The sequence below is a fragment of the Schistocerca gregaria genome, chromosome 7 (assembly GCF_023897955.1).
Source record: "Schistocerca gregaria isolate iqSchGreg1 chromosome 7, iqSchGreg1.2, whole genome shotgun sequence".
NCBI classification, from domain to species: Eukaryota; Metazoa; Arthropoda; class Insecta; order Orthoptera; family Acrididae; genus Schistocerca; species Schistocerca gregaria.
This window is the reverse complement of record NC_064926.1, coordinates 503,799,543-503,871,631: the sequence shown is the minus strand read 5'-3', so window position 1 is coordinate 503,871,631 and position 72,089 is coordinate 503,799,543. Positions and strand designations below refer to the sequence as shown.

Here is a 72,089-nt window from a genome sequence, read left to right as displayed (position 1 = left end):
AGGAAGTAAGTCGATGTTAGAATATGCTTAAACAGATCCAGCACAGCTCCATCAAACTTCTCACTGATTAACTGATTAAGTCAAGCGTGTCCTTAAGGGGCACTCTGGTGAACAGGGACACCACGTCAAAACTGACCATAAAATCTGCATCTGAGAAACGTAGGTTTTTAAGACATTCCACAAAGTCTTGTGAGTTGCGAATGTGGTGTGCACACTTCCCCACATATTTGAACGCCTGAACAGCATACACTCGCAAGGTTGTAAATTTGAGTGACAGAACACTGGATGAAGCTACGCTGAAGGTTCTTGGCAGGGGCCTAAATTTCGCTGTGACTCCTAGAGGTCTACCGATAGCCAATTTCATAAGTGCTGCGGAACAAGTCGTCAACACACTACCCTCAAGTACAGCTGAAGAGATTCGGAGAGAGACGTGCAGAGCCCTTACCAGAGCCAGGCCGCCTAAGTCTAACATCTCAAGAGACGAGAGGATGGCCCTCAGGAGATTACGAGAAGATGACGACATAGTGGTGTTACCAGCAGACAAAGGTAACTCCACAGACAGTCATACTGCAGAAAGGTGACTATGACCTGAAGATCCGGCGACTTCTGGAGGACCCGGCTTACAAACCACTAGAACAGGATCCAACTGACAGGGTGGACAGAAAAACCAAGTCTCTGCTGAAGGAAACTGGCTGGCCTGAGAAAGTTATCAAACAACTGAAATCCAAGGCACCAGTCCCACCCAGACTCTATGGACTACCTAAAAGCCACAAAGAGGGTGTACCACTACGACCCATTGTGAGCAATATTGGGGCAGCCACCTACCCAGCTGCTACATATCTCAAGAAAATATTGGCACCATATGTGGGGAAGTGTGCTCACCACATTCGCAACTCACAAGACTTTGTGGAACGTCTTAAAAACCTACGTTTCTCAGATGCAGATTTTATGGTCAGTTTTGACGTGGTGTCCCTGTTCACCAGAGTGCCCCTTAAGGACACGCTTGACTTAATCAGTTAATCAGTGAGAAGTTTGATGGAGCTGTGCTGGATCTGTTTAAGCATATTCTAACATCGACTTACTTCCTTTGTGGAGGTCAATTCTATGAACAGACTCAAGGGGTGGCGATGGGTAGCCCCTTGTCACCAGTAGTGGCCAACCTGTTTATGGAGAAGTTTGAGGACGAGGCTCTTACAACTACCACTTACCAGCCAACATGCTTCCTGAGATACGGTGATGACACATTTGTCATTTGGCATTTGGCCACACGGTCGTGAAAAACTGGAAGACTTCCTGGACCACCTGAACTCAAGGCATCCCAATATTAAATTCACCATGGAGCTAGAAAAGGATGGTCAGCTGCCATTTCTGGATGTCCTGGTGAAGAAGAAGGCAGATGGCACCTTCAGCCACAGTGTGTACCGAAAGCCAACACACACAGATCTATACCTACAGGCCGACAGCTGCCACCACCCAGCACAAAAGACCGGGGTGCTTAGAACACTCGTACACCGAGCCCAGACACTGTCCGACACTGACAGCCTGGCAGGGGAACTTGAACATCTTCAAAAAGTGTTTGCTAACAAAGGATTCTCATCCAGGGACATCCGCAGAGCTCTACATCCCACCAGACGCCAGGATACACCGGAGAACGAACAAGAAGAAGAAATCAAGAAACTGGCATTTTTACCGTATGCTGGGCCTGTCTCTGCCAAGATCAGCAGAATACTAATTAAACACAACATCAAGAGTGTCTTCTGCCCACCTAGCAAAATCAGGGCTTTACTTGGAACAGTCAAAGATGACCTGGGCTTAAGGAAGCCTGGCATTTACAATATTCCTTGTGAATGCGGTATGTCCTACATTGGCCAAACGACTAGAACGGTGGAAATCAGATGTAAGGAACACCAGCGACATACCAGGCTAAGGCAGGCCACAAAAACAGCAGTAGCAGAACACTGCCTAGAATTGGAACATTCCATGGATTATGAGAACACCAAGGTCATGGTCCAGACCCCCAGGTTCTGGGATAGTGTCATCACTGAATCTATAGAGATAAAGATGGCACAAAACTTGATTAACCGGGAAGCAGGATACCAGCTAAGCACTGCATGGAACCCGGCATTTGAACTGCTGAAGCAATGCCAGAGAAAATATGTTTCCAACACCAACACACTGCGGGCATGAACCAAGAAGGGAACAGAAGAAAGCCTCAGCCGCAGTCGGAGACGGCCAGAGCGGGAGCGGACGGAATAGGGAACGTCCAGAGCGGCATTGGAGCGCCACTCGCGGGTGCGGACCGAGAAGGGAACACCAGGAAGCCTCAGCCGCAGTTGGAGACGGCCAGAGCGGGCGCGGACGGAATAGGGAACGTCCAGAGCGGCATTGGAGCGCCACTCGCCGGTGCGGACCGAGAAGGTAACACCAGGAGGCCATCGTCGTCGTGCGTGACATCTCGTGCATTCACTGCACGTTTTGGGCAGGTTAAGCAGGGCCTGCTGTTCCTGCGTCAGAGATCGCAATTTGTCGTTGTGGTCCTCACGTTTTGTTCGTCTTCACGTCTTCACGCTTCGTAATTTTTCTTCTCTTGCTGCTTGGATTACTCCAGCAGCAGGTCTGGCCATCTGGTCGCTGGGCGCCAGTGGGGTTGGTTTCCCAGCCCCCTGACCAGCGGGTTTTCGGAGGTCCTCGTCAACTCATAAAATGGTGTAGCGAGCGCGCGGAAGCGGCGCTCCAACATCTGGACTCCAGCGGCGTCGTGCAGCCTGCGTGTGCCGTAGTCCCTCGGCAGGTGTAGAGCCAGCCGAAGGGCTTTATTCTGCACACGCTGCAGCGTCTGGATGTGCATTTCTGCCGCGTTTCCCCACACCACGGCCGCGTACTCTAGCACTGGCCTGATGAGTGCTAGGTACAGCGAGAGGCCGCAGTGTGGGGGCAGTGTCGTCGTTGGGTTGAGGAGCGGGTACAGCAGGCGCAACCTGCCGAGCGCTCGGCCCCTCAGCTCCCGGATGTGTGGACCCCACGTCAGGCGTCGATCGAGGGTGACGCCGAGGTATTTTCCTGTGCGCGACCACAGGATGGGGCCTCCCATGATCCGCACTTGCAGCAGCGCGTCGGGAATGCGGCGGCGCGTGAATATCACCGCCTGGCTTTTCCCGGCGTTGAACTTGAGCCGCCATTTGGTGGCCCAGGCTCCAATCTCGTTGCAGGAGAGCTGCAGCCGGCGGCACATTAGCTGCGCGTCCTTGCTGCGAGTGTAGATGGCGGTGTCGTCCGCGTAGAGCGCCAGGTGCACCCTCGGCGTCGTCTTTGGCACGTCGCCGGTGTACAGAGAGTACAGCAGTGGGCCAAGCACGGACCCCTGCGGTACTCCTGCTCGGATGTGGCGCGCCGTTGACACGCCACCGTCAGCGCGCACATGGAAGGTGCGCCCGCGCAGGTACGACTGGAGAAGGCGGACGTGCGACACAGGAACCCCCTGTACCAGCAGCTTGTACAGGAGGCCGTCGTGCCACACGCTATCGAAGGCCCTAGAAACATCAAGGAAAACCGCCCCGAGGTACTCGCGATGTTCCAGGGCCCCCATTGCCTGCTCCACCAGTCGTAGTAGCTGATGCTGCGTAGCATGACCGCGGCGGAATCCGAACTGCTCGTCAGGAAGCAGGCCTTCTTCACTGACGTGGCGCTGCAGTCGGATCGAGTAAATCCTCTCGAAGGTTTTCGAGAGGGAAGGCAGGAGGCTTATTGGGCGATAGCTTTGCGCCAGCCTAGGATCTTTGCAGCCTTCGGGATGGCGACCACCTCTGCGTGTTTCCACGCAGCAGGGTAGACGCCAGTGCGAAGGATGGCGTTGAATATCGCTGTGACGACACGCACTGCTTCCGGCGGCAGCTTCTTCAGCAGTGCGTTACCCATCTTGTCACATCCCCCTGCCTTCCTGGGCTGCAGGAAGTTGAGGTGATGTTGGACCTCTTCTTCTGTTGTCTCTGTGAGGATGTCGTCCTCTTCCTGCTGGGTCAGGTACAGTGGGAGGCGCTCGTCCACCTCGCGGATCATGTCGTCATCGACGACGTCGTCCACCGGTGTAAAGTTTTCCGCGAAGGCGTCCGCAAGGACGCTCGCCTTGGCATCTGGTTCCGCGACGACGTCTCTGCCAACTTGCAGCGGCGGGATGCGTTGGCCCTTCCTCAGGAAGATCTTAGTTACGGCCCAGGCGCTTCCGTCATCGATTCTGAGCGTGGCTATTTTGCCAGCCCAGTCCCGATTTCGGTGGTGGCTGACGGCCGCCGATATCTCGCGGCGCAGGCGATTTAGCAGGCGTTTGGTGGCGGGGCTTCTCGTGATCTGCCACTCACGGAAGACCCGGTTCTTCTCACGGATGGACATCAAGATATCCGGCGGAAGCTGCTTGGATTTATCCATCGGCTTCCTTGGTCGCTGTGGCGCCGCCGCATCTGCCGCCGCGAGTGTGTAGTGGGTGAACGCAGCTAGCGCGGCGTCCACCCCCTCCACGTCCGGATCGGGTGTGGCGGTGACCGTCTCTGCTAGGTGCTGTTGGAAGTGCGCCCAATTGGTGTTGAGGCGGGCGCTGCGGTGCTCAGGTGGGGCCATCCCGTCTGTGTCCATGTCAAAGATCACTGGCAGGTGATCTGAGGACAGGGCACAGCGCGTGGTCGCGATCGCGTTGTGAGCTGCCCCTTTCACGATCGCGATGTCTAGAACATCGGGACGGCCACGCTTCGGGTAGTGCGTGGGGTCGAAGGGACCCAGCACTATGGCGTCGTGGAGGTTTGCGACCCGGAGTAGTCGTCTGCCGCTGATGGTGGTGACCCTGGAGTTCCACTCCGGGTGTTTAGCATTGAGATCGCCGCCGATGAAGAGGTGCCCGCGCATCGACAGCAGCGTCTCGATGTCCCTGGATTGCAGGTGTCCCGACGGTTGTCGGTACGCTGCCACGAACGTGACGTGGCCTGCGGAAGTGCAGACGACGACGCCCGTGGTTTCCAGAGTCGGCGTCTCTGGGAGTAGAACCTGGTGATGGCGCAACGACGTTTTGACGTACACCGCCGTTCCGCCTCCATGGGTTGCCCGGTCCGTGCGGTAGCAGCGGAAATTTGCAGCCCTCACGTCCACGCCTGGCTTCAGCCAGGTCTCGGTGACGAGGCAAACGTCCACGTGCTCATCACGCAGGAACTGGCGGAATTCTCCCGCTTGGGTTCTGATGCTGTTCGCATTCCACACACAAACGGTTAGGCCCTGGATGTGCCTATCCATGTTTGGGTGTGGGGACAGCTGGTGTGGTGATGGCCTGAACGGCCGACTGCACTGCAGACGCAATCATCTGCGGAAGTTGTGTCAGGAACAGCTTGAAGTCCTCCCTCATGGCCCTGACTTCTTCTGCGACACTCGCTGCAGAAGTCCTGTCAGAGCCTGGGGGTGGTGCCGCTGCCTGGTCTCGAACAGCAGGCTGTGGAGCTTGCGTCTCGCGGGCAGGACGCTCCCTCCGCCGACCGCGCCGGCGGCCGCCCCTCGCTGTTGCAGGCTGCTCTCTCGGCGGTCCGCGCCCGTGAGCGACTACCGCCTCTGGAGCAGGCTCGGACTGGTTAGGCTAGGCTGCTAGGCAGCTGGCTAGCTTGGCTGCTGCTGCTGAGATGCCGAACCGAGCAGACCGCTTTGAAGATGTGAAGGGTGTGGCGGATCGTCGTCCGGCAGAGCTTGCTCTGTCGGCGACCCCATCCGGCCCCCCAACGGCAACAACCCGGCAGATGGACATGGACCACGAGTCGGACAGCTCTACGGACCGGCGCAGTCGTTATGCGACCTCAGCCACGGCTGAGGCAGCGAGTGTTTCGGCGGACGGCTTGTCGGCGGGGCCTGCCCCGTCGGCGGCCGCTAACCGCCGGCCACCTACGACTGTCCGGCCCAGCAGGAACGGAGATACGCAGAGGAGCCGACGGGCACTTTCGGCGGATGGGGGCTTGCCCCTGCACGCCTACGCCCGCGTACTTGACGTTGGCGGCCCGTCGGCGTCGTCCTGCGCTACCAAGGAAAACAGCAGCGCGGCCACAGTGCTGGCCGTTCAGCAAACGAGGGCCGAAACGGATGCTTCGGCAACTGTTCCGGAGCAAACCAAGTCACTGGCGCCAGTGGCTTCAATGGATGCAGCGCATACGCCGGAGGCAGAAAGGCAGCTTGCCTTCCTGATGGGACTCATCCCAGGCACAAAACCGACAGCTGAAACCATGGAGGTGGAAAAGCACTCGCGCAAGCGGCCTGCCGACGCGAGTGCTGCCACCACCTGCAAGAGGTCTGCCACTAGCTCGAACAGCAGCGCACCCACGCTCCGCACACAGCGGAAAGCATCGAGGAAGGGTAACAAGACCCTTCCCCCGGCCGCTGACGATGAGGGCTTCACACAGCCCTCCCGCAAGCACACAGCCAGAGCTGTCGTGCTCGCCCAACAGTCGGCCATCAACACCGGCAACCGGTACTCCGGCCTCTCAAATGACGCTGGAGAGCCCATGGAGAGCCAACAGCAGAGGAAGTCGCCCCCACCGCCCCCTGTGGTCATCAAGTGGACCGGCGGCTTCAACTTGTTCCGAGAGAAAATCAAAGCGGTTGTTAAGGGGAACGTGACGTTTTGAGTCGCAGGGCGCGACTTACATCGCGTTATCACCAAAACAGCTGAAGACTACCGTGGGGTCATGGACCTCACTGAAAAGGAGGGGCTTCACAGCTTCACCTACTCCTCGGAGCCGGTGAAGACGCTGAAGGTCGTCTTTCGCAAGCTCCTGTTCAGCATGGACCCAGGGTACCTGCGGGAGCTGCTTGAAGATCTGGGCTTTCCCATCCGCGCCACAGCGCGCATGAAGTCGCCCAGGGACCACTCCAACATGCCGCTGTTTATGGCGGTTCTCGATGACACCATCGAGAACCGCAAAATCTTCCAGCTGACGCACGTGGCCGATGTCGGCGTCACCATGGAGAAGCTACGCAGGAGACGAGGCCCGCCGCAGTGCTTCAACTGCCAGGCCCTCGACCACGTAGCGAAGTACTGTAAGATGCCTCCTCGCTGCGTCAAATGCGCGGGGGACCACGCCACTAAAGATTGTAAGATTCCGAGAAAGGACGCGCCCACTTGCTGCCATTGCGGCGAGAAACACGTGGCGTGCTACCGCGGCTGCACTGCCTTCCGGCGTGCCACCGCAAAACAACGAGGACAACCGGCGCACTCCGCGCGGGTGCAGTCCGGGAGAAGTTACGCAAACGCTGCCACTGACAAGGCACCCGCCAAGTCAACTGAGCAGCGTCCTGCCGACGCCGCCGTCGAACGGGGGCGTGGCAACCAGTCCGAGCCTGCTCCAGAGGCGGTAGTCGCTCACGGGCGCGGACCGCCGAGAGAGCAGCCTGCAACAGCGAGGGGCGGCCGCCGGCGCGGTCGGCGGAGGGAGCGTCCTGCCCGCGAGACGCAAGCTCCACAGCCTGCTGTTCGAGACCAGGCAGCGGCACCACCCCCAGGCTCTGACAGGACTTCTGCAGCGAGTGTCGCAGAAGAAGTCAGGGCCATGAGGGAGGACTTCAAGCTGTTCCTGACACAACTTCCGCAGATGATTGCGTCTGCAGTGCAGTCGGCCGTTCAGGCCATCACCACACCAGCTGTCCCCACACCCAAACATGGATAGGCACATCCAGGGCCTAACCGTTTGTGTGTGGAATGCGAACAGCATCAGAACCCAAGCGGGAGAATTCCGCCAGTTCCTGCGTGATGAGCACGTGGACATTTGCCTCGTCACCGAGACCTGGCTGAAGCCAGGCGTGGACGTGAGGGCTGCAAATGTCCGCTGCTACCGCACGGACCGGGCAACCCATGGAGGCGGAACGGCGGTGTACGTCAAAACGTCGTTGCGCCATCACCAGGTTCTACTCCCAGAGACGCCGACTCTGGAAACCACGGGCGTCGTCGTCTGCACTTCCGCAGGCCACGTCACGTTCGTGGCAGCGTACCGACAACCGTCGGGACACCTGCAATCCAGGGACATCGAGACGCTGCTGTCGATGCGCGGGCACCTCTTCATCGGCGGCGATCTCAATGCTAAACACCCGGAGTGGAACTCCAGGGTCACCACCATCAGCGGCAGACGACTACTCCGGGTCGCAAACCTCCACGACGCCATAGTGCTGGGTCCCTTCGACCCCACGCACTACCCGAAGCGTGGCCGTCCCGATGTTCTAGACATCGCGATCGTGAAAGGGGCAGCTCACAACGCGATCGCGACCACGCGCTGTGCCCTGTCCTCAGATCACCTGCCAGTGATCTTTGACATGGACACAGACGGGATGGCCCCACCTGAGCACCGCAGCGCCCGCCTCAACACCAATTGGGTGCACTTCCAACAGCACCTAGCAGAGACGGTCACCGCCACACCCGATCCGGACGTGGAGGGGGTGGACGCCGCGCTAGCTGCGTTCACCCACTACACACTCGCGGCGGCAGATGCGGCGGCGCCACAGCGACCAAGGAAGCCGATGGATAAATCCAAGCAGCTTCCGCCGGATATCTTGATGTCCATCCGTGAGAAGAACCGGGTCTTCCGTGAGTGGCAGATCACGAGAAGCCCCGCCACCAAACGCCTGCTAAATCGCCTGCGCCGCGAGATATCGGCGGCCGTCAGCCACCACCGAAATCGGGACTGGGCTGGCAAAATAGCCACGCTCAGAATCGATGACGGAAGCGCCTGGGCCGTAACTAAGAGCTTCCTGAGGAAGGGCCAACGCATCCCGCCGCTGCAAGTTGGCAGAGACGTCGTCGCGGAACCAGATGCCAAGGCGAGCGTCCTTGCGGACGCCTTCGCGGAAAACTTTACACCGGTGGACGACGTCGTCGATGACGACATGATCCGCGAGGTGGACGAGCGCCTCCCACTGTACCTGACCCAGCAGGAAGAGGACGACATCCTCACAGAGACAACAGAAGAAGAGGTCCAACATCACCTCAACTTCCTGCAGCCCAGGAAGGCAGGGGGATGTGACAAGATGGGTAACGCACTGCTGAAGAAGCTGCCGCCGGAAGCAGTGCGTGTTGTCACAGCGATATTCAACGCCATCCTTCGCACTGGCGTCTACCCTGCTGCGTGGAAACACGCAGAGGTGGTCGCCATCCCGAAGGCTGGCAAAGATCCTAGGCTGGCGCAAAGCTATCGCCCAATAAGCCTCCTGCCTTCCCTCTCGAAAACCTTCTAGAGGATTTACTCGATCCGACTGCAGCGCCACGTCAGTGAAGAAGGCCTGCTTCCTGACGAGCAGTTCGGATTCCGCCGCGGTCATGCTACGCAGCATCAGCTACTACGACTGGTGGAGCAGGCAATGGGGGCCCTGGAACATCGCGAGTACCTCGGGGCGGTTTTCCTTGATGTTTCTAGGGCCTTCGATAGCGTGTGGCACGACGGCCTCCTGTACAAGCTGCTGGTACAGGGGGTTCCTGTGTCGCACGTCCGCCTTCTCCAGTCGTACCTGCGCGGGCGCACCTTCCATGTGCGCGCTGACGGTGGCGTGTCAACGGCGCGCCACATCCGAGCAGGAGTACCGCAGGGGTCCGTGCTTGGCCCACTGCTGTACTCTCTGTACACCGGCGACGTGCCAAAGACGACGCCGAGGGTGCACCTGGCGCTCTACGCGGACGACACCGCCATCTACACTCGCAGCAAGGACGCGCAGCTAATGTGCCGCCGGCTGCAGCTCTCCTGCAACGAGATTGGAGCCTGGGCCACCAAATGGCGGCTCAAGTTCAACGCCGGGAAAAGCCAGGCGGTGATATTCACGCGCCGCCGCATTCCCGACGCGCTGCTGCAAGTGCGGATCATGGGAGGCCCCATCCTGTGGTCGCGCACAGGAAAATACCTCGGCGTCACCCTCGATCGACGCCTGACGTGGGGTCCACACATCCGGGAGCTGAGGGGCCGAGCGCTCGGCAGGTTGCGCCTGCTGTACCCGCTCCTCAACCCAACGACGACACTGCCCCCCCACTGCGGCCTCTCGCTGTACCTAGCACTCATCAGGCCAGTGCTAGAGTACGCGGCCGTGGTGTGGGGAAACGCGGCAGAAATGCACATCCAGACGCTGCAGCGTGTGCAGAATAAAGCCCTTCGGCTGGCTCTACACCTGCCGAGGGACTACGGCACACGCAGGCTGCACGACGCCGCTGGAGTCCAGATGTTGGAGCGCCGCTTCCGCGCGCTCGCTACACCATTTTATGAGTTGACGAGGACCTCCGAAAACCCGCTGGTCAGGGGGCTGGGAAACCAACCCCACTGGCGCCCAGCGACCAGATGGCCAGACCTGCTGCTGGAGTAATCCAAGCAGCAAGAGAAGAAAAATTACGAAGCGTGAAGACGTGAAGACGAACAAAACGTGAGGACCACAACGACAAATTGCGATCTCTGACGCAGGAACAGCAGGCCCTGCTTAACCTGCTCAAAACGTGCAGTGAATGCACGAGATGTCACGCACGACGACGACGCTCGGACTGGTTGCCACAACCGCAGTTGGAGACGGCCAGAGTGGGCGCGGACGGGATAGAGAACACCTAGAGCGGCAGGATAGCGCGACTAGCGGGCGCGGACCGACTAGGGAACGGCAAACAGAACACCAGGCACCGGGCAGGCATAAACATGCCACCCAGTCCAGCAAGCAGCCAGTCTCAGGGAACACCTGATGAAGACGTCAAGTAATGACGTCGAAATATCGTGTTTAAAAGACGCTGATATCCGGCAGAAAACCCGATTTCCACGAGATGTCATCAAATCGCCGGGAAAGTCTAAGAAATTACGTATTACCTGTTTATTTTACAATTGTAGATGGCAGAGCGCGGAACTTAACCTTGTTTACGTGCAAACGTGACCAAAGGCGCCCAATACTAAACAATAACCGAATGGCCCAGGGTGCTCGTCGCTGTGTGTAATCGTGTCATACTGATACTGTAGTATATTATAACTTGTTGCGTATGCCTGACGTCTGCTGAAATGTATAGTTATCGCGGAAATATGTGTTATCGGAGTGTACACTTATATGAAAAAGTGTTAATAAATAACGTAATTCAGTTCTGTCGATAAATATATAAAAGCTTTGCTAATACCGTTATGAAGAGCTATGGTGAGAGCAGTAGCTGCAATACAAAACTGTTCAGCCCACACGTGGATTAAAGGTATTGAGTACACTTATTATGCGGCATCTAGCTACTCAGACCCTGAAGCTTTACAGGTTAACTATTAGATTTAAAAACAAATTTGATTTCTCCACGCTAATCTGTAAAATTATTTAATAGCAAATCCAGTTCTGTGTTTGTATTTAGTTGTTAGTTCCTGCACCGATATCTGTATTTCACTTTCATTTCTCACACTTTCCTATAGATTCAGGAATTAATATCAAAGGTGTTTTTTTATCTGTAATGCATTCATGTTATGAGAACGCAAAACGACAGTTTAATTTTTAACGGCATCTCTGTAAAAGTACGTATTAATTTATTATGTATGATACATTAGCTTCAATTTTTGATCGTAACACAACTTTTTTATTTTCATTTTCAATGGTTTCTTGTAAAATAACATTAAAAGTGAACGTATAACAAAAACCCCTTGTCTTCTATACGCTCTGCTTGTGTTCGTTTATGTTGTCTTTCGACAGAAGTATGTGTTAACACAATGCAGTCTTAAGTTTGTTTCATCCGCTTCCGTACATCAAGTACAGTTCAGGAACCATATTACGTTTTGATTGAGCAGGTTTAGACTGCTGACGCCTTCTTCAAAACAACGAATAGCAGAGTAAGGAAACAGCTCACAGTGCTCCCACACAAAATGGCAATTGTGGGGTGATCGAGTAATAGTTGTTATTTAAAACATTTTTTTGGGGGGTGGGGGACATATAATATGATGTGCCTAGGGGCGCAAAATTTTTAAATCCGCCCACTGATTGCCTCACATGTACAAAGCGAAGGTGTGCTGTGGGTATGAGAAATTACAGAGAAATGCAAAACATAAGAACATTTAGACAGAGCGTTTTAATCAAAGTACTGATCTCCACGGCAGCAAGAGAGTTTAAGAAAAGAAGTGCACTCACCTCAAGTTTGCAACTCTGTGCAAGTACTCTGAGAAATACGAGGGCTCTTAAAAAAGTTAGGTTACTTTTCAAATTGCGCAGGCAGCAGACATTCGATTATCGGTATTTTTTATGTTGGTACACATGTACCGCACGTTGTTCACATTTTCCAGTGTACAGTATACTTCGTCTGTTTTTGACAGATAGAAAAGGTTTGACGTGTTTCAGTGCGATCGGCGGTTTTCTATTACTATAAAAAATGGAACAAAGAATTTGCATCACATTTTCTGTGAAAAATGGAATCAAGTGCTGTAAAACACTTGAAATGTTGACAGTGGCATACGGTGAGTCTGCTCCAAGTAAAAAAACAGTGTTTACAAGCGGTACACGCTCTTCCAAGAAGACTAAATGTGTGTGAAATCTTATGGGACTTAACTGCTAAGGTCATCAGTCGCTAAGCTTACACACTACTTAACCTAAATTATCCTAAGGACAAACTCACACACCCATGCCTGAGGGAGCACTCGAACCTCCACCGGGACCAGCCGCACAGTCCATGACAAGAATACTGAGAAGAGGCCAATGACGAACATCGCTCTGGACACCCCAGCACATCAACAACGGATGATAACATCAAAGCTGTGAAGAAAAGCTAAGGATGTTGGCATATTGGTCAGCTAGTGTCATGCAACTATTTCGGATGTTTTGGCCATGAAATGTGTATCAGAAAAGTTTGTTCCAAAACTTCTCAATTTTGATCAGAAGAACCGCCCCATGAGCATCGCTCAAGAGCTCTTGAATGACGTCTATGATGATCCTGATTTGCTCAAAAGGGTCATAACTGGTGACAAAACATGAGTTTACAGGTATGACGTCGAAACCAAAGGCCAATCGTTCCAATGGATGCATGCCAGAGGGCCAAGACCGAAAAAGCACGCCAAGTTCGTTCAAATGTCAAAGTTTTACTCACTGTTTTTTTTTCCAATTACCGTGAGGAAGTGCACCATGAATTTTTGCTTCAAGGTCGTATGGTCAATAAGGAGTATTACCTTGACGTTATGCACTGTTTGCGAGAAGCAATATGCAAAAAACGTGTGGAATTGTGGAAAAACAATTCATGATTTTTCCATCATGACAATGCATCTACTCAATCATTGCTTGCGAGAGATTTTCTGGCCAAAAAAAAAACAAGACCACCATACCTCATCCACTATATTCACCAGGTTTGCCCGCTGGACTTTTTCCTCTTCCCGAAACTGAAGAGACCTATGAAAGGATGAAGATTTTCAGTGAATGAGTAAATAAAAACTTCATCACTGGAAGTACTCAAGGCTGTACCAAAGAGTGATTATGAGAAGTGCATTGAGGATTGGAAGAAGCTTGGCACAAGTGTATTTCATATGAGGGGGATTGCTTTGAATGGGACAACATGAATATTGATGAATAAATAAATATTTTTTCATAAAAATATTAGGTCACCTTACTTTTTGAATGCAGCTCGCATATCAATAATATAGTGAGATGATCCCCTATCAGTAAAATATGATATACGAATTTTAAAGGCAAAATTACCTTTAAATTTAAGAGAAAAGATATTGCATGCCTATGGAAATGACATTGAGCAGTTCATGTCTGTTTGCTGACTCGATAGACTTGTTACATGAGGACACAAAGCTATGGACTCAAGACAATGGGCATGCTTGTAGTAAGGACAATGTGTAACATTGGTAAAGCGGGAACCAGAACTAAAACTGAAATGGAAACAGTAACAGGAATGGGAATAACCGAAATGCACCCTAGCAAGGTTATAGAAATAATCATGCACAGGAAGGTAACAACCGACAGCACTTCGGAAAGAAAAGAAGTTATGGCAATTGGCTTAATTCTGATTATCAGAATAACAACAACAATAATAATTAGGGTAACAACATAATGCCACAAACATGGCCAAAAATCAAACTAAGGAACTGGCAACCGAATACTGCACTACAAAACAGTGGGCAACAGCATTTGATGCAGAACAACAACCCAAACCAAAGTAATAAGAATAACAGTAATAATACTGTGAACTCGTGGGTAGAAAAGCAACCCATGACTGACTGAAGTGATCAAATTGATTGTTCTGTTTTACAGTGCAAAAACAAATAGGGTCATAATAGCCCATGTCAGGAATGTACAACATGAGGAGGAAAAAGGAGTTAAAAGCGACTAGATGTTGAGCACAATCAATGGGAGGAAAGACAGCTAAATACAGGGACTTGGAGAGAGGTCCATAAAATGCTCCACAGAGATAACGGGGGTCCTGAATTGAAGATGAAACGTCCTTCGCGATATTGCTATGAGGGATAAAAAGTTAAACCCGATTGAGACCCCATATGTTGTATGCTAAAACAGCTGATAACTCAGATGTTAAACATAAATGAGAATGCAAGAGGTAAAAAAAAGGAGAAAAGCGAAATGTCAAAAAGGTTCAGGATACTTTGCACAAAGTGTTTGGAGATCACCACATGATGCCAAAGAGAGACCATCTGCTGACAGATGGCAACACAGAGATTATTGAAAGAAGTGGAAGAACTAATAGGCCGAGGTATCAGGACTGTAGCCTTGACAGAAGCGTCAGCAGCCTCATTTCCTGTCAGACCAACATGGCCCGTGACCCACAAAATCATTACAGTGGCTCCATCAAAAGTGAACAAGTGAATGCTTTCCTGGACCTGTTGCAGTAAGGTATGGATGGTGTACAGCACACAGGGGCTCTGGATGTACTGTGTGGCATGATACAGGGTGAATACTGAGCAGTGTTCTGGAAGCCAAAACCGGAAATCATTAGTGCCAATGACAAAGGCACACCCGACACAACACTCAGCCCAAGAGCCATTAGTGTACGCAAACATACTATCGTGAAGTTCTGTGCTAAGCCAGAAAAACTTACAGTGATAAAGCAAGTCTGGAATAGTGTCCTTGGGAAGTGAAGGACATCCAAGGTGAGCACGGGCCAGCACACGAAGCAAACTTGGTGAATGGTTCACACCCACTGGGAAAGAGGCAGGTAGCATAAAGTTAAGCTGCCAGAGCAATAGCTGAAAGCGAACTCCATGAGGTAACAGATGGATGAGCCCCATACTGGTGACCTAAGGAGTCATCAAAGGAGGAGGAATAGAATGGGTGGCCAGGTATAGCAGACAAATGGCATGCATATCTGCTGAGGAGAAAACACGATGGTATGACAGCAGTAGTTCGGCAACTTCTGCATAGACACAATTTATCGGGCTGGTGTAAAAGTCGCCTTTGGCCAAACAGATGACATGATGGTGGATTGTACTGAGATGGTGCAAGATAGACAGACATGCAGATGCACAGACGAAACTCCCATAGTACAATTTTCAATGGACAAGGGACAGGTACAAATGGAGGAGGGTGGTCTGATCTGCTCACCTGGAAGCACCGCTGAGGATACATAGGACACTGAGTGACCGCATACAGTGGGTGGCCAGGTAAGACATGTGGGAGAAACAAGAAGTTTCCTATTGAGCGTAAGCCCCAGGAATTTCGTAATTTTAATAAACAGAAGAGCAACAGGCTCAAGGCATAAAGAAAGAGGAAGAAGCCAATTGCACTGCTAGAAATTCATACAAACGGTTTTGCCAGCGAAAAAGCGAAAGAGGACGATGCTCAGGGCCGAACTCTGATAAAGGTGTCTCTGAGAAGGCAGAACCCACATGCACCTTGAGAACTCAGTCTTTTAAAAATTCCTGAAGGAAACTGGGAATGCGGCCTCAGAAGCTCCACCTGTAGAGAATATGGAGGATACCAGTCTGCCAGCATGTGTCATAGGTAGAGGCACCTGTTTGTGGTGAAAATTTTTGCCCGATTTCGTCATTTTTTAAAAGTTATTTCGGTATATTTTTTGCTAGTTTTTTCCATTTCGTCAATAATTTCGTTAAATTTTATTTCCACTTTTCAGCAGTAAAAGGTACAGGAAATACATTTATGGCACATTTGCAGCGAAAAATCTTTTATTTTACATAAATTGAAAAATCATAAAAGTTATAAATCTTATTAAAACCAAATCAGGAAAGTTTGGAAAACATTTATCCTGTACTAGTGTATGTACACAACACACAAGTCAGTCCAAGAAAGACAAGGATACCATGACTTCCATATATTACTGGGAGACAGAGCTGTTCTCCTGTCAGACATTATATTACAGTATCTAGAAAATGATCTCTCACTATGAACATTACTGACTGGGAGCCACAAAGCCTTCACTACAGATCTAAACAAACCTGGTATGTCTTTTTTCATCCATTCTCTCAGCTTCGGATGATCAACTTTTTCCATCGGAATGTTAGCCTCAATGAAAGCTCGAGTAGTCGATAAAATGAATTGTTCTTTATCATTTTGCGCTCGTTTTGCCGTTGCAGTGACTTCCGTGAGCGTAGCTTGGCTTTTTATACCAGTTGTTGTTAGCGCCTTCTCCTTGGTCTTCTTATTGGAAGAACTGTTATTAATGTGTTTCCGGCACATGTCCTTCCTCTGCCACTCATTACGCACTTGCAGTGTTTGCACACGAGTATATTCCTACTTTTGTCGAAAACATAAAATCCTTCTGACGAAAATTCCTTTTCTCGGTCGAAAACTGTCACTACCATATTAATCATCTGTAGCACGAAAACAAAACACAAAATACCACACTCAATGCACCGGCGACCTACAACGATTTCCAACACGTAATACTGAATACACCGCCAGAACATTGTAGAATGTCTTTGGAATACTCGATAGATTGTATATATCGAAATGGTGTACAATCGATATCCAGATTGTATTACCATAACTCCAGTCGAATTTCCGCAGTTAAGTTCAAATGACGATATTTTGCAAAGTTTCGTCAATTATTTCGCGATTTGCTTAAAGTGAATAGTTTCACGTTTTCAGCAAAATGTGTAAAATTTTGTGAAAATTTCGCGATTTCGCGCGTTGCGAAAAACTGGTGCCTCTAGTCATAGGATATCTCCAAATCGAAAAATATGGACACAGTCTGGTATTTCCACATGGCAAAGTGACAACATGGTCAACTAAAGAACGGCATGCTCAAAATCCACATTGTGCAGTAGTTACTAAGTTGCGAGACTCGAGCCACCATACCAGCCAGGCATGTATCATGTTTCATCACCTTGCAAACATAGCTGGTGAGAGAGAAGGGGTAGTAGCTAGAAGGCAGGGGTCTGTCTTGACAGGTATGACAGTGGCTTAAAGTCAGCATCTAGGAAATTTGCCCTCCACCCAGATGTGATTGTACGTACGAAAGAGAATATGCTTGCCCACTAGATGAAGGTTCTGCAACATCTGAATGTTAACATCATCAGGCCCTGGGGTGAAGGTCGAGATGAAATGAGAGCATGATATTACTCCCTCATGGTAAATGCAGCACTGTAGCACTCATGATTCTGAGAAAAAAAGGGTATTGCCCACGCCTCTTCCTCTTGTTTCCGATAGAGGAAGGGAGGATGTTAGCGGGTGGCGCTCAAAATCTCCACAAAATATTGAGCCAAGGTGTTGGAGATAAGATTAGGGTCCTCTACTACATCATCAGCTATGGTCAGGTTAGAAACTGGGTAATGGATCTTGGTCCCAGAGAAGCATCGGCGGTTGGCAGACACGGCAGAAGAGGGAGTGGAACTGTTAAAAGAAGTAGTGAATGAAATTCAGGTAGAGTTTTTGCCATCCCGAAGAACTCAACGACACCATGCATGCATCTGTTTATAATGAATGCATTCTGCCATCGTAGGATGATGGTTAAAAACACAGAGAGCATGTATCCCTGCACAAATTGTGTCACAGCATGCCTCAGTCCACAAGTGGATTGGGACAGTGTGTGTGTGTGTGTGTGTGTGTGTGTGTGTGTGTGTGTGTGTGTGTGTGTGTGTGTGTGTGTGTGTGTGTGTGTGTGTGTGTGTGTGTGTGTGTGTGTGTGTGTGTGTGTGTGTGTGTGTGTGTGTAGGTCGCACCAGTGTTCAAGAAGGGTAGTAGGAGTAATCCATTTAACTACAGACCTATATCATTGACGTCGGTTTGCAGTAGGGTTTTGGAGCATATACTGTATTCAAACATTATGAATCACCTCGAAGGGAACGATCTATTGACACGTAATCAGCATGGCTTCAGAAAACATCACTCTTGTGCAACGCAGCTAGCTCTTTATTCGCACGAAGTAATGGCCGCTATCGACAGGGGATCGCAAGTTGATTCCGTATTTCTACATTTCCGGAAAGCTTTTCACACTGTTCCTCATAAGCGACTTCTAATCAAGCTGCGGAGCTATGGGGTATCCTCTCAGTTGTGCGAGTGGATTCGTGATTTCCTGTCGGGAAGGTCGCAGTTCGTAGCAATAGACGTCAAATCATTGAGTAAAACTGAAGTGATATCAGGTGTTCCCCAGGGAAGCGTCCTGGGACCTCTACTGTTCCTGATCTATATAAATGACCTGGGTGACAATCTGAGCAGTTCTCTTAGACTGTTCGCAGATGATGCTGTAATTTACTGTCTAGTAAGGTCATCCAAAGACCAGTATCAGCTGCAAAGCGATTTAGAAAAGATTGCTGTATGGTGTGGCAGGTGGCAGTTGACGCTAAATAACGAAAAGTGTGAGATGATCCACATGAGTTCCAAAAGAAATCCGTTGTAATTCGATTACTCGATAAATAGTACAATTCTCAAGGCTGTCAATTCAACTAAGTACCTGGGTGTTAAAATTACGAACAACTTCAGTTGGAAGGACCACATAGATAATATTGTCGGGAAGGCGAGCCAAAGGTTGCGTTTCATTTGCAGGACACTTAGAAGATGCAACAAGTCCACTAAAGAGACAGCTTACACTACACTCGTTCGTCCTCTGTTAGAATATTGCTGCGCGGTGTGGGATCCTTACCAGGTGGGATTGACGGAGGACATCGAAAGGGTGCCAAGAAGGGCTGCTCGTTTTGTATTATCGCGTTATAGGGGGAGAGAGTGTGGCAGATATGATACACGAGTTGGGATGGAAGTCATTACAGCATAGACGTTTTTCGTCGCGGCGAGACCTTTTTACGAAACTTCAGTCACCAATTTTCTCTTCCGAATGCGAAAATATTTTGTTGAGCCCAACCTACATAGGTAGGAATGATCATCAAAATAAAATAAGAGAAATCAGATCTGGAACAGAAAGGTTTAGGTGTTCGTTTTTCCCGCTCACTGTTCGGGAGTGGAATAGTAGAGAGATAGTATGATTGTGGTTCAATAAACCCTCTGCCAAGCACTTAAATGTGAATTGCAGATTAGTCATGTAGAAGGGTAAAATACAGGGAGCAAAAGGCTGTTTACACTTTGTACACTTGCACCTGTTCCTTTTGTGTGATGTTACAGTATGCCATCTGCTGGAGAATCCCCACACCTCTTGCACGATGGAGTCAGTCATCCATCCCACTATTATTCCTTCCACCACAGCACCTACATAGCATTTCAGTAAGTAATAACACGACCTGTCTTAATCATTTCCGTATGTGTGTAGTCTTCAACTGCTGTAGTTCCGTAACGATCAAAAACTGGGCAGATGTTCATAGCATTTCTTTTGTTTACTATTACATGTAGAATCGCCTTACAAATTATGTGACATTCCTCCTGAATCATCATGTATATTCTTTCTCCTCATATATAATTTTAAACAAAAGTTGTGCAAATAACATGTTTTTTCCTCAGTGAGTTTTAACAGAAAACAGTAAAGTTGTCTTATTGGATTATGATGAAAACATGATTACAGAATATGAATTATCAAACTTTGTAATCCTACCCCTTCGCAGTTTGAAACAATGCAAAATATTGTCATGGTAGCTATGGTCTTCACAGATCTAGCTGCTGGAGATGTATCTTCTCAAACCACATATACCAATGATCACAACCATTTTTTGTCATCATTCCCCTGAGTGGCTTGATGTGGTCCACCACGAATTCCTCTCCTGCACCAACCTTTTTATCCAAGGCAGCAACTGAAACCTACATTCTCAATTATTTGCTGGATGCACTACAATCTCTGTCTTCCTCTATAGTTTTTACCCTCAGCAGTTCCTTCTAGTACCATGTAAGTTATTCCCTGATGTCTATCACACGGTCCCTTTTTCTTGTCGTCTTTCCATATTCTTTTCCCTGTACATTCTGTGAAGAATCATTTTCTGTCATTCTACCTAATTCTCTGCATTCTTCTGTAGCACCACATCTCTTACACTACTGGCCATTAAAATTGCTACACCAAGGAAAAATACAGATGATGAACGGGTATTCATTGGACAAATATATTATACTAGACCTGACATGTGATTACATTTTCATGTAATTTGGGTGCATAGATCCTGAGAAATCAGTACCCAGAACAACCACCTCTGGCCGTAATAACGGCCTTGATATGCCTGGGCATTGAGTCAAACAGAGCTTGGATGGTGTGTACAGGTACAGCTGCCCATGCAGCTTCAACACGATACCACAGTTCATCAAGAGTAGTGACTGGCGTATTGTGAGTGATGAGCCAGTTGCTCGGCCACCATTGACAAGACATTTTTAATTGGTGAGAGATCTGGAGAATGTGTTGGCCAGGGCAAAGCCATGTGTGAATGCTCTGAAAAGCTAATCATTTGCATATCACAGCATCTTCTTCCTGTCAATTAAATTTCGCGTCTGTAGAATGTCATCTTCGTGATGTAGCAATTTTAATGGCCAGTAGTGTATATCCAATTCCCTTCTGTTCTGGTTTTCCCAGTCCATGTTTCATTGCCATACAATGCTGGGCTCCAAATACGTATCTCAGAAATTTCTTCCTCTAAGACTTGTTTGATATTAGTAGACTTCTCCTGGCCAGGGTGCCCTTTCTGCAAGTGCTAGTCTGCTTTTTATGTCCTCCTTGCTCCATCCATTACAGTTTATCTTGCTGCCTATGTAGCAGAATTCCTCAACTTTGTCTGCGCCATGATCCCCAATTCTGCTGTTAAGTTTCTTTCTGCTCTCAGTTCTGCTAGTTCATTACTTTCATCTTTCTTCCAGTTACACTCAGTCCATATTCTGTACTCACTACACTGTTCATTCCATTCAACCCTTCTTTGAATTATTTTTCACTTTCACTGAGGATTGTTCATTCCATTCAACCCTTCTTTGAATTATTTTTCACTTTCACTGAGGATAGCAATGTCATCAGTGAATCTTATTGTTATCATTGATACCCTCAAATCTCCAATTAATCCCACTCATGAACCTTTCTTTTATTCCCTTTGTTGCTTCTTGAATGATTGCATTGAACAGTAAGAGTGGAAGATTACATCCTTGCCTTATACCCTTTGTAATCTGGATACTTGACTCTTGGTCTTCCAGTCTTGTGCTTCCCTCTCGGTTCTTGTACGTTTGTATATTGGCCATCTTTCCCTATAGCTAACACCCATTTTTCTCAGAATTTCACCTATCTTTCAACATTTTACAGTCTAACACTTTTTTTCAAGTCAACAAACCCTATGGACATAACTATTTTTCCTTCAGTCTTACTTCCATTCTAAACTGCAACATCAGAAATACCCCTCTGATGGCTTTACCTTTCCTAAAACAAACTCTGTCTCACCTAACAGATCCTCAATGTTCTTTTCCATTCTTTCGTATATTACTCTTGTCAGCAACTTTGATGCATGAGCTGTTAAGCTGATTACACAATAATTTTCGCACTTGTCAGCTCTTTGTATCTCGGAATTGTGAGGATGATGTTTTTCTGAAAGTCTTATTGTCTATAGTTTCACACATTCTACATACTATCATGAACGATCTGTTTGTTTTAGATATTCCAGTGGAATGTTATCTATCCATTCTGCCTTATTCAATTGTAAGTCTCTCAAAGCTCTTCTAAATACTAATACTACACCCCCTCTCTCTTCCCTGTCAACTTCCATGTCTTCTTCAATCACATATTAAGACAAGCCCTCCCCTTTCATAGAGGCCTTCACTGCACTCTTTGCACCTACACACACTCTCTCTCCTCTGCATTTAACAGTGGAGTTCCTACTGAACACTTAATATTACAATCCTTGCTTTTGATGTCATTGATGATTGTTTTGACTTTCCGATATGCTGAGTCGGTCCCTCCGACAATCATTTGGTTTTTGATTTCTTCACATTTTTCATCCAGCCATTTTGCATTAGCTTACCTGCACTTACTATGAATTTCCTTTAGCATTTTTGTGCTTCCTTCTTTCATCAATCAACTGTAGTGGTACATCTATTACCCACGGTTTCATCACAGTTACCTCCCTTGCACCAATGTTTTTCTTTCCAACTTGTGTGATTGCCTTTTTTTTAGGGATGACCACTCCTCTTCAACCCAATTTCCTACTGAGCTATTCAGTAGCTATAGCCTCAGAACTTCAAGTCTCTCTTCATTCCTCAGTGCTTCCAAACAACATTTCATTGCACATTGATTCTTCCTGACTATTCTCTTCCACTTCAGCCTTCTCTTAATTACTAAACTGTGATCTGAGTCTATAACTGCTCCTAGGTATGCCTTACACTCTAATATCTCATTTCAGAATCTCTACCTTCTTCTTCTTCTTCCCCTACAACTGCATTCCAGTTTCCCATGACTACTATAATTTCATTTCACTAAATATTGAATTATCCTTTCAATATCCTCTTACTTTCTAGATATTTTCATATTTTGCTTGCGATGTCAGCATGTATACCAGAACTAATGTAGTTGGCATTAATATCCTAGCGATAAACATAAGAACAATTATCACTGAATTGTTCACAGGAACTCATTCTCTGCCCTAAAATCCTATTCATAACAAATCTATTCCCATTATACTATTTTCCACTGCTGTCGATATTACCCTATGCTTGCTGACCAGAAATCCTTGTCTTTTTCTTTTTCCTTTTTACTTCACTGATCCTCCAGTGTTGAACATTAGCATTAACATTTTCAGATTTTTAGCTTCCTTATGAAGTTCAAACTTCTGACATCACATAACGAAACTATCAGAACATTATTCTTTCGCCGGTTATGCTATCTTTTTCTCATGGTCAATTTCCACTTGGCAGTCCCCTCCTGGAGGTCTGAATGGAGAGCTAGTCTAGAATCTTTTGCCAGTGGAGAGAGAAACATGACAGTTTTCAAAGAAAGGCCACATGTTCTGCAGATACACATTGTGTGTCTTTAATGCAGTAGTTCCCATTGCCTTCTGCATCCCCATATCTTTGATCATTGGTGTCTTCTTCTAGCTTCCTTTCCCAAGATCAGGAGACTGCCATGAACCCCTGTCTGCTCCTCCACTCTCTTTGATAAGGCCAGTGGCAGATCAAGGGTGACTTCTTATGGCAGATGTCTTCAGTTAACACTGGTGGTGATTTTTATTCAAAATTTAATCATTCGCAAGCTCCAAACCTGGAACCCAAGGCATTGTGATTACTAATCAAAGACACTACCCCTAGACCAACCAATTTAACCATTCATTTTAAGTAACTTCACAATTTGCAAACTGTAAAAAATCCGAGGTGGTGTCCACTATGTAACTTACAGATTTTTCCCTCCCCAACAATGCAAAAAAAACAGGTATATTCTGTGCCAATCTTCAAGCACTGCACTTAAAATATTCCTGATGCAACATTTAACTAGAAGATTTGCACTTCCCACTATTTACATTTGCATATCATCAACCTTAAAACATGTAACAAAGTCTATAAGGGTAATTTGAAATTTGAGGCGTACAGGACAGGTTTAACAAGGTGAGAATGGAACTTTCATTATTTATTCGCACTCTATTTCACATTTATTTATCATCTCTTACAAATCATAATGACTTCAATGTCACACTACTGAAATGATCAGTCTGCACACTTTATGAGCACGAACCTATTATTTCCACTACACTGGCACAGCTCACACCCAGCCAAAAATACCCGTTAGTATATGTACTTCCAGCAGCTGTTAGTTGCAGCTTCCAACTTATCATGTTGTAACAGCTATGGTGAGAAGTCGCAGAAATCTGATTTTCACATTTGTGGGGTATTTTCTTTTTTTTGTGGTTTTAGGGTGCACAACTACAATGGTAATTAGCGCCCTGACTAATTTAGGAAGGTACCGCAAGGCACAAGGTTAAAACAGCAACTAAAAGGGACAACACTATAAAAGACATTAACAGGCAAAAGATTAAAAAACTACAGCATAATCAAACGTCCTTAGACACGTGTGTCAAGTTGATAAAACGAAGAACGCGAGCAGCAGCTCCTGGGTCATCCGCTAAAATGGCATCCCGAGTACATGGCAGGCGAAGATCAAGACACAGCGTAGTAAAATCTGGAAAGCAATTGCCCACATGGACAGAACGGCGCCGGCGCTGCCGTCAGCAGATGGCGATGGCTGAGCTGGCAGTGTCCAATTCGTAGCCAGGCCAAAACGACCTCCTCCCACGGAGAAGGACGTGAGGAGGACGTCCAAGCTGCGGGAATAGGTTTCAAGGCCCGATGCTTGTTGTCCCTAAGTGCAGCCCAATCGGCATGCCACAGCGATAAAATGCGCCCACAAATGACCGTGCTACAATCTGATGAAGGGACACAACAAGAAGCCATCCGAGGCTAGAGGATCGCAGCCTTGGCCGCGGCATCTGCAGCTTCGTTCCCAGGGATACCGACGTGGCCAGGAACCCACATAAAGCTAACTGGAGACCCGTTGTCCACCAGCTGCTGAAGAGAGCGTTGGATCCGGTGCACGAAAGGGTGAACCGGATGCGGATCACTGAGGCTCTGGATGGCACTCAGAGAATCGGAGCAGATGACATAAGCAAAATGTCGGTGGCGGCAGACGTAAAGAACAGCCTCGTAGAGGACAAAGAGCTCAGCTGTGAAGACCGAACAATGGCCATGTAGCCAGTATTTGAAACTTTGTGCCCCGACAATAAAAGAACATCCGACCCCGTCATTGGTCTTAGAGCCATCTGTATAAATGAAGGTCATATTAATGAACTTCAAACGAAGTTTGACAAAACGGGAGTGGTATACCGAACCAGGGGTTACCTCCTTTGGGAGCAAGCAGAGGTCAAGGTGAACGCGAACCTGAGTCTGGAGCCAAGGTGGCGTGTGGCTCTCACACACTCTAAAGGTTGCAGGGAGTGAAAAATCAAGGTGTTGAAGGAGGCGACGAAAGCGAACTCCAGAGGGTAGCAGGGCAGAGACATACAACCCGTATTGACGGTCGAGAGAGTCGTCAAAAAAGGAACGATACGATGGGTGGTCGGGCATTGACAGTAGCCGACAGGCGTAACGACAAAGCAGTATATCGCGCCGGTAGGTGAGTGGCAATTCACCGGCTTCAGCATGAAGACTCAACGGGACTAGTATAAAACGCTCCGATCACAAGCTGTAAACCTCGATGTTGTACGGAGTTGAGGCGGCGTAAGATGGACGGCCGTGCAGAGGAGTATACAAAGCACCCATAATACAGCTTGGAGCGGACGATCGACCGATATAGGTGAAGTAGGATGGTTCGATCCGCTCCCCACGACGTGCCACTGAGAACACGGAGGACATTTAGAGAACGGGTAACCCGGGCAGCCAAATATGACACATGTGGAGACCAACTAAGTTTCCTGTCAAATGTAAGACCTAAAAATTTTGTTGTCTCCAAGAATGGGAGAGCAACGGGACCGAGTCGTAAGGACGGTGGGAGAAACTCTTTGTAGCGCCAGAAGTTATTACAGACCGTCTTCTCGGCAGAAAAACTGAAGCCGTTGGCGACACTCCAGGAGTAAAGACGGTCAAGAGAACGCTGAAGACAGCGCTCCAGGAAAAATGTACGCTGCGTGCGGCAATAGATCGTAAAATCGTCCACGAAAAGGGAGCCTGATACATCATCTGGGAGGCAATCCATTATTGGATTGATCGCTATGGCGAAGAGAGCGACGCTCAAAACGGAGCCCTGTGACACCCCATTCTCTTGGCGAAAGGTGTCCGACAGGACAGAACCCACACGTACCCTGAACTGTCGATCCATTAAAAAGGAACGAATAAAAAGAGGGAGGCGACCACAAAAGCCCCATGTATGCATGGTGCGGAGAATGCCCGACCTCCAACAGGCGTCGTAAGCCTTCTCCAAATCAAAGAACACAGCTGCGGTCGGGCGCTTCCGGAAGAAGTTATTCATAATGAAGGTCGACAAGGTAACCAGATGGTCAACAGCAGAGCGGCGCCTACGAAATCCACATTGTACATTGGTAAGTAGGCGTTGAGATTCGAGCAGCCAAACCAAACGAGAGTTAACCATTCGCTCCATCACCTTACAGACACAGCTGGTAAGCGAGATGGGTGGATAACTGGAAGGCAAGTGCTTGTCCTTCCCCGGCTTAGGAATCTGTACAACAATAGATCACGCCAGCATGCGGGAACATGTCCCTCAATCCAGATGCGATTGTAAGTACGAAGGAGGAAACCTTTACCGGCAGGAGAAAGGTTCTTCAGCATCTGAATATGAATAGAATCAGGCCCCGGAGCGGAGGACCGTGACTGGGCAAGTGCATTTTCGAGTTCCCACATGGTGAATGGGGCATTGTAGTTTTCACAATTCGAGGAGTGGAAATTAGGTGGCCGAGCCTCCTCTGCCTGATTTCGGAGGAGGAAGGCAGGGGGGTAATGAGTAGAGCTCGAAACCTCTGCGAAAAATCGGCCGAAGGCATTGGAGACATCCTCAGGGGCCACAAGCCAGAAACTGGTGAGTGGACCTTAGTGCCAGATAGCCGGCGCAGGCTACCCCAGACAACAGAAGGAGTAAAACTGTTGAAGGTGCTTGAGAAAGCAGCCCAGCTGGCTTTTTTTAAAAATACGACACTGCGCACGTAATCATTTATAATTGATACAATTCGCCACTGTAGGGTGGCATTTAAAGGTGCGGAAAGCACGTCGACGAGCACGTAAGGCCTCTACATGCTGCGGTCCACCCCGGGGACCGGTACGCGGCGTGGAGAAAAAGTAGTGTGAGGGATGGAATATTCAGCAGCAGTGAGAATGACTTCCGTGAGGTGTGCGGCCTGACTATCGCAGCTTGTGAAGGTTTGATCCTGAAAGGTCGCCCTGGAAGAGAAGAGCCCCCAGTCTGCTTTGTAGATGTTCCAACCAGTTGAGCACAGAGAGGGGTTTGATGCAGGAGATGGATAACACACGGGAAGTGGTCGCTCGAATATGTATCAGAAAGCGCATACCACTCAAACCGGCATGCAAGTTGGGTAGTACATACAGAGAGGTCTAAATGGGAATAGGTGTGAAAGGTGTCTGAAAGGAAAGTAGGGGCGCCAGTATTGAGGCAGACAAGATTGAGCTGGTTGAAAACATCTGCTAACAGGGAGCCCCTCGGACAGGAAGCTGGAGAGCCCCAAAGAGGATGGTGAGCATTGAAGTCTTCAGTTAACAAAAATGGTGCAGGGAGCTGAGCAATAATTTGCAGCATGTCTGCCCTGGTAACGGCAGACGACGATGGAGTGTAAACGCTACAGATGTAAAATGTAAAATTGGGGAGAGTAATGCGGACGGCAACCGCCTGCAGGCCGGTGTGCAATGTGATGGGATCATAGTAGATATCATCCCGGACCAGCAACATAACCCCTCCATGAACCGGAATACCGGCCACAGGGCTAAGTCAAAACGCACAGAGGTGTAGTGTGCCAAGGCAATTTGATCGCATGGGCGTAGCTTCGTTTCCTGGAGGGCTACGATGAGCGGACGGTGCAAGCGGAGCAGCAATTTCAAGTCCTCTCGGTTGGAGCGAATATTCCAGTGAATAAGTGCCATTGTGAGAAGAATATGCAAGAAGGGGTCATCTCGAAGGCCACACTGAGGGCCCGGCTTCGAGGGAGCACTGCCGCCACTAGCAGGAGGCGGACAGTCATCGTCCATTTGTTCTATAGGTTCATCGGCCATCTTGTGAAGATGGCCGGGAGGGGGAGCTTCCTCCGCTGGTGAATGGCCAGATGTTCGGCTACCAGCGGTGCGGCCAGGCGAAACGGATGACGGCCTGGGGCGGCAACCGCTGGGTGGCGCAGGAGAAATGCGCCGTGGTGGGGAAGGAAAACTGTGCTTCCTATGAGCCTTCTTGGAAGGTCGTTTTGTGGAAGGATTGGTCGATGGCTGAGGGTTCGAGGTATGTAGAAGGTCTGCACGAGACGGTTCCTTCTTGAAGGCCCGTGCATCTGACTTCTGTGTCTTCGTCCTGGCAGAAGCTGATAAAGGTGCTTGTGTCAGAGGGGCGACGGGAGGAAGAGGAGACATCGACCGGGCGATCTTAGCACTGGCTGAACGGACAACCGAAGTGCTGAAGGTCAGATCGCATGTCTGCGTCGCCACCTCCCTGGTAGTCCGAGGACAGTACTGTACTTCCCCGCTGGGAGCAATGTGGGCTTCCTACTAGCGAATAGCTTGCGAGCAGCCGAGGTGGAGACTCTCTCTTTGACCCGAATTTCTTGGATACAGCATTCTTCCTTGTAGATGGAACAGTCGCGGGAGGACGTTGCATGGTCACCGTGACAGTTCACACAACGAGGAGACGGAGGTGGACAGTCACCCTCATGGGCATCACTGCCGCAAGTCACACATGTAGCCGCATTGGAACAAGACTGGCGAGTGTGATTAAAACGCTGACACTGGTAGCAGCGCATAGGTGTCGGAACAGGGGCGAACAGAAATAACGTTGTAGCCCGCTTTGATGCGCGACGGCAGCTGAACACTATCAAAGGTCAAGAAAAGTGTCCGGGTTGGTACAAGGTCATTGTTGACCTTTTTCATGACCCTATGGACAGCTGCCACGCCCTGCTCAGAGAGGAAAGACAATCTCCTCGTCAGTCAATCCGTCGAGTGATCTAGTATATACCACACCACGAGACGAATTCAAAGTGCGGTGAGCCTCCACCCGGATAGTGAACGTGTACAGGAATGTGGCCCGAAGCAGTTTTTGTGCCTGAAAGGCGCTCAGTTTCTAATAACAAGGTACCATTACGCAACCTGGTACAAGACTTGACAGATCCGGCTATGGCATCTACGCCCTTCTGGATAACGAAAGGGTTGACAGAGGAAAAATCCTTTCCGTCCTCAGATAGAGAAACTACGAGGAACTGTTGGGCAGGCGGTAGTACTTTTGTCACTGGTGGCTGGTCAAGTTTCCGTCTGTGAGCAGAAGTTGAGAGAGAAGAAGAAGAAGAGAATTCCATTGCGGAGGAATCCCCCATGATTGCCAGCGTCTCCGATGGCATGCTCCTTCCTTGTGAGGACCCTCTCAGAGGGCACTCCCGCCTTAGGTGATTGTTCACACCTCAGGTCACACCTCCCGAGAAACGGACGGAGGGACCAATCGGCATGGTTGGAAGATGTCAGCTCAGGCAATCACCCCTCCCTGGGCCTGGCCTTTACCAGGGGGTACGTGCGTGCCTTACTTGTCTACCCAGGGCGGGGAATTACGCGTTACCCCGTCACCGGCTACGCGTGGGTTAGCCTTCAGGCACGCACAGGGAGGAAGGAAGAAGAGGAAAAAGAAAGGAGAGAGGGAAAGAAAGGACAGACTGTCTCAAATGCCGAAGCGTAGACCAGAGAAAGGGAAGGAGGCAAAGGGAAGGAGGCAAAGGGAAGGAGGCAAAGGGAAGGAGGCAAAGAGAAGGAGGCAAAGGGAAGGAGGCAAAGAGAAGGAGGCAAAGAGAAGGAGGCAAAGAGAAGGAGGCAAAGAGAAGGAGGCAAAGAGAAGGAGGCAAAGAGAAGGAGGCAAAGAGAAGGAGGCAAAGAGAAGGAGGCAAAGAGAAGGAGGCAAAGAGAAGGAGGCAAAGAGAAGGAGGCAAAGAGAAGGAGGCAAAGAGAAGGAGGCAAAGAGAAGGAGGCAAAGAGAAGGAGGCAAAGAGAAGGAGGCAAAGAGAAGGAGGCAAAGAGAAGGAGGCAAAGAGAAGAAGGCAAAGAGAAGAAGGCAAAGAGAAGAAGGCAAAGAGAAGAAGGCAAAGAGAAGAAGGCAAAGAGAAGAAGGCAAAGAGAAGAAGGCAAAGAGAAGAAGGCAAAGAGAAGAAGGCAAAGAGAAGAAGGCAAAGAGAAGAAGGCAAAGAGAAGAAGGCAAAGAGAAGAAGGCAAAGAGAAGAAGGCAAAGAGAAGAAGGCAAAGAGAAGAAGGCAAAGAGAAGAAGGCAAAGAGAAGAGTAAGTAAGACAGTGAGATGGAGAACAACAAAGAAAGGAACCAACCAAAGGAAGGAAGAAACCAGAAGAAGTGAAAAACCAAAACGAACGCAAATAGAGGTCGTGAAACCGTCCGTCTCCGGACTCAGGCGCTAACTACCCCCTTGAGGGGGAGGGACCCTTTTAGTCGCCTCTTACGACAGGCAGGAATACCGCGGGCCTATTCTAACCCCCAAACCCGCAGGGGGGACATTTGTGGGGTGTAGAGGGACACAATTAGTTAATTTGTGAACTGTTATTTAAAACTGACAAGTTGCAACTAAAAGTCACAGTTACCATAAAATAGCATTCACAGAAACCACTGATGTCAAACTCACAGTTTAGCCTGCCCCTACTGCCTACTGACCTAGGGCTGTGCAAACAATGCTCACATTTGAACAAGTTCGAGCTTTCCCAATCACCACAGAGCTAGATACAATACCAAGTACTGCTCAAACAATCCATGGCATTTTACTGACACAGCACAAGGGCAAGTGATTCCAGGAAACTAAAAATTGACTCCTGAAAAAGCTGTAGCTCTATTTGAAATGTGTCAGTTTTGTGAAACAGAGTTGGAAATGATAAATCTTACCACTACAAACTCCTGTTTTTTAATATATTTACTGTACAAACTCTGATACAGCATTTATGGATGGCATATACAAACAATGAAGGAAATTTTGTATGTAAAGATAACAAAGGTCTTTCTAAAATACCCCACACTACACTGTATGTATTACAATGTTATATTTAGTTATTTACTTATTTATTAATGTCTGTGTTTACCTATGATATGCCCTACATAAGATACTGTAGAGCATGTCTAATGGTAATTTATTATGATTAAAATCCGTAATATATTGATAACTTAAGACATTTTGAAGACAGTACCAACAGAAGTCACGGTTACTAAATCTTGCAGTGAGCCAGAGTTCAACTGAACCCAGAGATTTCTCAAGCTGTAACATAAAATGTTTGAAAGATGGAAGGAAGATTAGGGTTCAATGTCCCATCAACATTGAGGCCATTAGAGATAGAGGACAAGCTCTTACTGTTTTTAAAGAATGAGGAACGCAATCGGCCGTGCCCTTTCAAAGGAGTCATTCCGGCATTTGCCTGGAGCAATTTAGGGATATCATGGGAAACCTAAATCTGGATTTGAATCACTGCCCTTCCAAATGTGAGCCAGTGTGCCACGTCACTCAGTCAACTGCTTGTTCAGTTCCAGTTATGCTCAAGCACAGCTCTAGTACTGACCAGTACCTGAGAAACAGAAAAGCCCACGTCATGTATCATATGCTCATGCCTCTAGTACATAGTGGATTGGATTTTTTTTTTTTTTTTTTTTGGGGGGGGGGGGGTACCAGTTCTGCTTCTCTGTTACAGGTGGGGTGTGTGATGCAAGATGTCCAAGCTGTTCTGGGATGAGGCCCTTTTGTCTACAATCACACTACGATGCTATTTAGCTTCACTTACAAAACGTCAACTGCACTCATCCAAGGGGAATAATACAATATTTTCTGAAACTGCAATTTTGGGAAAAATTATGAAAATGTTTTAAAACCTATTACCACCTCCCACCCACCATGAAAGCTGGAACAACCAGTAGTGGGCAGCAAGGACCAGGTTGACTACCACTGACCTACAGAAAAATTTTCAAGACAATTTCACTCAACAGATGCAAAGTGTTCATTGCACAGAAACATGCTGTAAGGTTATCTTTGTTGATCCTTGGCCTTTGGGTAAGTAACTGTTGAAAATATTAGGTGAAGGAACAGGTATAATTTGAAAATAATGGTAAAATTTATAAATATAATGCTATGAACAAAAGTATGCCTCTACCATCCTGCAGTTAACTTTACCCTTGCATAGAAGTGAGTGAAATGTGCCACCATAAAAATATTTGACCACATCTCTCATGAATTAAAGGTTTCGGCAAATAATTATAGTTTTAAATATAGATCCAAATCATTTCTGACTTGACAACTCATCCTATTGTATAGATGAATTTCTGAGCCGATGGTATGCATACGCTTGGGTAACATTTATCACATTATGTTACATATTATGATAAAAGAAAATTCTGTTATGAAAGCATGCAGCCGTGTTTTCAGAGATAATATGGTTTATTTTTGAACTTACAGACACTTTCATCATCATGGCGAGTTGTCACGAATATGACCCACAGAAAATGCAAACAACTGATTGAGAACTCTCACGATTGTTGACTTTGATCCTCCAGGTGCATAGTGTTCATTGTATCACATACCAGAATTGTATGTATTTTAATAAAACAGATGATCTCTCTTTCTCCTCTCTCCCCCTTCCCAAAGATACAAATTAATAATAGTAGGTAAAAAGTGGGTTCATAGAATAAAATTCTCTGAAGTGAATGTTCAGCAGAGTTTTTAAATACTGACAAATTGATCCCTGAATTTGATTCATTTATTTACATGGCACTGACAATATTACTCTCATATTTCAGCACTAGATTACATATTACATCAAGTATAAAAACTATCACACTAGCTCATTTTCCTAGCTAATGCTGAAAATCAATTTTACAGTAACATTTGTCAAACTTATCACAGTCCATATCACATATTGATCTGTTTAACACTCATCACATAAGAATAAAATTCTATGAAAATAATACACTTTTATACATGTTAAAGCCATACAAAACAGAATTTCTATATTATTTAAGAGATAGATGAACACAACCAAATTCCTGTGTTGTGCCTTTTGTAAAAATGCTCAGTCCATTATTTTTCTGAAGGAAAGTAGACAATTATTGTATTCTCAAAATATAAATGCCCATGTGTGATACAGATAGATAAAAACCTAATTTAGTAACTGTTTTATATAATACACAGAAAAATGAAAACATTACCATTTGATTTTAAAAATAAAACAATACTACTGAAGATAGCTTGGACCAGTTACTTCTGCACCTATCTCAGTTCTCAGAAAATTTGTTACCAACTGCAGTACAGTTACGGACAGAGCTCTATCAGCGAGAATCAATGATGCAAGCATAGCTGCATCTTCTGCTCTAATGTCATTAATAACAGCCCGAACAGATCTAACCAATTCTTCCTTCTGACGAACCGTAAGATCTTCCATCAATATTTTTGGGACAGGCTTGAAATTGTTCTTACTCATACAATATGCTGTGATTCCACCAAATGTGCCACCTGGAAACAAAAATACGCAGTTTATTTCCTTCCTTTTCTACCAAGAAAACACTAAATGCTAACAATCTACTATCAAGATCACAGAATCTTGTTACAGCAAGCTGAAAGCAACAGAAAGCAATTCTGCCCTTTCATATATTCACCCAGCAGTTCAGGTAAACTGTGCTAAACATAAATTTTCTGTCACAGGGAATTTAGAAAAAAATCAACTGAAGAGTTCCAGTTAAATCATGAACTAATTTATAAATCAATTCACCAACAACAAAAAACAAAAACAATAACTATGCAAATATTTTCTGACATTATACAACAATTCCAAAGAACACATTATTTTTGCATAATATAGCACAAGTTTTGTTTATAACAATGAGAAAAATACTGCAACGAGCCGTAAGTTCATCAAATGTACAATTTAATTATTTGTAGTAATGTTCCAGGTGAAGCCCATCATTACCCAGCAGCTACACTTTTGTGCTATCCTGTGTGTTTCTGTTGCATTATGAAACAAACTAACTTAAATGAATATCTTTTACCGAATATAATGCAGCAAATATATTGCTTTTTAAGCATTTGGGAACAATATGGCAGATACATACAATAATTTATTTGGTTGTTGCTGTTGATGTATCACAGACTGACTGGCTGCACCTAAGGCCAATCTTTGCCTTAGGTACAGCAGACCAGTACACAGTCTCAGTTTAGTACAGGCGAGAGAGAGAGAGAGAGAGAGAGAGAGAGAGAGAGAGAGAGAGAGAGAGAGAGAGAGGTGGGGGTGGTAGTATTCTACAGCTCTGAAAATGATTCATCTGAAAGCTAGCGAGCTTCTTAGTCTTGTTAAATGTATGCTACATCAGTGGTGGGGAAAGTACCCAAGTGCTATCATGGATTTTTTTCTTTTTTAAATTCTGGAACTGGATGCCACTCTTATCACTATGAGCTTCAGTTACTGCATCAGATAAGAGGTGTGCTTGCCACTGTCTGTGAATCACAAACTTTGTTAAGTGTGCTTTTATATTTTTAACGTCTACATACTGTGGTTTTGGTTTTGTTTTGCTTTAGGGTGCAAAAAACAACTGGGGTCATATGAGGCCAAGTCAAAACTATAGAACATGGACACAGAAAGGAGTTAAAAACGACTATACGTCAGTTTCAATTGACATAATAGAAAACAGTTAAAAATGTGCACATGGAAAAAGGGCTGAAAAAACATTTTACAGAGTTCCAAAACTAAAAATTAAATGGCCCTCGCCATATTGCTTTGGCGAATAAAAAGTAAAACATGGTCGACAGGCTGTGCATCAATTTGCTAAATCGGCCAATAACTCAGACGGCGAACCCAAGTGGGAACGTCAACGGTTAAAAAATGGGTATCCATCAGAAAGTGGTGGACAGTTAAAACTTCTGTGCCATGTGTACAAAGTGGTGGGATAGTGCCACTTGGAAAATGACAATGGCTAAAAAGGCAGTGTCCAATTGGCAGCCTAGTTACAATAACATCCTCCTGGCGGGTGGGCCGAGAGGACTTAGTCCAAGCTACTGGAAGAGATTTAATAAGCTGGAGCTTATTCCTGTGAAGGGAGGACCATTGGCAATGCCAAAGTGACACTACCACCTCACAGATGGCAACACAGAGATCATCTAATGGAATGTAGGTACTCGCAGGCTGAGGGGGGCAAGGACTGGAGCCTTGGCAGCAGTCTTGTTTCCTGGCAGACCAGGAACCCACAGAAACATCGCACTGGTGTCACCAAGAGTGAACAAGTGACAGTTTTACTCGACTCGCTGCACTATGGGATGGGCAGTGTACAGTGCACACAGACTTCGAAGGGCACCGAGTGAATCTGAGCAGAGGGCAATTGAAAAGGCTGTGTTGCCAGACGTACTCCGTGACCTGATAAATACTGGGCAGTGTGCTGGAAGCCAATATCAAAAAACACGGATGCCAACGGCGGAGGCATACCCGACCCCATGGTCAGTCCGAGAGCCATTAGTGTATACAAAAGGTGCTATCACGAAGTTCCATGCGAAGGTCGTGAAACTGAAGGCAAAAGACCAAGGCTGGAGTAGCAACCTTAGGAAGGGAATGAAGGCCAAAGTTAATATATGCCACTTCACAAGGCCCAATGGGAAAGTTGCAGGTAGTGTGAAGTGCTAAAAGCGGACTCCAGGAGGTAATACAGAAGAGGGACGCACCCCATACTGACGATCAAAGGAATCATCACAGGAGGTGGTATAGGAGGGGTGGCCACGCATGGCACACAAACGGCATACATACCTGCCAACGCGGCAGTGGGACAGTGGTAGTTCAGAAAAGACTGAACCGTGCTAGTGTAAGAGGCATCTATGTCCAAAAGTATGTCACAATGGTGGCTAGTGTTGAGACGGCGTAAGAGGGATGGGCATGCAATCGCATAAACGAAGCACCCAAGTTGAGTTTCGAACAAACAAGGGATCAGTATAAATGGAGGAGGGTGGTTCCATTGGCACCCCAGAAGCACCATTGAGGACACGTAGGACATGGAGGAACTGCATACAGCAGGATGCCAGGTATGGCACATGGGAGGATTGATTGCTTGGTTGGACTGGAAAAGGGACCAAACTACGCGGTCATCTGTCCCTCCGACCTGGGAATAACTAAAACTGATACAACCTCACACTATACGAGGGAACTACAATGGCCATAAAAATTATCAACTATTGACAGAGAAGGAAGGAAGAAGAGAGGAGAGTTAGTTGGTTGATTGGGATTGAAGGGACAAAACAGCAAGGTCATCAGTCCCTTGTTTCAAATGTGGTCCATTCAGACAGTTTGACATCTCAGAAAAGTCTGAACGATAAAAGGGAGAAGGCTAAAAAATGTAAAAGTGCAGTCGTGTTGTCAATGGTAAAAACAAAATGAGGGAAGTCAGCAAGAGAGCAACCCCAAGGCTATGCTAGAGGCAGGAATTACCCCACCTCTCAAGCAGTCAAGGCAAGACCACCTGCTATTTAAAAGCATTCAACCGCTAGAATGTAAAAGTGCGAATGGGAAAAGGAGACTAACCAATTCTAAAAAGTGATAAAAACAGAGAAAGGCAAAGAAAAGAGGATCTTAGCAAGAGAGGTGAGTCGGGAATCTCCAAACACAGCTTACAGTGGGAGACACCCCCAACCCTCACCACCCTGACCCAACACCAGAGTGAGATTAAAAACCTTAAAACTGAGAATAAAAACCACTTTTACAGAGGAAACTGAGAACCAGTTCGACCATCCAGGAATCTTCAGCAAACATTAAACGTAAATTGTGGGGAAGTCTGTACTTAGTACGCAAAGCCAAAGAAGGGGGCATTCCACCAAAATGTAGGCTACTGACTGGAAGGCTCCACAACCACAAAGTGGGGTTGGCTCATTGCACAAAAGAAAACCATGCATCAGCCTGGTATGGCCGATGCGGAGACGACACAGGGTGGTTGAGGCTTTTCAGGAAAGGTGGAAGGAAGGACGTCATGGGACCGGTGTCACTTTAATCGCATTAAGTTTATTAGACAGGGAGGTATCTTCCCAAGAGTTGGCCCATGATTGTGCGAAGTGTGATTTGATGTGAAGCTGTAAATCCGCTGCAGGAGGGGTTACAGAGAAAGGGGGTGGGGGGTAAGTGACTGCTCCCCCAGCCAATGATCAGCAAGCTCAATACCTGGGATACCCAATGGCCAGGAACCCAAAGGAAGTTAACGGAACAAGCAGCACGGTGAAGATCAGCGAGATGGTCATGGATGGCCGAGACCAAGGGGTGGCGGGAAAAAACACCGATCAATAGCCTGAAGGCCACTCATCGAGTCTGTACATAACAAAATGGGATTGAGTTGGGACTGTTTAATAAAGGTAAGGGCCTGGGAAATTGCTATCAATTCTACAATAAGCACCCCACATGAAGTTGGCACGAGATGATTTTCCATGCCAACAGAGGACGTGAAGGCAGATCAGCAGATTTACAGCCATCGACGTGAAAAACACCACCATCCTGAAACTCCCATAAAATTTGGCAGAAAAACAATGGAACACCATCAGGGGAACAGAATCTTTCGGATAAAGGAGATCCATCTGAATCCGGGCCTGTGGAACTAACCAAGAGGGGTTGTTGGGAGGGAATGTGGGAGACACGACAAAGAAGGAAGCTGAAAATCATGGCTAAGAGACGCAAGGCGGAGCCCAACCAGTAAACCCGCCGGAGGGTGGGAACCAGGTGGGCGACGTCCTTTGTCTGGGAACAGGATAGAACAGGAAGGATGAGTGGGAGAGGAATGGACAGTGATTGCATAAGAAACACCAGAAGATGGGACTGCCAAACAGAGAGAGGGGGGGGGGGGGGGGGGGGGAATCACAGCACCGGTGATCAAACGGATACCACGATCGCGGATCGGATCCAGGACGCGCAGTGTGGAAAGAGCAGCCAACCCATAAACTTGACAACCATAGTCCAAGTGAGTCAGCACTGAAGCACGATAAAGGCGGAGAAGAGTGGAATGATCCGCACCCCAAGAGGTGTGGGCAAGGAAGTGAAGGACATCGAGTTTACGGAAACATCCTATCTTCAGAAGTCTGATATGAGGCAGCCAAGTGAGCTTGTTGTTGAACAGAAAATCCAGGAAATGAAACTGTGCAACCACAGGTACTCGTTGTGCAATGAGGAAAAGTACACTCAATAAGGAACCCTGTATACGCCATTCTCCTGGGCCCATGGAGAACTAAAAACAGTACCAACCAGAACCCTGAACAACCGGTGGAACAGGAACTGGCACATAAAAATCTGGAGTGGCCCCAAACATCCCACTCATGAAGTGTAAGGAAGATAATATGGCGCCAAGCCGTGTCATAAGTCTTGTAAAGGTCAAAAAATACTGCAACCAAATGGCGACGCTGGAAAAAGCCTGCCGAACTGTGGATTCCAAGTGAAGTACCAGATCAATCGGAGACCGTCCCTCTCAAAAGCCATAATGGTAAGGGGACAATAGATGAGAGTCGAGGACCCAAATGAGCCGACAGGCTACCATCCATTCAAGTAACTTGAAAAGAATGTTTGTCAGACTAATTGGCCGATAGCTTTCAACAAACATGCTTGAGGACGGGAACCACGATGCTATCCCTACATTGAGAAGGAAAGTCACCCTGGAGCCAAATATGGTGAAGCAACCAGATAGGATGTTGTCGTTGAGGAGCACTGAGATGTTGAAGCAATTGGTTATGAATGGAGTCTGGGCCAGGTGCTGTATCATGAGCAGAAGAAAGTGTGAAAAGAAGTTCCCATTCAGTAAAAGGTACGTTTTAAGATTCTGACTGACAAGAGTAAAACATAAGGCGGAAGCTTTGGCCCACTGTATCTGGTGAAGGAAAGCAGCTGGATAGGAGGTTGATGCTGCTGCAAAATGGATCACAAGATGTTCTGTGAGAATCAACGGGTCCGTGCAAAGGCCATCTGGGAGGGCAAGGCCAGGGAGGGTAAACCGCTGATGGCAACTTTGGAGAGAGCAAAGAGTATCCCATACCCGTGACATAGGGACAGTAGAACCGAGGGAAGAAACAAAGTGTTCCCAATGCACCCATTTGCTCCGTTTGAGTAAGAAACAGGCTTTGGCGCAAAGGCGTTTAAAGGTAACTAGACTGACAGCGGATGGGTGCCTCTTAATGTGTAGGAAAGCTCAACAGCAATCACGGATGGCAACGGCAATGGCCAGACTCCACCACGGGACTTGCCGGCGGCGGCGATATGGTCCTGATGAGTATGGGAAAGCAAGGCTAGCAGCACGAACAACCGCTTCAGACATGTCACATAGGACATCAATACAAGCAGACAAAGAGAGAGAAAAAACGACCTGTGCAGTATATAGAGGCCAATCGGCATATTGGAAAGACTAACGAGGTAACCTGTTGCTCAGGGAGTCTAATGGGAATGAGAGAATCAACGGGAAGTGGTCAACATCGCAAAGGTCGTCGTATGGCGACCAGTGTAATGAAGGTCGGATGGAGGGAGAATAAAGAGAAAGATCAATGGCAGAAAAGGTACCATAACCAGTACTGAAATGGGTGGGGAAGCCATCATTAAGAAGGCACAAGTTGTGGACTGCATGAAACTGGTCTATGAGAAGAGCCCAAGTAGATGGAAATGCACTGCCCCAGAATGGATGATGAGCATTAAAATCCCCGAGGAGGAGGAAGGGAGGAGGACGTTGCTGAAGAAGGGCAGTTAAAGCAGCAGGTTTACGAGTCCTGTCAGGAGGGAGATAAAGATTGCAAACTGTGACCCCAGAGTCCAGGAGGACCCTAACAGCAACTGCTTCCAACGTAGTTTGAAGAGGAATCCATGTGCTAGCAACGTTCATATGCCAACAGAGGCCCACCCGATTTCGAGAAGAAGCACAGAACCCACAGAGGGTAATCAGTAAAATAAGATTCCTGTAGAACCACACAAGCTGCCAAGTAAAACGAAATAAGGGATTTCAGCTCTGAAAGGTGATGATAATATCCATTACAATTCCAGTGGATAACCACAGGACGACGATTCAAATAGGGGGTGAATAGGCTAAAGCCAGCCATGCTGCCAGGTCACCAGCCATCACCGTGAATGGAGGGGGGGAGGGGCGTCCATGGACAGCAGGTCAGAGTCAGGTTGCTAAGGTGGGGATGGGACCTCTGGTGACACCAGACACTCCTTGTCCTGGAACTTATGTTTCTTCTTCTTTTCCGTTTGAGATCGAGGAGGGCTGTGCTGCAGAAAGGAGCCAGCTGAAGCAAGATCTGTAACAGAAAGGGAACAGGTGACCTGGGGACCCACAGATTGTCGTCATGTGGCAGCAGACCTTTGGCCTGGAAGGTGTTGGGAAGGGGGGTCCCGAGAGGGGCGTCCTTGACCAGAAGACACCGAAGAAATGTTACACTTCTCTGACTGGGGAGGGGGAGCAGCTCCCACAGGAGTGGGTGTGGGAACTGCAGGGGAAGGGGGGAGGAGATGGGTTCGGGACTGGGGTAAGGAAGGGGTGAAGATGTAACTAAAGCACAGCTACAAGTCACTGACATAGGATGAAGATGTGCGTATACTCTTGTATCTTCCTTTCCTTCACATAAGCCGGGCAATCAAGGGAACATTATGATTGCCATGAATATTAACACACAGAAGAGGGGGAACACAGGAACTCCGCTCAAAGAAAAGGGGCCAGTCACCACAGAGAGAGGTCTGCTAACAGTGGGAAGAAATGGGTCCAAAACGCAAGCACTTAAAACACCTCATAGATGGTGGAATGTACTGCTTCATGTCACATCGATAAACCATAATCTTTACCTTCTGAGGGAGCGCATCCCCTTTAAAGGCCAATAAAAAGGCACCAGTATCAATGCGATTGTCCTTCGGGCCCTTCTGAACACGTCGAACAATGTGAACACCCCGCCATTCTAGATTGTCCTCAAGTTCCTCATCAGTTTGAAGGATGAGGTCTATGTGAAAAATTACACATTGAACCATATTCGAAGAGACAGGAATTCCGCCAAGATGGTCGCAGGCACAAAGGGCAGCAGACTGGGCAGCTGAAGCAGTTTTGATCAACAACGAACCCGACAGTATCTTGCTGAGACAGTCCACTTTGCCAAATTTGTCTTCAATATGTTCCACAAAAAATAAAGGTGTGGTATTGGCAAAAGTATCCCCATCAGTCCTGGTGCAAACCGGGTAGCAGGGGAAAGGTTTTGCCCCTGGCCAACGAGCTTAACACTCCTCCCAGGAGGTAGCCATGGAAGGGAAGGCCGAAGGGGCAGAAGAAGCAGCACAAAAAGAATAATTTCCATTCAAAGAGACGGCTGTAGAAGAAGAGCCACAGTTCTGGACCTGTATGCATTTCATTTGCATAGATTCCGCCCTGATAGCACCCACTCTGATCAGGGTCTCTCCCCAACGGTGCCATCCAGCCACAGCAAGGGCCGTCTGCCATGGTAGCCACTGCCATGAGTTTCGATGCTCCAGGATGACTAGCAACCACTCCTAGGCTTACATGAGGATGTAACAGCTCAGGTATCAGAAGTGTGACCCTGTGTTTTCAGGGGGGCTCAACCAAAAGGGTACATAGCGGCCCCACCACACGAGTTGGCTACCATACTGGCTATGTACCCTAGCATCAGACAACAACGTGAAGGAAAAGATGGAAGGAAAAGATGGAAGAAACTAGGAGGGCACATGCTGGAGACACTAGGTAAGGTGTTCTTCCCCAAATGGCTCACACTACAGGATAGAAATTTAGTAATGGAGGTCAAACCCCAGAGGGGAACCAGAGAATGCCAAAAGGATGAGCTAAGTATGCAACAAAACCAAATTGCAAAGCCAACATAACCAGGTGGATAGTGGGGCCAACATAAACAAGGACACCAAGAGAGGGAGAGCAGAGGGCGGAGGGGAAGGAGGAAGGACAGGAACGGATGGGAAGGAAAAGGAAATGCAGCCCAGGAAATAAGGAAGGCTGCAATAGCTCGGGGCCACGTGCTTGCCCCCCCCCCCCCCCCCCCCCCACACACACACACACACACACACACACTCATGAAAGGACCTTGAGCCCCCTGGGGGGTCAAGCGGGTTCTTACCAGGTTTGAGCACTGGAATGATTGTGCTTTCCCACCATTGTGATGGAAAGACGCTATCACACCAGGTCCGATTGAAGATGATGAGGAGATGTCACTTGCAGTCAGACAAAAGATGTTTAATCATCTGAATGTGGGTGCGATCTGGCTCAGGAGCTGTGTCAGGGCAATATGATTGCCAGGGCAATGTGCTAGGGCACCGAGGAGCTCCCGTTTTGTAGATGGGGCATTATAGGGTTCACTGTGGAGTGGAGTGAACAAAGGGACTTTCCTATCCATATGCCATTAGAGAGTGTGAAAGGCTGGGGGTAATTCTTCGATGCAGAGGCTCAGTCAAAGTGCTCAGCAATCACATTTGCATTGGTACATAACACGTCATTCACGTGAATGACGGAGACACCTGTTCGGGTTTAGAACACAAAAAGACATCTGATCTTTGTCCAGGCTTTGAAAGATGACGTATGGCATCCAATGGTTGACACGTACGTGTCCCAACACTCCCATTCCCATTGTTTTATAGCTGGCAAATGCGGGCATGGAGCCGCTTAAAGGTTATTAGCTGCTCCAGAGAAGGGTGCCGCTTATGTTACTGTAGAGATCGCCGACAATCTTTAATTGCCTCAGTAACTTCAGACGACCATCAAGGGACTATCTTTTGCCAGGGGCACCCTAAAGAGTGAGGGATCATGTTTTCTGCCGCAGAAACAATCGTCGTAGAACCTACTCAACCACAACATCAATGGCACCATGTGGGCAACATTCAACTATGTCGACAAAGATGAAGCCTACCCAGTCTCCCTGTTTTAAAGCCCATCTGGGTAGGTGTATGTGGGCAAGATGCTGGGATAGTGACAGGAAGATGGGGAAATGGTCACTACCACACAGGATGTCACGAGCTCTCCAGTGGATAGATGGGAGAAGGCCAGGACTACAGACCGAGAGATCAATGGCCAAATATGTGCTAGTTGCCACACTGAAATGTGTGGGGGCACCTGTATTTAAGAGCAGAGATCGAGGTGGGACAGTAAAGTTTCAACATCTCTACCTCGGCCAGTAATTACAGTGCGACCCCACAAGGGGTTATGGTCGTTAAAATCTCCCTAAAGTAGAAAGGTTTAGGGAGTTGATCAGTCAGTGCAGTCGATATGTTCTGTGGTACTGCACCATCTAGAGGGAGATATACTTTGCAGAAAGTTATTTCCTGCATCGTCCGTATAGTGACAGCCACAGCCTCAAGGGACATAAATTCACTGGATACCGAGTTCAGGACATAGATGCAAACTCCACCTGACACTATTATATTTTCTATGGATCCTGTGATATCTCCTGTAGCCATGAAGGGCAGGGATCCGCATTGCAGGGAACTAGGTTTCCTGGAGGACAATTCAGAAAGTAGGTGTTACCTTAGCTCAGCCAGGTGGGGGAAAAAACCGCCACAATTCCAGTGGAGGATGACGTGATTGTGTGACTGGGATGGCATAAAACACTCAATAAGGCAGTCTATGCCTCAGGGTCACCTGCTGCCACCGAATGAGTACCTGTGCGATTAACATCCATTGTGTCTGGGGGCCTAATGAGATCTAGGTCCTCAATAGACGCCAGAATTGCCACTTCATGCTCAGATGCAGAGCTTGTAGGGAGCACTGGTGTGGGTGCCACTACAGTGCCTTCGTTCTTAGGGGTCTTTTTCGGTTTTTCTCACTGCTCCTTAGGTTTGTCCAGCTGTAAGGGCGTAAGTGATTCAGTCTCAGGGACTGAGGAGTACTGTGTAGCCCTACAACCAGCTACCTCTGTTTGCTTAAACTACTGGTGTATGTCAGCATTACCACAGGTAGGAACCTGGGAAGGGAGTGACCCCAAGGGACCCCTTCCTAGCAAGAGGAGCTGAAGAAGACATACGCTTCTCCGGCTGAGAAATGGGGAGTGACTTTCTCAATGGTTGAAGGAAGGGGGGGGGGGGAGGGGGTTGTTGCTTCCAAAGTAAGTGGTGCAGGGCAACAGGGAGGGAAGTGCCTCCCACCATCAGGGGGGCAAGTGGAGTTTTGCGGCTCAGAGCCAACTGTATGTGGTGGAACGGAAGATGGTAGAACTGTTTTCTTAGCAGTGGTGAAAGTTGACACCATACACACAGGATGTAGCCTCTCATACTTTCTCCTTGCCTCAGTGTAGGTTAGTCGGTCCAGGATCTTGTATTCCATTATTTTCCTTTCTTTCTGGAGAATCCTGCAGTATGGTGAGCAAGGCAAATGGTGATATCTTTGATATTCGGGAATCCAGCCGGGTATTCGCGTCATTCTCACAAGATATTTCAACAGCATGCCTTGCTGTCTTCTTCAGGTGCTACCTGAGACTGGTCCTTGGGTCAATCGAGTCCAGTATTTATGCCTGGAAGAGCATTTCGTCTTCGGTCCGCACCGAGTCACATGTTCCCTCTGTGGCCCGCGAACGCAAGACTCAGCTTCAATGGACCCCTCCAGTCGCAAACTCGATCGACGCAAGGACCAGTCTCACGTAGCACCTGAAGAAAACAGCGACGCACGCTGTTGAAATATTCTGCGAGAACGGCACGAATATCCGGCTGGATTCCTGAATATCCAAGATGTCAACAGATCGCTGAGAAAGCATGAAGAATAACACAAGGCAAATGTTGCTCTGCGCAGTTGACACAGATATGGGAAGGGAGGCACATGTAGTATTGGGATGCGAGGATTGTCCATAATCGTGACAGGTGACACAAAGTACAGCGGAAAGACATATAGCCGAACTTCCAGCACTTTGAAGCACAACATTGGGGGAGGGATATATGGCTTCACATCACAGCAGAAGACCATCACCCTGACCTTCTCGGGTAATGTGTCACCCTCGAAGGCCAAGATGAAGCATCTCCCCGCTCATGACTGGGCAGACGATGCCATTTTTATCAAGGCTGACCCTGACCACATTTTGGACCCTCCACCTCCTCAAACTTGTCCTCTAAATGCTCCATAAAAACCTGAGGCTCCATGGACATGAAAGATTCCCATCAACTCTTGTATATACGAGGTACCGGGGCGAATAAACTTCGCTGCCATCCTTAGCCTGACATTCCTCCCATGGTGTGGCCAGGGATGTGAACGATTTGGGGTCGTATTTCTTAGCACTGAAGGTAGACCTCTACCTCTTAGACTGCTGGTGGTTGACCACCAGCAAGAGATGACCAACTACGCTCCATTGATCAGCCTCGATGCCACCCACTACGACCAGGAGCCCTCCACACGGGCGCTACCCAGCTGCAGAAAATGCCTCCTGGCAGGAAGGCCATTGTTGGGAGTCCCGTTGTCCCAGGGGGATGGGCATCTACTCCTTGACATACCTGGGGAGCCAACTGCACAGGCATCAGCAGAGCGATCCCTGTGTGGTCAGGGGGCTACAACCAACAGAGTACATGACAGCCCCACCACAACGGACTGGCTACTGTGCTGGATATCAGGTGCAACCAAGTAAATAAGTCAATTATCATCGTCGGCGAGCAAAATGATACTGTATTCTCCCTTCGGAAAAATTTTGAAGAATGGAGGTCAAACCCTACAGGACATCTTCACATAAAGGCCAAAAGGTGCGAGATTCCTTTTAGTCGCATCTTACGACAGGCAGGAATACCTCGGGCCTATTCTTACCTCCAGACTCACAGGCAGGGGAAACTGTGGAATGGATATTGGTCCCCGATAGCCGTCAGAGGAAGGGGTGGAACTGTTAAAAGAACTAGCGAATGAAATCCAGCTAGCTCTTTTGCTATCCCGAAGAACGCGATGACACTTAGCACACATCTCTTTATAATGAAAGCAGATTGCTATTAAAAACACAGAGCATGTCTCGGTGCATGAATTGCGTCGAGGCATGCCTCAGTCCACCAAGGGACTGGGACATGATGTGGTAAAGAAGAAGTGCGAAGAATGAATGGAACGTCCTGCAGCAGTAAGGATAACATTTGTGAGACTTTCCAGCTGGTCATCACAACTGGGGAAACATTGTTCTCCCAGGAGTAAAGCTGCCATTTAGGCATGCTGCAAATGGATAACACATGGGAAATGGTTACTCAAGTAGATGTCACAAAGAATGGACCTCTCAAGACGAAGGGCAAGCTGGGCAGTGCAGAAGGATAGGTCCAAATGGGAATAGGTGTATGAGGAGTCAAAGGAAAGTGGGTGTTCCAGTCTTAAGGCAGAAGAGGTTAAGTTGATTAAGAAGGTCAGCCAAAAGGGTACTTCTCTGACAGGACCTGTGAGAACTCCAATGGGGATGACGCACATTAAAGTCACCGAGTAGCGAAAATGGGGGATGTAGCTGTCCAATAAGCTGAAGGAAGTCTGCCCTGGTGACATCAAATGATGGAGGGACACAAATGGTACAGAGGGAAAAAGTCAGGTGGGGAAGGAAAAGGCAAACTGCAACAGCTTTAAGATGGATAGTCAGGAAAATGGGTTGACTATGAATGTCATCCCGTATAAGCAGCTTGACGGTCCCCCACGAGATGGAATGCCAATGTCAGGGGGAAGGCCAAAACAAATCTGTAAATAATGTGAAAGCTCAAAGTGGTCGTGAGGGCATAATTTCGTTTCCTAACGGCAGAGTACAAGGTGATGCTGTGATGTTAGAAACAGCCGTAAATCCCCTTTGTGGGACTTCAGGCCGCGAACGTTCAATTGGAGAACAGTCACGATGAGGAAGAGAGGTAGGGGTGTCAACTCGGTGGCTGCTGAGTGACAGCCAGTTTAGAGTCGCTACTACAGGGCACAAAACAGGAGGGTCCTGCTCCATGGGGTCCACAGAAGCCTCGGCTTGCTTGTGCAGTCGGTCCATGGAGTCCAATGCTGAAAAACTGTTGGCAGTGTGCACCGGCAGTAAGGAGGCCGGCCAGGCTTAGGTACCACGTGGCAACACCATCAAAGAGGATCTTCGACTTTGCAAAGGAGGAGACAGTTTGCCTTTGACAGTCTTCTTCGAGCCCTTCCGGGTAAAATAAAGACTCTGGTGTTGTTTGGCAGGAGGGAAAGAGGAAGTCTACATGGGAGTACTACTCCTGTCCTTTCCGGCCTACTGATTGTGTAACTAGTGGCTTTACCCCTTGAAGTGAGAGGCTGACAGTCTGCTGCACAGTCGGACAGGAGGATGGCGATGCTACCTTGACACTACGCGATTTCACAACCTCGGAGCTAAATTTGAGGTCGCATGTCTGCATGGCCACGTCCTTCATGGAGCGAGGGGTAACACGAACAGAACTATAGGTGCTAGAAGGGAGAACACAGGGTTTGCAACTGACCAGTAACTTGCGAACGACTGGATAAGGCACTTTTTCCTTTACCCGGATGTCTCTGACGGCCCGGTTGTGAAGATATACGGGGCAATCCCGAGAAGAGGCAGCACTGCCGCCATTACAGTTGATGTAGTGGGGAGGAGGCAGTGGATAATCGCCTGCATGTTCATCTCTACCACAGGTTACATTTGGCCGGATGTCGACAAGATGATGTAGTGTGGTTGAAACGATGACACTGGTAGCAGCACATTGGGTTTGGAATGTATAGCCGGACTGTGATAATTTCATAGCCTGCTTTGATCTTGGGCAGAAGCACCACTGTATCAAAGGTGTGAAAAAGAGAGCGGGTGGGCACTAAGGAGTAATCTATGTTCTTCATTACACAAGGGATGACAATGACACCGAGATCAGAGAGGTAAAATTTTGGAACTCTGCCTTGGTTAGACCATTAAGCATGGTAGCTGTGGAGAAGCGAGGCAGCCAGCAGTTGTTGTGCTTGCGAATCAGAAGTAGTCTCCAAAAGCAAAGTGCCATTGCATAAATAAGAGCAGGATTTCACAGGGCCAGCAATTGCATCAACACCTTTCTGAATAATAAACCAATTTACCATAGCAAAGAACTGTCTTCAGTACATGAAACCACAACGAACTGTGCTGTAACTGGGAACCTCATTTCATTTATGCTCAATAAACAAAGATTGTGACATTGATGATTGGCTCATTGCAACAAAACCCTCCACAATTGCCAGCATCTCTGTTGGTCCACTTCTTTCAACTGGGGAGGGGGGGGGGGGGGCGGCGTAGGGGGGGGAGGGGGGGTGCGCCTGTCAGAGGGGTGGCACCCGCCTTAGACGATTGCTCACACCTAACGTCACACCTCCTGAACACCTGACAGGACTAATCAGCAATTTGGGAAGGTTGCGGCTCAGGCAATCACCCCTCCCTTGGCCTCACCTGTACCAGGGGGGTACATGCGAACCCGACCTGTCGACCTGATCTGGGAATTACGCATTACTCAATCACTCAGTCACCTGTTACGTGTCAGACATGTGGGCCAGCCTTCAGGAGCACACAGGGAGGAGGAGGAGGAGGAGGAGGAGGAAGAAGAAGAAGAAGGAGGAGGAGGAGGAGGAGGAGGAGGAACCACAAACACCAGAGCAAAGGAACAAGAGGAGGAGGGAAACAAAACAAGAACAAGGGAGCGAAAAACCAAGGTGAGACTGTTCTTACATCAGTGACAGACAATTCAGAACATTCTAATTAACATCCCAGACATGTTCCCCAAGTGAGGGGGAAAAGAAAAGCAAGAGGATAGACATACAGCACAGGAGGGAAAAAATGCTGCAAAGGCTGGGACCCTGTGGTAGCTAAGCATGAACCCGCCAAAGAGTGGCGAGCCCCCTGGGAGTGGGGTGTGTATGTATTGTACTTCGGAAATGGTGATGGAAAATCAGCTTACTAATTATGTAACCAAGTGCGAATAACTGCCTAGAAGCCACACCCAGGTTGGCTAGTGTACTAGGAAAATAGCCTTTAATTTGGCAAGATGAGTGATACAGGTCTGGATCATTTCCACGTGTCTCAACCTAGAATGCAATATAAGCAGGTTGTTCTGAGCTGTATTTTAAAGTTTTTGAAGTGTTACTGACAAAGTAATATCCAACAAGCAATAGTAGAGCACTATTCAAAAGTTTATGTAAAAGGCAGCTGAGGTATTGGCAAACTATACCTTTCAAAAACTATAGTTATCACAGATGTAGCCACTATACACTGTAACAAGGCATATTATTAACATAACCTCCAGGAGCTCTTGCAAACTATATGTGACATGTGGAGATTTCGTGAGTAAGAGAAATGCTATCCATAATGCACCTGTAAATCTTATCTACATCAATGGATGTTAAGATTTTGTAAACCATTTGGTACCCAGAGCTCTGATAAACTTTTGCCTAGCCTGAGGTTTTGTCTGCTGAAGTCAGACCTCAGAATTAGCATTCCATTGACTAAACAGAATAGAGACTGATCACAACAACATTTTAACACATCATAGCCTATCAGACCCTTGATGCATCCCATAAGTTAAAACTCTGTTGTAATTACTGAAACAGATTTTGTGAAATTTTTATCAATAATTTCTGTAACACTGAGAAGACAAATTAAGTCATGTTACAAGCTGCTGTTACATCTCACATATTGGTAAACTTACTCATAATTTGTTATCAGATGTATGTTTGTTAGTTCACCATAATGTTAAATCACACAATGTGCTATATGTAATAAATAACTTAGGAGTAAAGGTAGTACACGTGTCAAGCTGTAGGGATACAAAAATGAACACAAAATTTGCTATCTTTCAGACGAGTCATTTAATGAATTAGTGTGTGTACACATTGTGGGAAGTGGGAGGAAGAGTTGGGGAGGGGCAGCCAGTAGCTCAGAGGGAGTCAGCAAGGGTGTGGGATAGGAGGGAGAGGCAGCAGGTGCACAGGACACAACTGCAACACGAAAGAGCTGGAGCCACCGAGACCATATGGTGCATGATGACATGGAGGTGTGGACTGGGAGGGGTGACAGACCTCGGGGAGATTGACTGTAGGCTACAGGGCGTTGGTGTAGTACATTAGTAGAGATTCGTGGCTGGGAGGATTACAGGAGTAAGATCGTGTCACAAGACTAATCACATCTGCATGGTTCAGGAAAGCTGGGACTGGGATGGACTGAGATCGCATGCATTGTTAAGCAGACAATGAACATTGAGTACTCAGTGGTGTGTGCCGACTAGATGGTCAACCGTGTTCTTGGCCGTTATTCGGCATTGTCGATTCTTTCAGAGAGCTAGTTGGTGATCATGTCCACATAAAATACCACACACGAACTGCAGCAGAGCTGGTGTGTGACATGGCTGCCTTCATTGATGGCCATGCCTTTGGTAATTATAGGATAAGCCTGTCACAGGACTACACTAGGACTACACAGGACTACCTCTTACCACTGGGGTCATGTCCCTGTGGAAGACTCTCATGAAATACTTGCCCAGTTCCCTCACTCAGCACATCCTATTCTACCTACAAACCTAAACACTATGACCACTGCCCACTGTGAGGTTGAATGGCACCTGGTGCTGGTGTGGCCAAGCGTCAAAGTAAGAGTAGTATGTAAGCAGAACAGAAATTAATTTGTAATCATTCTAGCCATTATACAAGATCAAAATGAAGAAAATCCATTGATATAACTGACTTAACAAACTGGCAGGTCGTTATGGCTTTGGCGTGGGAAGGAGCATCTTGGAAACAGTGAAGCTGGTTGATTGGTTGCTTGCCACTACCACGAGTATCTACGGTAAGTACCAGTAGGCAACAAGGTTTAGAATGTTCATGCAACTGCAAGGAATGCAAAGGTAGGCTGCTTTCCCACTCTAACACAGGGTAGACAAATATCTGTGACATGTCTTAGAACACAAGTTCTCATGTGAAGCACAAACATTTAATAGCACACAATTTCGCACACACTGTTGGACTTGGGGCTCCACAGCAGACAACCCCCATGTGTTGTCTTGTAGAGCTAACAAAAGCACCAATTACAATTGCACTGGGCACAATATCAAAGAGTCCACTACAAATCAATGAATAAATGTAAGACAAATTCCACTTCCTTTTATGCCAGTCCGGATATGTCACACAGGTGAACGGCTGCTCCATACAAGCTCCATGCTCTGGACACAGAGCAGTGGGGGCAGAATTAAGAGATGGGGCACATTCACCTAGGCTTCTGCGAGACCTGTGATAGTCATGAAAGGCACCAAGGCAGCTGTGGACTACGTGATCAGTATTGTGAACCTCATGCTACATGTCCTTCCTGTCTTCAATGACAACATCCGTCAGAAGGATCACTGTTCATGTCGAAAGGCCACAACCTTCCTACAGTATTTTGAGGACTGTGATAGCGAGCTCATGTTTATGTCTGTCACTAAATCTGCCTGATGTGAACATGGAGGGACACATCTGGTAATGCTCTGGGTGCCAGTTTCTACTCCAAACAGTGTCCCGATATTCTTGTCTTAAGAAATGATCAAATCTTTGAGAATCTCATCACATTAGAGCTAGATAACAAAAAGTATATCTTATCTGATTTATTTCTTGTCTGAAGAGCAATTATGCCTTCATAGAGTTTGGAGACACATTTAGGGGTGGGGGGTGGGGATGTATGCTGTGTTCTTGTGGTGCATCCTACACAATATTTTTCGTGTTTCAACTAAGTTGCTCAAGTGTAGACCAATAGCCTTACACAAATAAATTTAATTGCACAGTCAAATGAAAACTTCCCTATGGGAATAATGAATGAAAAGGGTTCCAACATGAGAAAATTAGTTTCTTTCTAAAAGCAAATAAAATGAACATTGAGCAAAGTAAGAACATTGAAATGCACACAAAACCCTGTGTTTGAAGTTGGAAATTAACTTATGGCCATCTATGTTTTATGTTAACAGTAAGCAGTGCACATAGCAGAAAATAAAACTGTAAATAGTCTATCAAGAACTCTGAGACTAAATTCTGTTATTACTGACCTGAGAACACATACTTTTATATCATTTTAAATATTTATACAGGGTATTTATAAATGATTATCGGGGTTTTAATGCTTTATAATATTTATTATATTAAACTTACAGTTACAAATGATATGTCGAATGAAAGAGCAACTCAAAAGAGTTTTATCAAGAATCTTATAAATGTTCAATGTGAGCACCATTTGTCACATGGCACACACATCAAGTCTATAGCCAAGTTCTTCCCAAATGTTGATAAGCGTGTCTTCAGTGATTGTAGCAACAGCTGCTTCAATCCGCTTTCCTAATTCAGGGAGGTCTGCTGGTAATGGAAGCATGTACACATGATCCTTAATGAAGCCACCCCCCCCCCCTTCCACCCCACAAAAAAAAAAAAGAAAACAAAACAAAAAAACAAAAAAAAAAAAAAAAAAACGCAGGGCATTAGGTTGGGTGAACGTGGAGACCATGCAAAGCAAGCCCTGTCATTGGGCCCCTTGCGTCCTATCCAGCGCTTTGGTACAGTGAAGTTCAACCAATCGCATACTTCGCTATATTAGTGAGGTGGCGCACCATCTTGCTGGAAAATTAAGTTCTCTGGCTCATCTTCTTTCAATGTAAGAAGTGCCAGTTGCAGTAGGTTCACCAAAAAAGAGACTCCCATAAATTTTCCGCCAGGATATGGCACAAAAAACAGTCACTTTAGGGGAATCTCATTGCATTTGTACCACCTTGTGAAGATTTTCTGAACCCCTGATGCACCCATTGCGAGTTTTAACATGTTCACTAAGGTGAAAGTCGATTCATGACTTAAGACAACATGATCTAGAAAATCTTCATCATCATGATGAAGTTGGCCTGTAATCCATGGTCTGCCAGCTTTAGAGCCTGTAACAACTGTAAATGGTAAGGCCATAGTCGTATGCGTCTTCTTAAAACTTTCCAAACAGTCGACACAGGAACTTAATTCACGACTAGCCTTCCGGACTGATTTCTTTGGGCTACAAGTGAACCACCCTCTCACTCGCTCAACAGTCTCTCACTAACTCTTGGTCGTCCTGTGCTCTTCCCTTTACAAAGGCAGCCGGTATCTTCAAATTGATGATACCATCTATGAATATTACCACTTGGAAAATTAAAATCGAACTTCAGCCAGAATGCACACTGCAAAGTACCTACAGATTCGGTCTTTGCAAACTGCAAAACACAAAACACTTTCTGTTCACTAGTTACCATCTTTGCTACTACCGCTGTCTAGTGGACTGCAGCAGAAACATTGCGTGCTGCGCATGCACGCTGATGCCAAACAATTGTTTAGAGTTGCTCTTTCATTTGACATCTCATTTATAACTAATTGTAAGTTTAATGTAATAAATATTACAAAGTGTTAAAACCCTGATATTCATTTATAAACACCCTGTATTTACTGGTATGTTGTTGTTTAATATTTTGAACGCCCGTGTAGCTGCTGAGATGCTCATGACTAACTGTAGTTATACTGGCAGACTAGAAAATTCCTTTAATTTGCTCACTACACAAAAAGATTATACTGGTATGACAGACCTAAACAACTACTGGAGCATTTATCTTATCAGTTGCTTGGAAAGTATTCTCACCTGCCCCCGTCACCAAATTTGGACAACAGCTAGGGGTTGGCTACATTTAATAATATTAAATTTGATGTAAAATATATTTGTTGAATATTGTCAATACATTTGGATTTACACCAAAAGTCAGCTCTTCAGCTGGAAGGTCTGCTGAAAGCAAAATGAGCTGCTGAAAATTTCTTTGTAAGAGTATATGACCTTAGCTATAATACTGATGAAATAAATATTGGCTACAGAGACAAAAAGGGTCAGACACTGTCAACATAGCTCAAGAATAAGAGAAAATTGGGACCATGGTGAAAACATTGACCAGACAGATTGTAGTGATTAAATCATGCTATCTTATGCTGTCATGGGAAACAAGTTAAGTCTTCAGTGAAAGTGCAGTAAATATCATGTTAGCCAGCTGTGCATCTACATTATATTGATATTCGCAGTTATATTAAAGAATAGCTTGCTACTCACCATAAAGATGACATGACTTGCAGACAGGCAAAACAGAAGTGAAATAATTAAGCTTTCAGACAAGGCCTTTCCCAGAAGGCCACCCCTAGCTCTAATCTCTCTGAGCAGAATGAAACTGCATCTAATAGAAGAAGCAATATGATGTAGGGTGGGAAAGGGGGAGGGATAGGAGGGTACAAGTGGTAGGAGAGAAGTGGGCACTGAATGGTGAAGCATACAGGGACTGATGGCGACACAAGGTTGCCAGACGAAGTGCCAGGAAGCTGTGTGGAGGTCTTTTCTCCTTCTTTCCCACTCCCCATATCCCTGTCCTTCCCCCCCCCCCCCCCTCCCCCCAGTCACTCAACACCATGCCTGGCAGCCTTGTCCTGCCACTATCAGTCCCTACACACACTGCCAGGCAGCATCCACTCCTCTCTCTCCCCACCTGTATCCTGCTACTTCTCCCCCTTCACCACTCCAAATCCACACTGCTGCTTCTGTTCGACACAGTTGCATTCTGGGCAGAGCAGCCAGATATAATGGTCATGTGTGCATGAATGTGCAACAGTCATTTTGTTGTGCCCATCTGCAACTTAACCTGTCATCTGTATGCTGAGTAGACATTATCCATTTCATAGTATTGTTGGTATACTGGTCCCCTCCTCCCCATGATCCACGGACTTTGCCATTGGGGGCTCGCATGCCTCAGTGATACAGATAGCTGTGCCTTGGGTGTAACGACAATGGATGGGTATCTGTTGAGAGGCCAGACAAATGTGTGGTTCTTGAAGAGCGGCAACAGCCTTTACAGTAGTTGCAGGTGCAGCAGTCTGGATGATTGACTGATTTGGCTTTGTAACATCAACCAAAGTGGCCTTGCTGGGTTGGTAATGATAACGACTGAAAGCAAGGGGGGGAACTACAGCTGTCATTTTTCCAAAGCCCATGCAGCTCTACTCTATTGTTAAATGATGATGGTATCCTCTTGTGTACAATATTCCAGAGGTAAAATATTCCCCCATTCGGATCTCTAGGCCGGATTACTCAGGAGGATGTTATCAGGAGAAACAAAACTGGCATTCTATGGATTGGGGCATGAAATGTCCAATGCCTTACTCGAAGATGTAGGTTAGAAAATTTTAAAAGAGAAATGGACAGGTTAAAGTTAGAGATAATGGAAGTTTGTGAAATTTGGTGGCAAGAGGAACAGAACTTCTGGTCAGGTGAATATAACATTATAAAATTGGAAAGTGGATAAGCTACTATGAACAGCATAGTGATTGCACTATTGTAGCGAAGACAGACACGAAGATCACACCCACCACAGTAGTAAAAGTTTTTATGCCATCTAGCTCCGCAACGAAGAGACTGAAAAAATGTATGACAAAATAAAAGAAATTATTCCGATAGGTAATGAAAAAAATTTAACTGTCTTAGGACACTGGAATTTGATAGTATGAAAACGAAGAGAAGGAAAAATAGTAGGTGAATATATACTGGGAAAAGGAATGAAATGGGAAAGTGCCTGGTAGAATTTTGCACAGAGCATAATTTAATCATTGCTATTTTTTTTGTTTAAGAAACATGAAACAACATTGTTTATATGGAAGAGACCTGGAGACACCAGAAAGCTTCAGACTGATTATATAACGCTAAGACATATTTGAGAGCCAGATTTTAAATTTTAACACATTTATTGATTATGAACTGTAAATTAAAACTAAAGAACCTGCAAAAAGGTAGGAATTTAAGGAGATGGTACCACATTAAACAAAGAACGAGAGATGGTAGAGAGTTTCAGAGGGAGAATTAAGGAAGAACAATTGACAAGAATAGGGGAAAAGAATACAGTAGAAGAAGAACGGGTAGCTTTTTTTAAAAAAACAAGCTAGTAGATTCCTTGGGTAACAAGAGATACTAGAAAATATAAAAATGCAGTTAATGAAGCAGCTGAATAGGAATACAAAAGTCTAAGAAATGAGATTGACAAGAAGTGCAAAATGTCTAAGCAGGAATGGCTGGAGGGCAAATTTAAGGATTCAGAAGCACACAGAATAAGGAAAAAAGAGAGATGCTGCCTATGGAAAAATTAAAGTGACCTCTGGAGAAAAGAGAACCATCTGTACAAATATCAACAGCTCAAATGGAAAAGAAGTCTTGAACAAAGAAAGAAAAGCAGAAAGGGGAAGGAGTACACAAAGGGCCATACAAGAAAGATGTTTTTGAGGGCAATATTATGGAAATGAAGGAGGACGTATTTGAAGATGGGAATGGAGATATGATTCTGCATGAAGAATTTATGAATTACTAAAAGACAAGTCAAAAGAAGGCTTTGGGAGTAGACAACATTCCATTACAACTACTGGTAGCCCTGGGAGAGCCAGATGTGAAAACTCTTCATCGGGTGTATAAGATTTGCAAGACAGGTGAAATACCTTCAGACGTCAAGAAGAATATTATAATCCCAATTCGAAAGAAAGCAGTCGTTGACAGATGTGAAAATTACCAAACTATCAGTTTAAGTGATCAATGGAAAATCTCATAAAGATGTGAAACAAGCTGGCCAGTACTTACCTCATCTCAGTACAGCCCATAGATACCCAAAAACAGAACCGAAAATTTACGTTCCTAGCTTTCGGAATAAATGTTCCTTCATCAGAGAGGAGAGAGGGGAAAGAAAGGGAAGAAGGGAAAGTATTTAGTTACTCACAACCCAGGTTATGAAGCAACAGGGAAAGGAAAACAGGGAGGGTAGCAAGGATGGAGGCATGGTTGTCAGAGGAAAGCCAAAGATATTCTACTGTAAGTACTGTGCCAGATTCAAACCAGAGAGGATGCATACAGAAGTAAAGAGGTATATAGTATAAAGATAAACACAACTATGTAGGATGGAAAGATGTGTGGATGACTAAAGAGGAAAGGGAAAGAGGAGAAGACTGAAGAGTAAATGGGAGTGAGGTTGGTCAATGTAGGTTCAGTCCAGGGGGATGGCGGGATGAAAGGATGTGTTGGAGTGCAAGTTCCCATCTCCGCAGTTCCGAGGGACTGGTGTTGGGTGGGAGAAACCAAATGGCACATACAGTGTAGCAGGTTCCTAGGTCCCTAGAATTATGCTGGAGGGCATGCTCCGCTACAGGGTATTGGAGATCTCCTAGGCAGACAGTTCGTCTGTGTCCATTCATGCGTCAGCCAGTTTAGTTGTTGTCATACCAATGTAAAAGGTTGTGCAGTGCAGGCATGTCAGCTGATAAATGACGTGTAGTTTCACACGTGGCCCTGCCTTGAATTGTGTATGTTTTCCTAGTAGCGGGGCTGGAGAAGGTGGTTGTGGGGGAATACATGGGGCAGGTTTTGCAGCGGGGTCGGTTACATAGGTAGGGACCGCTGGGTAGAGAAGGTAGTCTGGGAATATTGTAGGGTTTAACGAGGATGTTACGGAGGTTAGGGGGGCGACGAAAGGCAACTCTGGGTGGTGTGGGGAGAATTTTGTCAAGAGATGATCTCATTTTAGGGGTTGACTTGAGATAGATGACATCTTTGTGGTCTGAACTTATGGTGAAGAAACACTCCTTAATTTCCTCCATAACCTTAGCTCCTTTTCGAATCTGCATTTCACCTGGTCCTTCTCCAAAACCTAAGCCACCTTCCTGGATGTTGACCTTCATCTTGTTGAAGCTCACATCCACACCTCTGTCCATAACAAACAAACAAACAAACAAACAAACAAACAAACAAACAAACAAACAAACAAACAAACAAACAAACAAACAAACAAACAAACAAACAAACAAACAAACAAACAAACAAACAAACAAACAAACAAACAAACAAACAAACAAACAAACAAACAAACAAACAAACAAACAAACAAACAAACAAACAGTACCTTCACTTTGATAGCTGCCATCGATTCCACATCAAATGCTCCCTTCCCTACAGCCCTAAGTATTTGTGGCAAACGTATCTGCTCCAGTGACGAATCCCTCAACAATTATACCAATAACCTGACCAGTGCTTGCCTCTCACGCAACTATTCTGCAGACCTTGTCCACAAACAGATCTCCCGAGCAATACATTACTCCCCGTCCAACAACAATGTTCCTACCCCCAGACCACACAGAAGCATCCCCCTTGTCACCCAATATTATCCTGGCCTCTAATACATCAACAAATTACTCCGGCCAGGGATATGACTTTCTCAAGTCAACCCCTGAAATGAGATCATCCCTTGACAAAATTCTCTCCACACCACCCAGAGTTGCCTTTCGTCGCCCTCCTAACCTCCGTAACATCCTCGTTAAACCCTAAAATATACCCAGACTACCTTCTCCACCCAGCGGTTCCTACCCCTGTAACCGTCCCCGCTGCAAAACCTGCCCCATGCATCCTCCCCCCCCCCAACCATCTACTCCAGCCCCGCTACTGGTATAGCATACACAATTCAAGGTAGGGCCATGTGTGAAACTACACGTCACTTATCAGCTGACATGCCTGCACTACACTGCCTTTTACATCAGTATGACAACAACTAAACTGGCTGAGCACACGAACGGACACAGACGAACTGTACGCCTACGAGATGTCCAATACCCAGTAGTGGAGCATGCCCTACAGCATAATTCTAGGGACCTAGGAACCTGCTACACCGTATGTCCCATTTGGCTTCTCCCACCCAACACCAGTCCCTCTGAACTGCGGAGATGGGAACTTGCACTCCACCACATCCTTTCTTCCCGACATCCCCCTGGACTGAACCTATGTTGACCAACCTCACTCCCAGAATGAGATTTTCACTCTGCAGCGGAGTGTGCGCTGATATGAAACTTCCTGGCAGATTAAAACTGTGTGCCCGACCGAGACTCGAACTCGGGACCTTTGCCTTTCGCGGGCAAGTGCTCTACCACCGAGCTACCGAAGCACGACTCACGCCCGGTACTCACAGCTTTACTTCTGCCAGTATCCGTCTCCTACCTTCCAAACTTTACAGAAGCTCTTCTGCGAAACATGCAGAAGTAGCACTCCTGAAAGAAAGATACTGTGGAGACATGGCTTAGCCACAGCCTTGGGGATGTTTCCAAAATGAGATTTTCTCACTGCAGAGTGAAAATCTCATTCTGGAAACATCCCCCAGGCTGTGGCTAAGCCATGTCTCCACAGGATCCTTTCTTTCAGGAGTGCTACTTCTGCATGTTTCGCAGAAGAGCTTCTGTAAAGTTTGGAAGGTAGGAGACGGATACTGGCAGAAGTAAAGCTGTGAGTACCGGGCGTGAGTCGTGCTTCGGTAGCTCGGTGGTAGAGCACTTGCCCGCGAAAGGCAAAGGTCCCAAGTTCGAGTCTCGGTCGGGCACACAGTTTTAATCTGCCAGGAAGTTTCAACCTCACTCCCATTTACTCTTCAGTCTTCTCCTCTTTCCCATTCCTCTTTAGCCATCCACGCATCTTTTCATCCTACATAGTTGTGTTTTCTTTGTACTATACACCTCTTTACTTCTGTATGCATCCTCTTTGGTTTGAAGCTGGCACAGTACTTACAGTAGAATATCTTTGGCTTCCCTCTGACAACCATGCCTCCATCCTTGCTACCCTCCCTGTTTTCCTTTCCCTGTTGCTTCACAACCTGGGTTGTGAGTAACTAAATCCACTTTCCCTTCTTCCCTTTCTTTCCCCTTTCTCCTCCCTGATCAAGGAACATTTATTCCGAAAGCTAGGAACTAAATTTTCGGTTCTGTTTTTTGTGTATCTATCGGCTGTACTGAGATGAGGTAAGTACTGGTCACCCCTTCTATCTCTTTGTCGAACTATCAGTTTATAATTCACGGTTGCAAAGTAATAAATTCTTTACAGAAGAAGAATGGAAAAACTGATAGAAGGCAACCTCAGGAAATATCAGTTTGGACTCCGGAGAAATGTAGGAACACGCGAGACGATTCTCACCCTACAACCCCTCAATGAAGATAGGTTAAGGAAAAGCCAACCTATGTTTATAGCATTTGTAGACCTACATAAATGCTTTTGATGATGTTGGTTGGAATACTCTCCTTTAAATTCTAAAGGTGGCAGGGGTAAAATACAGGGAGAAACAGGCTATTTACATCTTTTACAGAAACCAAACAGCAGCTGTAAGTGTTGATGGGCACAAAAGGGAAGGAGCAGTTGAGAAGACAGTGAGACATGCTTGTGGCACCCAATCTGTATACTAAGTGAGAGAGAGAGAGAGAGAGAGAGAGAGAGAGAGAGAGAGAGAGAGAGAGAGAGAACAACTTTGAGGTTTGCCAATGACATTGCAGTTCTGTTAGAGTCAGCAAAGGACTGGGGAGATCAGCTGAATGGAATTGACAATGTCTTTAAAGAAGGATGTAAAACTAACATCAACAAAAGCAAAACAAGAGTGATGGAATGTAGTATAATTAAATCCAGTGATGCTGAGAGAAGTAGATTACAAACTGGGAACTTAAAATAGTAGCTGAGTTTTGCTACTTGGGTGGGAAAGTAACTGATGAAGGCTTAAGTACAGAAAATGTAGACAAGCAATGGCAAGGAAAGCATTTCTGAAGAAGAAAAATTTGTTAACATCAAAGATAGGTTTAAGTGCCAAGAAGCCTTTTCTGAAACTATTTGTATGGAGTGTATTCAAGTACGGAAACGAAACAGGGACAACAAACAGTTTAGACAAGAAGAAAATAGTCTTTTGAAATGTGGTGCTACAGAAGAATACTGAAGATTATATGGGTGGATCATGTATCTAATTAGGAGTTACTGAACAGAATTGAGGAGGCAAGAAATTTGTGGCATAACTTGACCAAAAGTAGTGATTGGTTGATAGGACACATTCTGAGACATCAAAGAGCCACCGATGTAGTACTAGAGAGAAGTGCGTAAGGGTAAAAATCTTTGAGAGGGCCCAAGAGATGAATACAGTAAGCAGATTCAGAAGGATGTGAGTTGCAATAGTTACTTAAGTGATGATGAGGCGGCTTGCCAGGACAGTAGCATGGATAGCTGCATCAGACCAGTCTTCAGACTGAAGACCACAACACTATATTGGGGGTATTCCAACCTGGACTTTCCACAGTTTTATTTTGATATTACATTCCCAAGGTAAAAGCAGACAATGAAGATTATTAAAAATGTATGTAATACATAGCACTCTACAATACAATAGAAAGGGAAAAATTGCATTCTCATTAAACACAATTAAACCACACCAGAATTTATGAACCCTGTTATATATATATATATTAAAAACAAAGATTCCAAGACTTACCAAGCGGGAAAGCGCCGGCAGACAGGCACATGAACAAAACACACAAACACACACACACAGAATTACGAGCTTTCGCAACTGGCAGTTGCTTCGTCAGGAAAGAGGGAAGGAGAGGGGAAAAATGAAAGGATGTGGGTTTTAAGGGAGAGGGTAAGGAGTCATTCCAATCCCGGGAGCGGAAAGACTTCCCTTAGGGGAAAAAAAGGACAGGTGTACACTCGCACACACACACACACACACACACACACACACACACACACACACACACACACACACACACACACATCCATCCGCACATACACAGACACAAGCAGACAGAAATATGTCTGCTTGTGTCTGTGTATGTGCGGATGGATATATGTGTGTGTGTGTGTGTGTGTGTGTGTGTGTGTGTGTGTGTGTGTGTGTGTGTGTGTGCGCGCGCGAGTGTACACCTGTCCTTTTTTTCCCCTAAGGGAAGTCTTTCCGCTCCCGGGATTGGAATGACTCCTTACCCTCTCCCTTAAAACCCACATCCTTTCATTTTTCCCTCTCCTTCCCTCTTTCCTGACGAAGCAACTGCCAGTTGCGAAAGCTCGTAATTCTGTGTGTGTGTTTGTGTGTTTTGTTCATGTGCCTGCCTGCCGGCGCTTTCCCGCTTGGTAAGTCTTGGAATCTTTGTTTTTAATATATTTTTCCCATGTGGAAGTTTCTTTCTGTTTTATATATATATATATATATATATATATATATATATATATATATATATATATATATATATATATATATCAAATGAAAATTTATTTAAGGTAACACTTACTAGAAGGCAGAATCATGACTTGGTGCTTACCTGCTGGAGATGAAATTCCAAGTAGGCTATTTACAAAGAGACATCTTTAGAATGATAGAATATATCTAAGCTTTCAGAACAGTTAGTGCCTTCCTCATGGAGGAGAGACTTGTCACTCAGACCTAAAGGTTATGCAAACCCATCTCTTGTGATAACATGGGGAGACAAATCTCCAATTATCCTTGCAGCAAGAGGGTTCCCCTTCACCCTCAAGCCTAAATGGCATGCTTCTCCTATCCATTCTTCTCCAAACCATCCTACTCTCCTCACTAAAGAAGACACTAATAGTTCCAAAACAGTTTTTCTCCTACTTTTAAAGATGTGCGTGTTAGCAGTACTTGGCATTTTGTGTCCTGACACTAAGAATTGGCCTTCCATTCTACATTCTTGTAGAATATTGATGAATACCATGGGATGGGATGAGATTGATACTATGGAGTGAGATATATCACTACATGGCTCTCTATTGGGTAATTTCCAGCTATTATGAAGATGGGTGTTTGATTTCTTCATGTCGGCACAAACTTTAATGTACTTAAAGTGGAACGCCTGTCATTGAACACATCTATCACTATTCCGTGTGGTGTGATAACATAATAAAAATGTTTATATCTATTATTATGAACATAGTCTTATTTCTTTTTGGTTATCTCAGTACTCCTCATTAACCACAATGTTTTTGGTTTTTTTCTTTTTTTCTTTTGTACAGACTGAAATATCCAATAGGTTGTGACTGATCACAGTATATCACAATACAAATACCGCAATATGAATAAATCTGAAAGATAACCTTGTAGTGTCCCTTCATGTAATGCATTCAACTATAACAAGACCAATGTCAGCGACAACCTTTGAAAATTACCATAGTGGTATAAAGCACTCTCAAAAGATATACAGCGGTGGGCACATTCAGAAGCTTTGGGTAGAAAATGGCCACTAAGGCCATCCCTGCAGCAAAATATCATGTTGCGTTCCTGATGTTTTACACAGTTCCTCTTACACGATTGGACTTAATATGGCAACATTAATGGATGGGTTCGCAGAATCTTTTCTTACATATCCCAGGTATCTGGAAGACAACATTCATTAAGATAATTTACTATTTCACTTAGTCCAGAAGGTCCCAGGCTCTGTAGTGTTCATGACTTAAAATGTACTTGTATACAACTAAAAAACACTGACAACACTCTCTTGAGACCTAGGAGAGATGTTTACACTGAAGAGCCTGTGGGGGAGGAGGTGTCACCCCCGTCCGAGTGAAAATAATGTGCCGTGCCTCAGTATAAGTGATTTAAAGACAGATTCATGTGTACTCTGACAAATTATTGGGAAAAATCTGGAAAAAATAACTACAGAGTACAGATTGTGAGCACAGTGCAGGAAGTTCTGGAAGACCAGAGTGAATTACCACTCATGTTTTGTTTTGTTTCCGATCCTCTGATAAGAAGGAAAGGGATTACAGAAGCGCCCAATTCCACCCGTCTGCTTTGACCCATGACGTCATCAATATGGTGGGGAAGGCTATTCTCAGTATCTTCAATACGACGCCTATGACATCAATACATACACATGGCAACAAACACGAAAATACATATAAATAAGAACATTTCCTTCCAAAGATATAATGAAAGTAATGGGACAACTGCAGGAAATAGGAGAGATTTTACGATAAGAACGAGCTAAACATAAAAATAAAAAATAAACAAAATTACGAAAAAAACACATTCCCCTAGACCAACAAAATCCACAGGAATCTGATACTTTCCTTGACCTATATAGCTCAACCGCAAATGTTGATACCACAAAACCAACACCTACAATTACAAAAATTGGAATCAAACACTTTCCTTGACCTATACAAGGTACCTCAGCCAATGATACCAAAATACAAACACTTACAACTACAAAAATTGGTATCCGACATCAATGGGAATCTGACATTGCCTTTGACATATATAGGTCAACCACAGCTAATTATACCAAAAAACCAACACCTACAACTATTGTAAATAAAACCAAACAAACAACACTTCAAAAACCTAAAAATCAAACCTCTCTACAGAAAAAAAAATCAATCAATACACCATATATACACAAAACATCACAACTCAAGGGGGAAACAAACTTACAGATAAACGAAACTCAATCACATCTTATAAATTAACAACAACTGCTACAAAAAAGGTCCTCTACAACATAATCATAAAACAATCACCCCACCCACCAACCAACCTAAATCCACAAAAATTACATCCTCCCCCCCCCCCCCCCCCATACACATACATACATACATAAATAAATATCAAACCCCCTCAACTAACCCTCTGCCTGTACATCTTACCCACAGCCCTCAGACATAAATCAAAAAATACAATAATCCGTAGGCATGTTCTTCTGCCAGCAATACTCTTCTAACTGAGATTGCAGATTAGAAGAGTGCCTCTTTCCCCTCCCGGTGATTGATTTAACTGCCCCCCAAAACCCCTCTGTTGTATTTTACATCCCTAAAGTTCGTAATTTTTAAACATTAAACAATGGTTCACAACTAAATGATCAAAATCCCTTTTTCCCAAACCACTGTACGAAGAAAAATAATCTGGAACTACAGTACTCCACTCCCCAATACACTCGTCAATTAACCACACCAATTCCCTCTTAGCATGACCCCCCGCCCCAAAAAAAAAAAAAACACCCTGACAACAGTCAGCATACCTGTCCCCCTGAAATAATAGCCACCCACATCAACAAACCTACTGGAGACTTACCCCCCCCCCCCCCCCCCCATAGCACCTCCTCCCAAATTGCAACTCGTCTATCTCAAAAACCACTCCCAGCCCACTGAACTTACCTCTACACTTCACATACTCAGAACACACTTCCCTACAAAAAGGAAATCAGTCTAACACCATTCTCTCACTCATTCCAGTCTCATGCACACAAAAACTGAGGACCTAAAACAGAAACAGTAAGTCATCAAAATCTTTCTGGTGGCCAGCCTAGATTTCTCAAGCCAGGTACCATGTTTAATGGAGCGCCAAACATTGTCCTCTCAACACCACCACTTGTACCCATACCTGGTCCGACACGCTAGAACTTTCGCCAACCTCATATTCTCGCGAAAGATACTGCACTTCACAATTTCCGCAATTAGCCCAAATACTGGGAAGAATTTAACCAGGGACAACATGTCCTCTCCCATCTTCAGACACAACCAACTCAAACTAAACTCCACGCCATAATTACATCACACACCACAACATCATTATGTCGTGGGTCAAAGCAGACATGTGGAACCTGACACTTCCATTGACCTGAAGTAAAAGTATTGCAACACACTTTTCCGAAGCTTTTCATTTGTGCTCTTCGTGTGTTGAACCTTGATTGATCATAGCTGAGTCTACTTAATAAAATAAAAAATAAGAAATCAATGATTTGACACGTTCCACATCATTACGAAAGAATCGTGTTCATGATCCATGGAACAAGTAATATAACTAACTAACTAACTAACTGAGCCATTGTAAGTAAGATGAAAGCTCTTATGGCAGTAATTGCATTAAAAAATAAATAAATAAAATATGTCTCACGTAGTTGAAATTGAACCAGTATGTTAACAAAACAGTAAAAATGAATATTAGTAAAGAGTGGACTGTATTCCTGATCAATTGTTTATAATTAAGCCTCAGGCTGCATCATAAAACTACCACTGTACAATGTTAACATTAGATCCTCAATTGGAACTTTCCAAAGTACCCTTAAAAAACAACTAGGCCTAAAGGAAATCCTCTGACCAAAAACCACTATCATCCAGTACACAATCATATCTTTTTTTTTCCAAAAGTAGTTTAAAGAGTTAAGCTTCAAAGCTGTGTTTCTTTTTTAAAAGTAAACTTACAGCAAATCCTTGTCTTACTCAACATAAATGTATATGAACCACAGTGAAACTATAAACCAAGATCTACCTCTGTCCCAGATCTGCCAAAAGCATTTAACATAACTGACTAACATTTGCATTAACAAACTAGGCCACAAAGATGTCAGTCATCCAAAAAGTCTGCTGATAATTTGCTGTATGGCAGAGCTGTCAAACTACCTTTATTGTTTCTATTCTTGACAACACATTACTATTGTTGGTTGATGGGATACTCATTTTCAAGCTTGTGAAACCAGTTTCCAAAACTTGCCATGTTTTAAATATACTAAGACTGTGTACTAGAATGTCAACAGTTTTTCGGGCATATTCTACATTTACTTCAATTAATTAATTAATTAGGAATAGATTGTTTGTGATGAAAGTTAGCCACCTGTAAAAAGAGTCACCACGGCATAGGGAAACAAGGTCAGAGTCTATGGAACTAAGAAATCTAGATAATACTTCATTCACTAAAAATAATATGTCGGACCCAGTTTAATATTTACGAGTCAATTCTGTTTTAAAATTATGATATTTTAAACAGCGGTTTTGTTTATTCTCTCTCTCTCTCCTCTCTCTCTCTCTCTCACACACACACACACACACACACACACACACACACACACACACACACACACAAGGAAGTAAATGCACTGAGTCCAGTCAGTATGCTCGTGTTTAAACAGCTGTTTATAGAAGTTTCAAGACTGGGCACCACATAGTATCCTTATTACACGTTCCTATGCAGCAGTCCTTTCTTCTACACTAGGGAGTGACAGAAGAATTAATGATGCAAAAAAGGAAAGCAAGTCAATTTTGTTTTACATTTTCATCTCAAAAGTCTGATATTATCTGCAACACAGAAGTTGCAATGCTCAGACATTTAAGATGATCTGGATCATGCTATATCTATTTGCAGTTAGTACAAATGTAAATAGTTCTGGCTGAATATCAACAATTTACCGAACAGCAGAAGCACTGAGTCATCATGAAGAACATTTATTAAAAATACAAACACACAAGGATTTAGAATTGTTTCAGTTGTTTATTTACCCTCATGCTTTATTGCTAATGAATGTCCACAGCTACAGAATGACGAACACCACCTAATAAGAATACTCAGCCTTGTCAGCATCGCAACTCCAAGTATTCTCTGGGAAGTCACTGCTGATCAAGAACTGAAGGTTGAAAACACTGAAACACCCACTGTTTGGTCATCAGTTACAGCTTACACTGAAACTGAGAACAAGTTTCTTCCAAACATCAAAGCCTTTGGAAGTACCATCAGATAAGGCAAGAATTTCATTTGGACATCAAAGCACCAAAGGTGGAGTTACATTAATACTTTCTGGTTGGTAAAAGCTAGGACTGGTGTCTATGGAGATCCCTTAACAGAATAAGAACTGTTGCTGGCAAGCCTAAGTCGTCACGTAAGTCATGGGGGCTTCACGTAAGTGGATGGTAACCGTAACTGTGACCACAAATGATCGTGTGTTGCCATGCCCTAAGTGTTCCCACAAGCGTCCATCTGGAGATTTCCCAACAGTGACATGTGGTGAGAAACTACATAAAATATCTTGATAGTCATGATTAGCTGTTGCCATTTATGTTGTATAATTGTGGAGAGCTGTGTTGAAATGCTTATTAATAGTAGTTTAGTACTCTTTGTATATGTGCAGATATACTTGGGATTCAAAACTCTTAGTACGTCATGTGATAAAAACCAAACAAAATAAATTTTTAGAAATGCTACCCAAAATGCACTTTTGTCAATTCCTTTGTTTTCTTAATTTAACTTTTTTTTTTTTTTTTTTTTTTTTTTTTTTTGCAATCTATGCATAGCCAATGTAAGCATGAATGTTATGTAATCACACGTATATGGTTGGACATGGGGATGGGGGAAGCAACACTGTACAACAACAACAAAAACTAACTCAAAAGGTTAATTTTTTTCCTAGTATGCAACGAGCCATATAAAAATAACTGCCACCACCTTACCTGTGTATCACTTATGACATACAATTACTTGTACCCAGTAAAATAATTCTTGAACCATAAAACATACAATTTGCACAAAATGCTCCTAAACCTAAATTAAGAGTTCTTCTACATCCAACATAGTAATCAACTGTGCAATGAATCATAATGCAACTGTGCGAGTGTCACATGTAAATAATTTGAATATTAACGTCACTGTAACCTAAATGTAAATATTTTGGCCATAGTTTGTGTGCCAGTTTTCTACTTGTTTTATGCGCACACTATTATCAGCTGCGTATGTGAAACACTGCGCCAGACAGCCACAATAATAAACGTGCATTACTCACCAAGTGCCAAGCCAAGAGGTCCAAGCAGGAGGCCTCCACAAACGGTGGACACACCGGTAATAATCCCTCCTTTAGCCGATTCCTTGACTGCAACATTCATGTGTTCATGTTCTGACAAGATAGCAAGGGCATTCATTATTTCTCCAGTATTGAGAGGCATTTTTATTTAATATTACAGCTTGAGCTTTGAACGAGAACGTCAATTAGCACCACTTATTGACGTAAATTTTGTTCTGTGACGAAAGCTGATGATATTATTCCCATTTGATTTCACATTAAAAATTTAAACAAATTCATTGCAAATCTTACAAAATTTACTGCGCATCGGTCTACTTCGTGAACAGTTAAAGTAACGGCAACTTGTATGAACCTAATATCACCACCACTAGTACTCTACGTTATCTTCCTTATCTTGTGATAGCTTCCCAATGACTCCACATTCCAGAAGTCCAATGTGTAAATTTCCCTGTTTTTCCTGCTCTGAGTGGCGAGTGCTGACTAATATTACCCGGCGCAGAGATCATATTATGCTGTTGGCAGTGTCACCAACTCTAAAAAAACCCGAGTCGTTAGATTCAATATCAATAGTCGCTAAAACTGGTTTCGCTAGGGGTGTACTGAAAATTTCGTGCTGTGTGTGGTGCAATAAGCCAGTGAGGAGGGGTAATAAAATATTAATAAAAATGGTCTCATACGTAATTGCTATATTGTCTTAATTAAATGACGCATTGCTTGCAACAACATGCATATAAAATAAGTTAACGTTTAATTAAACATGTTATCATAATTGACGCAACACATAAATTGTTGTTTCAATCACAGCAGTCAAATATACTAGAAATATACAACTACATTTGTAACAAAAAAAGCAAGAATTCAAATTAGGTTACAAAATACATACATACCAGTATGTGAGCTATTCATCGTCGTCACTCAGAAGATCGAATAACTCTTCTGTTTCATGCTCTGACTGAACTGTAGTTGATGTAGAGGGTTGAACTCCGCTCAAAAGATGATGTTGCAGTTCAACAGGTTTCGTCGCAAAAGAGTAACTTTTGTTCGTTCCAATAAGCTCCAATACGTCTCACGCCATGTCAAAAGATGCACAATCTTTATTTTATTTAATCAACTGGTCTCTCAATATGATCAAAGCATGATTTGTCTTTAACGATAATCCGATACGTTGTTTAGTTTTTATAATGTTCATAGAACTGAACATTCCTTCCACTTCTGCGTTTTTGAATGCGTTAGGCACAGAACAGTCATTGCTACCTGTGAAATCAGAGGAAAAGGGTTCTCCCCTGCGGAATTTTTATACTGCAAAAACCTCGCTCCTAAATCGAACAGTGTTAGTAGTGTTATTCCACCTAATGAAGTTGATATTATTCCATTCTTGCAGCATACCATCTATGAAATCGCCACTAAAACCTTATTCTTTGGCTACATCCGCTACAGCATTATTTTTATTCACTTTTAATGTTTCTTCAACATTCAGCATTGACATTTTTTTCAGGATGGTAACGCTACTTGGCAGTCTTTGTTGAATTTCTTTTATAAGTTTCAGACTAAACTGAATGCATCTCTTCTTCAAACAAACTTTATTTTCTTCAGACAATTTCTGTTCAAACATAAAGCCAAGGTTCGGATTTGCGTACGGACATTCGCTTGGAAATTGTGTTGTCAACAAATCAACAGTTGGAAAAACTATGTTTTGTCTGAGTGACTGCACGAGAAATACAAGTGTATCTAGTAATTTAGTGGAGTCATTGTCTTCTCCTTCAAAAGCTTTTATTGCTATTTGTACGTCTTTTAAAGCATGTTTAAGGTAAAACATGTAAATATGATTTGTGTTGTCACAATACATCTTGTGCAAAAGATCGGCAGTGCAACAACTGTCTTGAACCATGGCAAGTGAAAAATGTAGCTTTAGTTCTTCCCACTGCTCCAGAATTCTTCGTATTGCTGGTTCAATTGAAAGTCAACGTGTTGCACGTGTGGCTGTTTTCCACAATTTATTGCCTCATAAACCTTCTTATATTCCTCTTGTCTTTTGGGTGAAATGTAGAACCAATTGTAGGTTTCCCTAACAAGAAGCTCTATGTTTCTAGGTATGGTATTCACAGAGGCCTGCGAAACTGCAAGATGAAGAGAGTGACAAATGCAGCGGATCAATACCAAATGCTTCAAACCATATTCTCTCTTGAGTTGTTCGAAAAGCCCATTGTTTAATCCAACCATTACAGAAGCATTATCTGTGCCAATACCTACCATATTAGCGATTGGAAGCTTGAGATCTTTCAAAGAATTTACAAGAACAGCAGCCAGATTTCTTGCATCTTCAGTTTCTACTACAGCGAGTTTGAAAAATGCTGATCTAATGGTTTGGTTGTTTACACTATAGTACCGTATAACGATACCTAGCATTTTAGATATTAATACATCTGTGGATTCATCTATTAGCACACTGTATTTTTGGTTACCTATATCTTCAACCAATGATTGTGTTAAACATGGACCCAAAACTTCAGTTATAATGTTAGTGCACTTTGTACAATGTAATTGCATGTTTTTAGCGCCCTCATCGCCGGAAAACACCTTCTTGCACAGTATTCCTAAATGATCTACAGCTAAAATAGAACAATGTTCAGCAATAAATAAAGAAAGGGCGCCTTCAGCTCTGCTTGCTATTCCAACTGTAGTTTTCTGAACAATTTGTGGTTTGTGTCTTTTTTTAAACCAATTTTTTGTTTATGCTTAATAGTTTTCGAATGCTTTCTAATATCACACAATTTAGCATAAAACTCTGTTGCACACACTTGGTATCCTGCCTTGGATAAGTCTCCAACGACTGGTTTCAACCACCCATTGAATTCAGGTTCTGCTTACCATGCATCCTGATATTTTTGAGCGTACTGCTTTTCTACCGCAGTAAATCCATTATGTAAGCCACCACAACATAAGGTTCACCAATTTATAATCACTGAAAATACATTAAAACTCAGGCGAATTAGAGGTCATGAAACAATCTACTCACTCGGTAACTCTGTATCAGTCCTATTGTTCATTGTTTAGAATGTAATAATGTCTGAGATACCCCCACCAAATTGTTCTTGGGTTACCACTATGCATATGGTAATAATTTGACTGCGAGTTAATATTGCGAAAAATTAGAGGTTGCTGGACAGAAATGTATTTTATTATACTTAATATTATGTATGTTTTTTGTCAATTCGAAAAATAAAGGGAAGTCAAAAGCTGAAGAATTATAGATCGATATGCTATCGACGATAACAGGCTAGTGGGTAATGAATAATGAATTGCTCTATAGTCAAGGTTTTCTTACTCTGTAGGCAATTGCCACATTCAGGTTTACTAAATGCTGAACAATGCTACATGATCTGCTATGAACTTAATTTAACTTAGTAAATCTACATGATCACCTAAGAACGTAATTTAACTTAGTAAATCTAGAACAAAGTCACTGTAGTACCCATTCTATAGTTAAAATCTTTAAGACGAAGGCAAAAGAAGCCATTTCTAGCAACAAAGTCGCTAAATTGGCAACACTAGCTGTTGGCTGTAGCAACCAGTCATATTCACTGCTTTTCTTATGGTTTAAATTTCTATGTATGACATAAGCTCAGGAAACACATTTGCTGATTATTGTTATTTTTTACTAGCGGAAATTTTGTTGCGTTTTGTATCCTCATGAAGCCTTAAAAATAGTGGAGTGTTAGAGACAGAAGGAACAATCTA

The 72,089-nt window shown here is 45.3% G+C and overlaps 1 protein-coding gene across 1 annotated transcript; it reads right to left on the bottom strand.

Moving 5' to 3' along the window:
* Positions 1 to 32,739: 32,739 nt before the first annotated feature.
* On the bottom strand, positions 32,740 to 68,870 carry LOC126281902 (protein C19orf12 homolog). Its single transcript, XM_049981225.1, has 2 exons — positions 68,334 to 68,870; positions 32,740 to 33,513 (listed from the first exon to the last, which is right to left on the bottom strand). The coding sequence occupies exons 1-2, from the start codon at positions 68,491 to 68,493 to the stop codon at positions 33,236 to 33,238; spliced, it is 438 nt and encodes a 145-aa protein (XP_049837182.1). The 5' UTR covers positions 68,494 to 68,870; the 3' UTR covers positions 32,740 to 33,235.
* Between the last annotated feature and the right edge of the window lie 3,219 nt (positions 68,871 to 72,089).

Excerpts from the sequence above, each read along its gene's own strand:
- LOC126281902 (XM_049981225.1), bottom strand. The coding sequence starts at position 68,493 with ATGCCTCTCAATACTGGAGAAATAATGAATGCCCTTGCTATCTTGTCA. Across the intron at positions 33,514-68,333 it reads ACCTCTTGGCTTGGCACTTG|GTGGCACATTTGGTGGAATC; the intron begins GTGAGTAATGCA and ends TTTTGTTTCCAG.